The 61,418-nt window shown below is 30.2% G+C and overlaps 3 protein-coding genes and 1 pseudogene across 4 annotated transcripts; 2 read left to right on the forward strand and 2 right to left on the reverse strand.

Annotated features, from left to right (window-relative positions):
• Positions 1-1,790: 1,790 nt before the first annotated feature.
• Positions 1,791-4,450, reverse strand: AFO (Plant-specific transcription factor YABBY family protein). Its single transcript, XM_028051193.2, has 7 exons — positions 4,148-4,450; positions 3,892-4,044; positions 3,598-3,724; positions 2,628-2,676; positions 2,400-2,475; positions 2,142-2,216; positions 1,791-2,025 (listed from the first exon to the last, which is right to left on the reverse strand). Exons 1-7 carry the CDS (start codon positions 4,244-4,246, stop codon positions 1,957-1,959), a joined length of 648 nt encoding a protein of 215 aa, XP_027906994.1. The 5' UTR covers positions 4,247-4,450; the 3' UTR covers positions 1,791-1,956.
• A 17,772-nt stretch (positions 4,451-22,222) lies between these two features.
• Positions 22,223-32,235, reverse strand: GOS12 (golgi snare 12). Of its 2 annotated transcripts, none has more exons than XM_028052737.2 (6): positions 31,924-32,235; positions 30,943-31,139; positions 23,731-23,820; positions 23,572-23,646; positions 22,463-22,592; positions 22,223-22,380 (listed from the first exon to the last, which is right to left on the reverse strand). In XM_028052737.2, exons 1-6 carry the CDS (start codon positions 32,054-32,056, stop codon positions 22,283-22,285), a joined length of 723 nt encoding a protein of 240 aa, XP_027908538.1. In that variant the 5' UTR covers positions 32,057-32,235; the 3' UTR covers positions 22,223-22,282. The 2 variants fall into 2 exon arrangements, with proteins under 2 accessions (XP_027908538.1, XP_027908539.1); XM_028052738.2 differs by having other exon boundaries at positions 23,572-23,643; positions 31,924-32,233.
• Positions 32,236-43,833: 11,598 nt separating this feature from the next.
• On the forward strand, positions 43,834-46,331 carry LOC146883266 (uncharacterized). The gene is made up of 4 exons (XM_085667495.1): positions 43,834-44,757; positions 44,847-45,070; positions 45,144-45,401; positions 45,572-46,331. Exons 1-4 carry the CDS (start codon positions 43,927-43,929, stop codon positions 46,329-46,331), a joined length of 2,073 nt encoding a protein of 690 aa, XP_085523621.1. The 5' UTR covers positions 43,834-43,926.
• A 903-nt stretch (positions 46,332-47,234) lies between these two features.
• LOC146883267 (putative disease resistance protein RGA1) lies at positions 47,235-49,249 on the forward strand (annotated as a pseudogene).
• Positions 49,250-61,418: the final 12,169 nt, after the last annotated feature.

Here is a 61,418-nt window from a genome sequence, read left to right on the forward strand (position 1 = left end):
TTACGGTTTAAATCACATGAATTGAGATACTATGTGGTGAGGAACCGAGAGAACACTTTTACACACAAAAGCACAAATTAATAATAATTAATAATCTATAAAGATGTTATCTTGATGTTAAATTAGATATAATTTTTAACTAAATAGGTTATGATGAAATTATGTAAATATAATTAATTAATGTGTTTGATACTCTTCTTTTTACTGATATATGTATGTTAACCATGTTTTATAAATTTAAGATCTAAATTTTATAATATTCTTTTATTATATAGTGGTAAAATGTGATAAAATCTTACCATTGTATCTCTTGGATAAATCTTAGATCATAAAAAAAGAAGTCAATGTAATCTTTGTAGTTACTCTTTTCTTTTTCAAGAACTTTATGAAAAAAAAAATAAAATAGAAATTTTATAAAATCTTTACAGCAAAAATTATCATAAGATCTTTAAAATAATATGATATAATAAAATACATAAAAAATAAATTAAGACTTTAAGTTATATAAACGTCACTTATGATTTGAATTGTATTAATTAGTATTTTCAAAAAATCTTCAATAGTAATTTCCTAAATGTTTGTTAACATATATACATATATAGTTTGTTTCCAGCTACTTAATAAATTATTATTGACTTATTTGTGAAAGTCTTTCTTTAGACAAACAGAAATTTTGATTAATAATTGACTGCATTAGACAACACCTTCAAGTCACAATTTACATCCTAAGTATTGTAGGTCGTATAATTTATACATATCTCCATTTAATTTTTCTATATATTGGGATTTAATAAATTTTTTATATCAAATTATTTACCCAAATCTTATCTCGTCTTCGTGTTAGTATGAGAGAAATTATTATCTAAGTAGTTTATCGAAAAAATTTAGGTAGAAGTACTATAGATTTAGAGAAGACACCTCTAAATATTGACTATATACAAATTGTACTCATAATATTTCATTTGTCACTAGTTTGATCAGTTTTCATACACAATGAGAAACAAATACAAAATTTCTTCCTAATTTTTTATTTTAAATTTACATATAATTTACTATATTTTGTTTTTTTTTTAATTTTTCTCACCATCCCTTTATTATTCCAAAAGTTCATTCTTTCTTCACATCCTAGATTCTTTCTTTTCACCACGTTAGGAATGTGGGGATAACCCCTCATATAAAACATAAACCCATCAAGGAAGCATTTCAATTTTATTTTTTTTCATTTGTACCAACCATACATACTTACGGCTATCTTACAAGAAAATTTCACATGTCTCATTCCTTCCCTCATATCACCAAGTGACCTAGTATATTTAATTAAAGAATGATTTTGAAATCCAAGATTAACTTTAGTCCAAACGTGTTTCCTCGTGTAAAATTAATTTATACTATAACTAAATCACAATTCCACCTTAATATCATCTAAAAATCGTTTACAAAAACAACTAATTAAAGTAGCAAAGAGAGAAACAATCTCTAATATAAATACCATCTAAAATTAACATCTTAACTATTGTTTTATTCATAGATTCATTTATTAAAAAAGGAGACTACTTAACATTAGCAAAAACAAGTTTGAATAAAATTTAAATGAGAAAAAGTTACATAATTAAGTAGTTTAATTAATACTTCTTAAATTCAAATGAAACAAAGGATATATATGTAAACAATTTTATAACAACCCGCTACTATAGGTAAGAAAATTATTAGATTAAAGAACTCTATTATCAAAAGCAAATTAGAATAATCAGAGAACAAACCATCTTGATTTTGCGAGGAACTAATCTAGCTTCATCAGAATTAATTCCCTTCAACCATTGATTATAACATAAAGTAACAACTTTTTAACACTTAGAAGTACAAACACCAGTGCAAAACATAATATGCATAAGGTAAGTTCTAGTACAGTTACTTAAGTAGAGACATGATAAAGCTGAAACCCTACAATGAAAAACTCTAGAAGGGAGAGACACCTACATTAGCTGGTGCGAAAAACCCATCTTTGATAAGCACATCCTCTGCTTCCTAGACACACACAGAGAAAATTTTCAGATTAGAAACCCTAGAAATAAGAGTCTTTTTCGCACATTGATATGCTGCCAAAGGAAAAAAAGGTAACAGTAGCTAGGGTTTTCGAGTACCTGACGAACATTAGCTTTCTTCACGGGTTGATGATCAGGCATAAGTCCGAAATGAATGTGAGGAAAGTGGGCCCACTGAAAGAAAAATGGACCCCACATGAGAAAGAACAAAACATTTAACCGACAATTCAACAAGTACTAGTTTAGACATCTGGGTTAAACAAGAAGAAAACTCTTTAATTAGTAAAATTTGAAAATAATCTAGAATGGGTATAAAGTCCCTAAGAGAGTAAGGTTTAGAATCTCCTTGGATCTCACATTCTTTGCAGCTGCACTAAAGGCCTCTCTGTGACTTATATCAGGGTTCCCAGCTTTGATGCGTTGGATCTCATCCCTACAAAATTAAATGATCCAAAACTCAATAAAGATCTGCATTTATGATAAACATTTCACATTTCAACATTTGAAACTGAATTAATGTTACAAAGGTAATAGAACATGGTAACTAGAATTAACATAACAGTAGATTAAGGTTACTAAACTTACTTGATGAAGCGGTTGTAAGCAGATGGGACTCTCTGTCTCTTCTCTGGAGCTGGACATGCAACACACACGGACAATGCACAGGCAAACAGACAGGAACATTAAATAACCTTGGCTCACCTTTTTGCCTAATGCACACACTCTCTCTATTCTTTCTCTCCATTCTATCATTACCTCATCATTATCTTTAACAATCACTCTCCCAATTGATTCAGCACTATATTTTCGGGGGAGGATTCTGTCTCACTCAGTGTATGCATGTAAGGAGACATGCATAGACGCAAAGAGAAACAAAATGAGTTAACATGTTTTAGATTTGATTTCTTTTATCTCCTTTAGGAGGAAAAAAAGGGTTTTTTTTTTTCACCATTTGAAATTTCATTCTGGTAATTGAGAAGATCAAAGAACATGGAAATGTGCTGCTTAAATTTGAAAACAAAAGTGAAGATCAATTTTGAGAACAAAAGCTGGATTTCTCATAGGAAAGGGGGAAAGGGGAAAGAAGGCAATGCATGAGATAAATGTGCTAAAGATTGTTCTCTCTTTGCCACTTGCAGCATACCAAGAAACCTTGGACAGTGTTTAGATTGAGAAGTGAGTTTTGATAGGGATAGAACATTTTTTAGGTTTTGCTTTTCTTCCTTTACAGGTTAAGTGATACCACTGTGGGGTTAAAAGGAGTGTGAAATGGACTGAATGGTATCAGAAGAGTTTCTTTTTTTTTTTTCTTTTTTTTTCCTCTCAGCTTTTCTTTTTTTGTATCAGAAGGATCTCTGATCACCGCACCCGAGAAGTAGAAAAAGGAAACTAGGTAAAAAGAAATGAAAAACAGACATGAAAAACAGGCGGAGGTTTAATTTTCAGGTGACCACAAAGAAAGAAAAAGGTGTTGAGAAAAAAAAAAAAAAACATCAGAAAACAATTGTGGCTTTTTCAACACTCATTAGATAACAAAATAGAGAAAAATTCTCACGTCTGTTAGCTGATGGAGGCTTAGGAGTTTCTTCAGGCCCTCCTCGCATGGCGCCGGTGACCAAATCATTAGGGTTTGGAATCTGATTCATCACCATGTTTGTTGAAGGTGCATTCCGAATCTCCTCCTGAAATATCAAACCCAACACTCATATAATTGGATGATTTGCAGCTACCATTTCAATTCTTCTCTACTGTGTATATAACCAGACAAAATAAAAAGAGAAAGAACTTATGAATTGAAAGCCCTAGGTGTGTCTCACTGACACATGCAGACAAATATATGTTTGTTTACCAGAAGATTTTGAGGAGTGAAGAAGGTGTGGCCAAGGTGAAGCTGATTAGCCGAAGGAAGAAGTAGGCCACGCATGTTGACTGAGAGAAGGTTGGTGCAATGACCACATCTCACAGTGACAGTCTTAAACAAACTGGAGCAAGGAACACTGACCTAAATTTTTGAGAAGAAGAAGAAGAGAAAGAAAAGTGTTTGATTGCATTAGAAGAGAGATGATGATGATGAGAAAAGTGAAGAAGAGGGTGATGGATGATACCGCGAGGACAGTGTCACAGAAGTTGCAATGGACATAGCAGAGCTGGTCGGAGGGAGAGAGGTGTTGGTCCGGTGAAAAGGAAGTGGATGAGGAGGACATGTTGTTCCTCTTTTTGTTGATTCCCTTTTCTCTCTTTCTGATGATTTGATTTGATTGATGGGATTGACTGATCAGTCGCGGTTTTGGTGATGGACAGATAAACTTCCTATGGATCTGATCCTCTTGATCCTTCACTTATTATTAAGGACCTGCTAAGCCTTAGGGAGAGAAAACAAAAACCAAAACACAAACCACCAACACCGTCAAGAGATACCACTTAAGTATTAAAGAATCCAAAACCCTTACAAACTCTTCTCCTTCTCTCACCATTTTCATATTCCTTTTTTTTTTTCATGTATAATAACAAGTCAATCTCAAAATAATTTACTGTTCATCTCACCAAGATTTTACAGTTTTCACACAGAAAAGAAAATCCAAACATTTTTGCTGTCATAGTTTTAACTTACAGCACACCTTTACAATTGTTGTAGCCCACCACCATATTATCACCATAAATGTGCATGGTTGTATACTTATATTAATGAAAAGGAGATATACATATAGACTTAGAATAAAAAATTTATACTGTTAAAACAGTTTGTAATCCCTTCACGTGATTTTTAACAATAAATAGGGGTCTCTGATTCCTGTTTAGGAGCATGTGCATTTGAATATTTTTTTTCACCTCTGTGTTTTAGTTTAGAAATACATGTAATGTATGGAAACATAACATAGATGGTGTATGATGAAATAGAAGATTGAGAAAAGTGTATAATAAAAAAGAAATAAATGAACGGTTGGCATTCCCAATGGATGTGTGTGAGAGAAAGAGGTAGCAGAGGCGGCAGAGGTGGGGGAACGGAGAGCGAAAGGGACGTGTGCATGGGAGTGATTAGCTTTGGCTCATTCACCTGTTGTTTTCAAAGTTAAGAACGTTCACAGAGTGTCCTCGGGCTTCTACAATTCCATTTCGTGATCACATTTTATCTCTATCAAATCAAATCAAATCTTTGTTCTTTCTAAACCCTCTCTGCGTTTAAAACGCAGCAAGAAACCCTACCATGGGCCAGTACTGCAATCAAGATGTTATGTTAGAGCCATCTTGTTTTCTAACCCTTTCAGACTTCAACGCTGCTGACCCACCTCACTCTTCTGCCATTAATTTCCCCTTTGCAATCAATTCACTCCTCCACACAGTACTTCTACTACTATCCATTCATCTTTCTTTCCATTTACCACTGTTCATTGTCATTCCTTTCTGTTCTTTTTTAATTAATACGCATGGATCCCATCCCATCCCATCCAATCCAACCATCTTTTCTTATCTATGTAATAACCTAATAACACATATGTCACTTCAAATTTTCATGCTACATTTGTTTAAATTACCAGCATCCTGCTTGAGATGTCTAATTCATTTTTGCATTCATTCTTACCCCCCAAATGTATTACAAAGAAAGAGACAACTCGGACAATTTGAATCCTTTCAACTTTAGTCTTTTATTCGAGGATCATTTTGAATATGTTGCTACCTACCTCTATATCTAGGTTTCATAATATAGTTTGACTATCTTCATATTTATTTATTAAAATAAATGTTAAGAGAAATTTTAATGATTGATATAGAGAGAAATAAGCTCTTAGTATACTAATTTTGAAACTTCTGAAGATGTAAGAGTTCTTTTAAAATTAGAATGAACTAATTCCGTGTAAAAATTTCATGAAATTATAAAATATTAAGAGTAGACGCACGCCAATGCACACAAACGTACCATACTCGTTAAGAGAAAAAACTATTTTCAATTTGATCATTATTGAAATCTAAACTAAATACACAAAATTCTTATAATTATTTTAAAAGAAATTATTGTCTACTTTTTCAAAGTTCTTAAAAGAAATAATATATTTAAACTTACAACTTAAGTTATGCACACACAAAAATGCTGCATAAGATATTTCAACTCGCCAAACAAACCAACTTAGTAGAACAATGTAACAAGACTAATTTACATTCCAATTAACTACATATTTTCAAACTATTGATATGATTTTATACCGTTGTGAAGACAATCCACAAGTATATCACATGAAAGTAACCATTATTAAATAAAGATTCCATTATGGAGCAGCATTTAACGCCAAACTATATAAATCCAAAATTAATATTTCCACACCACGTGACGACAATTTATATTTGTATTTTATTATAAATATGAAGCGGTCTCTCAATTCTTAACACGAGAGAAAAAAAGGATAAACTTTGAGGAGGTGGTCGAATCAAAATAAGATAAGCTTTCGTTTTGACAAGTTACAATAAAAACTTTTATTTGGATGAGATAAATAAGATAAAGTGTATCTTTAAAGTGATGCTTTTGGTTTTGAAGTCTTGGATTGGAACACTATCTTCTTATCTCTTTTGTTTTCCAAAAATGTAAAAGGATGACAAAACAATAATGCACTTAGATTAAAAAATTCTAGAATATTCGCATGAGAATGATGCACTTGGTTACCATATCTACCCAATAGTTCATGGGATGGCATCCCGTGACCATGTCTTCACCATTCAAATGCAATCTTAAAGTACAGGTTGATTAATTTGCGGATCATTTGCTTCACATAGCATCCAAGGTACAACAACATTGGTGTGTATTTTCTTATATTTGTTTTTTAACAACATTGTCTGTGTTAAATGTTTCTTTGTCTTACAGTAACATACCAGAGAACCCCACCAACTCTTCTTAATTATAGGTTGATTTTTCCTTTTTTTGTTTTATTTTTTATGATAACGTTTTTACCTATAATGTGAGTTTTTTAAAGAATATCTAATAATGTACTTTATTTAATGAGTCATGATAAATTTAAGAATCTAATGTACAATTTTAAAATTTTAATTTTGATTAGTAGACAATGTAACAAATTGAATATATAGTTGTACGATTCTTGTATCACTTATTTTAGTATTTTAGGGTTTTGCTTATAAAAGGAGATTAACAACAATTTGAAGTAGAGTAACTAAATTTTTTCCATGAAATTAATATACACTATGTGTATTTTGAATAATATTGAACATATACATACACATTCATGATGAGCTGTGAAGTAATGTAGTATTTATGGCATTGACTGCAGTGGCATGACTCGCCATATTTCTTGAGATTCAAAATAAGGTAAAAGCGTTGAAACATTGTAGCCAATTAAACTATATTTGGGCTGTAACATATCATTAAATGCTACAAAACAATATTTATGTACACTGAATGGAGATATAAATTTTTACACTATTCATTTTTATAGATTTTATAAAATTGACATATATTTTTCTATTTTCTTATGTTCATATCATAAACATAATATCAACTACTGAAATCACTTTTTTAAGAAGAATAACTATGAAAATGAGGAGAAAAATCAAATAAGATAAATCATCTGTTGAGCTTATTTAATTCTGCCTGAGCTAACACATGTTTTCTAAATTAAAAGTATCTATTTCTTCAATTTAGGTTCATAGTTAGTGAAAGAAAAATTATGATTTAATTTATAAAACAATTAGCTTTTATATATGAAACATGTTAACTTCTAGGATGATAGAGTTTGCACCATAATGAATCTTCAAGACTAATCAAACAAAGCATATTATATCTCTAGAAAAATTAGTTACGTTAATTAACATAATTTCTGAAAGTTATTGTTTGATTTTGAAAAAATATGTAATAACATCAGAATAAAACAAAGGGATATTCTAACTTTCACACCGGAATTTCATGCCAAAGTCTTACATTTGATAAACTTACCTTATGTATTAGTGAGGAAAAAAAGAGAGAGAAAATCCTGAAAATTGTAATTTGTAATAGAAACAAAAGGAGGAGAAGTCCTATTCCCTATTTCCGCTAACATGACACAAACATTATACAAGGTCTAATGATCTAAACATACAATAACATCTCCACCATAATTCCCATAATTCCCATAATTCATAAACGACATTAAGATTACTTTATATGAGAGTGTTGCAGAAAGATTAATTAGAAAAATATAACAAAAATTTATTAAAAAAATATAACATCAATAATATTTGTGCTAAGTTCACACAAGGACTTTACCGATCTCTATTCCAATCTATTTGTGCTAAGTTCACACAAGGACTTTACCGATCTCTATTCCCATCTATTTGTGCTAAGTTCACACAAGGACTTTACCGATCTCTATTCCAATCTATTCCAAACTTAAAGACAATAAATTTATAATATGTTTAACTTTCTACTTATGTGAAATTTAAATTCATATTTAAATACCAACAAATTACGGAATAACTTCTAAAAAAACTTACAAAATGCATTGTATATCATTCTCAAAAACAAAAACTTATACACAAGCATTTATAATTTTTTAATTAGTCTAGTAATTCAAGTTTTGTCACTTTTTAACAAACAAATAAGAAGTTCAGTTTGGTAAAAAAGCAGATAGTAGATAGTAGGAGAGATGTGAAACCCAAGCCTAGTCAACTTACCTCTCAGTCCCTAAAATCGATGGAATCGAACAAAAAGCATAGTGATCGTTCTGAGTTTACCGATTACCGCACCCAAAGAAAAAAATAAAAAAATTAATACCTATCTTTGTCTTTTGCTACATCTTTTAACTCCACCAATTAATCAACAAATCCCATTTTCTTTGCCTAAGAAAAATTCTTTCACACTAATAAATTTAAGTTTATGAAAATCATTAGTTATGTTTTTACACACAAATCCGGGGAATACATCGCTGATTTGACTCCTCAGACATCACTTTCTCATACACACATACATGTAAATACTTGTCAGTGATAGCAGAACGCAGAGATCTTTAAATTTCGTTGGTTTTCCTTTGTCCTTTGCAAGAGGGTTCATTCATATCTATCTATATATCTACACATCTACACATATACTTATAAATTCTTTTTTCTTTCTTTTAGGTTACTGAATTGTATTTGGTTAGATCTCTGCTAATATTGTAGCATCTACAGAGAGAGTTTTGTTACCTTTTAGAGATGCTTGCGAAGTAACCCTAACTTTGCTTAAAAAGATGGCTGTCACCTCCAGCGATGCTTAGAAATTGTAGAAAGCTATTACTTTGCATGCCACTTGTCCAATGGGGTTTATTCTTGCTTCTGCATACCCAAATTTGTTCATCACTGTCTCTAACGGGTAGTGCACATGAATTAGCTATAGCATGTTGAGTTGAAAAAAGAGATGAGTGGGGTCATACCAGTAGGGTTGGTTTTATAGATTCAGCGTCACTAGTGCTGGGGCATGATTCATGAACAAAATCCTATAAAGTATCATCACAGAACGAACTATTACATCAACCAAAAGAGAAAGAATAGTAATGATGATTCTGAGTGAAACGAAATCATAATTTTAAACAAAAGAAAAACAAAATGTCATAAGTAGTTTATCTGAATTTCTCTTTCCCAACATATTCACCCTTGTTTTAACCATAAAAAGTCACAGACCTATGAATGTGATGACATATGTTTCTTTTATATGTCAAATTGTATATCAGTTCAGCAGAATTTTTGTTTTAAATACTTCAGTGGGTCTATTTTGGATCTTGGAATATGGTGTTGCATAGATAGATAGATGAAAAATAATTTGTATAGCTTTGTTTAAAATTGATCGTCACCAATAGATGATTTTGTTCCATCTAATTAAGCTAAATATTTGTGTAGAAATTGTCCACTTTAAGTTTACAAGGACACTAAGTCGTACGTTAGACACTGATAGATGCTAAGGTTGTATACCATGAAAGACAAAGTCTCTTAAAATAAATATTTGAAAAAAAAATATTCCTTCCCAATGTAAGGTTTCAATCAAGTATTTTTCTAACGATTTTTCTTTATTTATTCTTGTGTTACATGACAGATCTATTATATTCAAATATGAATACATTTATTCTAGATATATGACTGAAAAAAAAATCTACAATAAATTGTAGAGAAAAAGTACTATAAATTTTAAAGAATACATACAATGATGATAAAAAGGATATAAAATATTTAAACTTCTACCTATGACAGGTACAAATCTCTATTATTATTATTTTAAAACTGTGTAAGATGTTTCATTATCTTATTATAAAATATTAGAATTAGAAAATAGAGGAGAAAAGTAGGAGAAGTTTATTATATTTTTTTCACTTTTATTTTGACATTTATTTAAAAAATACTATATATGGAAAATATTATAAGGAAAAAACAAAAAACATATCTAATACATGAAAGAAAAATTAAACTCTAAATTTTATTTCTCCCTCCGGCAATAAATGATGCAGTCGGTTAGAAGTGACTTATAAAAAGTTAATATTTTATGACAATTTGTTTTAAGTATTTGACCCTGCTCAGTGCCTTCATGGGTGTTGGTCTCATGCAAGAGAAAATGGCTAAAAATATTATTAAGACACATGAGAGAACAAATATATACACTTCATACCTATTTACAATTACATCATAATTCAAATGTGTACGAAATTGTGCATATGTGTATCTATATAAATATACAGAAAACATATGTTAAAATTTATTTTTTCAATAAGTTGGTGTAGTGAGGGGCTGAATGTATAATCCTATTAGAAATTAGGATTAGAGCTATGATATGTTAACAAAGTATTTTTAACAAAGTTTTGACAAACTTTCTTATTTAGGTAAAAAAGTATTATTTTATTTTTTATTTTAATTAAAATTAAAATATTAATCAACTTTAATTCTACTTTTATAAACTTTGTTAATTTGTCAAAATTTTGTTTGTAAGAAGATAATTTTTTTAGAAGTAAACATTGAGTATTCATGCATTAGATCTTAATAATTACTGGTGAAAATTAGCTATACATATCATTTTGCATTAACTTCAATGGAAGATAGAAAATGGTAAAATTATTAGATTTTGGACTGATAGGTGGTTGGGACATGAGTTACTATGCGAAACTTATTCAAGTTATACGCTAATTCAATAAATAAACAAGCTACACTTGGAGAGATGGACAATTGGTAAAATAACACTTGGGAGTGGAATCTGGAGTGGAGGAGATAGTAGTTTGAGTGGGAGGTAAACCAGCTAACCATCTTGAAGCAATAATTTTGGAACTAAAACTCTCAAAAGGGAGAATGATGATTGTTGGGTATGGGTAGACGAGGATTCACAAACCTTTACTGTTAGTTCGGCCTATAGAAAATTGTTAGACGTCACTATTTTCGAAGAAACAGTAGAGTTTGATAAATTTTGGAAAGTCAAGGCCCTTCCTTCTGCTCAACATTTTGCCTGGAAAGCTTTTTTGAACAAAGCTGCTACAAAAGTTAATTTGGGTAGAAGGGGAATAAATATAACAGATAGTTTATGCAATATGTGTAGGTTAGTTGATGAATCCAACAATTATTTATTTTTTACTTTTGAAGTGGCCATGGGGTGTGGAACATGTGCAACAAATGGGTGGGTGTTAGCAATGTCAATCATTTCATGCCAAACAACACTTTAATCATTTTTAAATTTTTGGTCTAGATGATAAACAAAATAATGCATGAAAATGTATGTAGATGGCAGTAATTTAGGTTATCTAAAAACAAAGAAATAACATTATTTTTAGTGGTGGAACTGTCGACTTTATAGAAATGTTCACTGTTGCACAATTGAAAACATGGGGATGGATAACTACTAAATTTACAAAAGCACAATTTTCTTACTCTAATTGGTGTCTTAATCCTTTATCATGCCTAAAATCTATAAGGTAGCATGGGATTATCGCGACTGTAGGCATGAAAAGTATTATTAGATTCTTAGGTATAATATATGCATGGTTCTATGTTTCCACTCTACCTATCAATGTCAAAACTTTTGCTCACTACTACTTTTTGGCTATAATTTTGTGTTTCCTTTCGATGTAAAACTGATGGTTGAGTAGTGCGATGAGCATATAAGAAAATACAAATTAAAGACATTGGTAATTGGTTGTGGTGGACATTATCTAAAGAGGAATGTTGATAGACCAATGCATACATAGACACCTGTGAGAACTAAAATGTATTTGCAGACACCCGTTGATAGAACACAATGCAAAGCATAATTAGGCAGACTATTTTGTGGGAGATTGCTGTCAAGACATGCTACATTACATCGGACATATTACAATTAGACTCAACCTTGCTATATATAGTGTTTGTATTTACAATTGGACTGTCTTGATGGATGAATATAAATTAGAATTTTTTGACTTATAAACACACGAATCATTTTGCTATTGTAGGTATACTATATTATGAAAACTTTATATATTTGTATACGGGTTGGAACACCTCTAGTGTTCCAAAATATATACATATATACATATATATATATATATATGTATATATATATATATATATACATATATATATATATATATATATATATATATATATATATGTATATATATATATATATATATATACTTGCTGATAAAAAAAAAACTTCTTTCAATATTTGATTAATGATGCTCACATGTCCTTCATTATTACATCACTAAATTTATATTTTTTTATCTTGAGCTTTAACAAGGAGAAATTATTTTTATTATGTGACATCTCATTTAATAGATGAATTCTAATAAACAAAACATCAAATAATCATAATATAAAGTAGAGCACACGACATAAAGTATAAGATGGTGTGTTATTCCAGTTATCCCAAATTATACTGGAAAATAAATATTAAGGCACAAAACAATGTCAAAAACAAAACTTAAACATGAAACAGTTTGCCAAAAGGATTGTTCAACAGGACAAGAAATTTAAAAATAACCAGTTAATCAACAAATGCTTAAAGAGCAAGATCCAACATGTCTAACTAGACAACAGCATCTCCACCGTCCACACTAGAAATTTTCAGATCTGCTCACACCAAAATTGGTGATAACCAGAAATATTTTTCTAACAATTTTTTTTATTTATTTATTCTTGTGTTATATGAATGATTTATTATATTCAAATATGAATACATGTATTCTAGATATGTGGCTGAAAAAAAATAATCTACAATAAATTGTAGAGAAAAATACTACAAGTTTTAAAGAATACATACAATGATGATAAAAAGGATATAAAATATTTAAACTTTACCTATGACAGGTACAAATCTCTATTATTACTTTAAAAATGTGTAAGATGTTTTATTATCATATTATCAAATATTAGAATTAGAAAATAGAGGAGAAAATCAGGAGAAGTCACTAAACATTTTGTAATTTAAACCACACAAAATTAAACAACTATTAAATAAATTTGGCCTAAATATATAATAAACAATATACATTTTTATAAATGTTGTATAAATATTATGAAAGTCCATGATTATATAACTGTTGTTTTAAACTATTGTGAAGATTTTAAGCAACAGTTTAAAAGTATTGTCGTACTAAAAACCATTGTCTATTTATTACCTATAACTACACTCATCTATACCATACCTACAAAACTGTGGTCTAATCTTTAGATCATGATTCTTATAATTTAGATCACAATTTTATGTCGTTGTCTAAATTGATTTTTTTAGTGAATTTATTATATTTTCTCACTTTTATTTTGACATTTATTTAAAAATACCATATATGAACAATATTATAATGAAAAAACAAAAACATCTAATACATAATACATAAAAGAAAAATTAAACTCTAAATTTTATTTGTCCCTCCCGACAATAAATGATGATGCAGTTTGTTAGAAGTTACTTATAAAAAGTTAATATTTTATGACAATTGTTTTTTTTTTTTAAGTATTTGACCTGCTCACTGCCTTCATGGGTGTTGGTCTGTGTAAGAGAACATGGCTAAAAATATTACATAAGAGAAAAATATATTTTCTTACCTATTTACAGTTACATCTTAATTCAAACACGTGTACGGAATTGTGCATATGTGTATCTATATAAATATATAGAAAACATATTTTAAAATTTATCTTTTTTAATAAGTTGGTGTAACGAGGGGCTGAATGTATAATCCTATTAGAAATTAGGATTAAACATTGAGTATTCATGCATTAGATTCTTAATGATTACTAGTAAAAATGAGCTTTATATCATTTTGCATTAATTTCTTTCAATATTTAATTAATAATGTTCAGATGTACTTAATTATTACATCGCTAAAATTATTATTACTTTTATTCTATCCGGAACTTTAACAAGGAAAAATTATTTTCATTGAATTTTTTTTTATTTCATATTTTTTTATCATAAATTTAAAATTGATTTATGTTTTCTTTTTTTAATATTAATTGATAGTCTCCTAGAATAATTATGAACAGGTATTATGTTCTCAAGAAACAAAAATAGGTTATAAGGATGACAAAAATACATGTATTTATGGGTATTTGTGAATAAAATTTGTGATAGATAATTAGTATCCGTGAATATTTATTATTCATGAATAGCGAATATTTTAATACTCATTTATAAACAGATCGTAAATAGTATTTTAACATCATACTATCTATATTTGTTACCTGCAAAAAATTAAAATTAAAATTTAATTTATATTTTATTAAGTTAAATTTTTTTAAAATTAAAATTTAATTTATATTTTATTTTATATATTTTTGTAATTTTATTTCAAAATTTATAAAACATCTTTTTTCTAAATATTCATGAGTATCCAAGAATACTCGCAAGTATTTTTTAAACAAGTACCCAACATGTAACAAGATGGATAATTGCTAGATTTTTTTGTTGGAGTCAGGTTGCAGTTCTTTAAACCAATGTCATCCCTATGGGTCACCAATAGAGATACTTAAATACCAACTTTTCTCTTAGACATGCACTTCCACCCTACCACATTTTATAATTAGTACCAAGAATAATTCTTTAATAATGTGAAAGATCAAACTAACTTCAATTAAAAACATACACAAATTTTACAACAACATGATCATCCATTATAGTAACACCAGTAGTGAAGTATGATTATAAATATGACTTTGATACCTTGGTTAGACACCAGAGTAACAATATAAAGAATCAAAATTAGAATAAAAGATGGAAAGAAGAAAAAAAGAAAATAATGTAATTTTATTAAAGAAAAGAAAATTATAATATCTTCTCTCTAACTCCAAGTAGAACACTGTCTCTTCGAAATAGGTGATGAATCATTATTTTCTCTTATTCCATTATCTTTTTGTGTCCATCTTGATGTGATTAATGCTTAATTGTTTTTTGGTACTGCATTTTCCTTAATTGGGCTTCATTGGACCATTATTCTGAATTTTTAGTAATTTGATTTTAATTGGTCTAATTTTTGTTTCTAATTATTTAAAAAGCTTAAAATCCTTTAAAGATGCAATACCTTGCATAATTTTGATAGCCTCTCTGGTGCATAGATATCACCATAGTTTATCCCTTCTCCTTTATAACCCTTAGCAACAAGCCTAACTTTAATTTTGACAATGGCTCTAGCATCATCCAGCTTACTTCTAAGCACCCACTTCATTCTAATAACTTGTGCTTAGATTTTGTGAACTAATTTGACACATCATTCCTTTTAAATTGATTTAATTCTCCATGCATTGCCAAATATCTTTCATGAATTTTGGCTCCATTTGAGACACAAAAGCAACATTCATGCAAAATTGACTTAGTTGTCTTCTTTTGGAAACACCTCAAACACTACAAAAAAAAAATGGATTTACCAACGGCCAAAATTTGTCGGTAATGGCCAAAATCCATTAGTAAATCAAAATTATAGAAAGATTAATCAACGTCAAAATCCGTGGTAAATTTTACCGATGAATTAGAAAAATTCGTTGGTAATTGATAAACATTTGTCGATAATTACCAATGGATTAATTTGTCTGTAAATTTTATGATATGGTTCTTCATCTTCCTCCTCTTCTCCTCCCTTTCTCCTTTTTCATCACCGTCGTCACCGTTTCGATCCTTGTCATCACCGCTTTTGTCGCTGCGTCCCTCTTACCTCCATCATCACAACCACCTCTAGTTCCTCCTCTATTAATCGTTGCCAACACTATTGTTGTTATCGGTGTCATTGTTGCTACCATTGTCACCATTGTTGTCGCCACTATTGTCGCGATTTGTTGTCATTGTTGCCTACTACTATTGCCACTCCTTCTTCCTTCTCCTACTCCTCTCCCTCCTTCTTCTCCTTCTTCTCTTCTACTTCTCACCCATCTATATATAATTAAAATTTTGTCAGATTAGGTGGGAAAATTGGCACCCATTTTCCTGACAAATTTACTAACAGAAATATTTATCTGTAATAAAAATTATAATTTACCGATGGAAATAAATTCGAAGATAAATATTTGGGAATTGTTTAGTCTATAGGAAGATTAGTTGTATGATGTGAAATTGTGTCAACATTTGGCTTTTCCATTTGAACTTTGTGGGGCTCTATTATCAAATCAACGCCTATTTCAACCAGTTTTACGCTCTTTCTAGATTCAAGCAGTTTATCTTTATGTTCACAACACTCATAAAAAACAACATGAATTGATTCTTTTATTGTTAGAGTTCTTTTATTATATAATCTACATGTCTTGCTTGTTAAAGAATGTCTGAAGAAGATAATTTCATCAACTTTTAAGTCAAATTTGTCAATGTTAAACTTACCATTATTTAAAACAAAACACTTACACCTAAAAACTCTTAGGTGTGAGATATTTGGTTTTCTTCCTTTGAAAAATTCATATGGTGTTAATTTTAAAAAAGGTATGATTAGAACATTGTTAAGGACATAATAAGTTGTGCTCACTGCATCAGTTTGGATAAACTTTGGTAAAAAGGTTTCATTATCATAGTTTTTGTGAGTTCTTCAAAAGATCTATTTTTTCTTTCTATAACATTCGTTTGCTAATGTGTTCCAAGTGTAGAAAAATTATGTGATATCCCAAATTCTACACAAAAATTTTCAAAATATTCATTTTGAAATGCACCACCATGATCACTTCTCAAGGATTTTATTTTCAATTTTTTTTTTCATTTTGAATAACAATGGCAAATTTTCTAAAGGCTTTAAAAGCATCACTCTTAGATGTAATGAAGAATGTCCATGTAAATCTAGAGAAATTATCTATCAATGCTAAAGTATAATAATTGCCATCAAGACTCCTAATCCCAGATATCAAACAAATTCATATAAATTACTTTTAAAGGTTTACTAGTAGAGATGTGCAATTTTTATTTGAATGATGTTTTCGCTTGTTTGCCTTTTGACCTGCATCACACAACTTATCCTTTTCAAATATAATTTTAGGTAATCCAACCATAAGATTTTTTGAAATCAATTTGTTTAGATGTGACATACGAATGTGTGCAAGTCTTTTGTACCAAAGACATGTCTTCTTCCTTTGAAATCAAACATGCAATAGAATAAAAGTTTTGGATTATTTTTCCAATGAATACTAGAACAAGAAATCAAACAATAATTTACCTCAAAGGTTACCTTAAGATCTTTATCACATGTCCAATTTCTAAACATCAGAAACAAGTTACATAGGATGGTTTACTAGTGTTAAATAAAATTGAATCATCTTTTATTATTTTGAATTGTATACTTTTGTATTCAAAATACTTATTTGTGAGTTCAAGACAACATCAAGATTAGCCCTACCTAATGTAAATTTTGCAAGAGTTTTTATTAGATAGTTAATCTTTTTCGATTTTTCCTTGCAATTTTCATAATTTTTTACTTGAGCAATAGATTCACATTTTCAAGATGAATTTTTATAAATTGATTCCAGACTATACATATGTGCTTTCTAGGCTGTCAAGAAAAATTGATTTGTTATGATAAACAAAACTCAATAAAGGAAATTTAATGATATGTACATGTCAGCAACATTCAATCTCTCTTTTAGTTGTATAAATGTTTTTTCACCCAATCCTTTTTTACTGCGTGAATCTATTTTTATGAACATATTTTGTTCTTCCCATTTTTTATGTGTATCAACTTTTTCACTCGTTCTTTTGGACTGCATTAGTATATTTTTATTTTACAATTCATTCCCTTCTTTCCTGCACTTGCTTGACAACAACGTGACCTCTCTTCTTCTTCTTCTTTTTTCCTTCAAAAATAGTACCCTTTTTGCATTGACAACATACATACTATTTTATCTTGCTCATTAGGTTTTTTACATTATTCGGGCTTAGGGTGTATGTGTGTATAGTTCAAAATGGATAATTCAATTGTGTTGGGATGACTCTTCGGCTCTAGGAAAAAAATACTTTCTCTTTTTCATGTCTCTTATGCTTAATAGAAGAAAAAAAAAACTTAACACAAACCAGTAAAATTTACGTAATAATTAATTCGTAATATAGTTAACAATTAATTCGTTAATAAAACTAATCTATATTATTTTCAAGTTATATTCTTAATATTTTGAATAAAGATACATAGAAAACCAAACTATTCTTTTAATCTCTCCAATTTATAAAAAAAAAAAAAAAAGTATCCTTCAAAAGGTTTTATCTTTAAAATTTAAAATATATTTTATTTCTCAAATTCAAAATAAATTTAATCTCCCAAATTTAAAATATATTTTTTAAAAGTAACTGTAACCTATCTCCCAAAATTGAAATTATTTTTATTTCAAATTTTTATTTAAAATTATTAACTTTATATAGTATGTGTAATTCTTTATATTCAATTATTCTAATTTGTATAGTGATGCAAGAGGAAAATTGTATTTCTATTATTATTTTGCCAATCATCTAATCACTCAACCATCACTGTTTTTTTATATATTTTCAGGCAAACTCACTTAGCAAAGGTGGGTTCACGTAAAAAGGGATTTGAGCTATACTTCTTTTTGCATTAAACAAAATATTTTATGTATAAAAAGTAACTATTTTCATCCTGTGTTTCAATTTGTAAAAAGTTACTATTCAAATTTGTATAATAAAAAGAAAGTAATATAATTATACAGAAATATTAATATATATATATATATATATATAATTACACAAAAACATTTATTTCATATTTATAGTTTAAATAATAAAAAACTATATGATTTACTTAAGTAAAAAGTGATAATAAGGCTTAAATTATTTTTAATATTTATGTTGGAAAGCTTTTGTCCTTTTAATATTATCTCTTACTTTTGCTTTTATTTAAAAAATAAATAAAAATCTTCATTCGTGTCTTTGTCAACTGGTTATATATAGCTAACAATGATAGGAAAAACACATCTAATGTTTCCTAAAAGTATAGGGAATAAAATAAAAAATAATAACATGAGACACCTGCGTTAAACTTTTTATAATTTTTATAGAAACTAAAGGTGCAATATTAAAACTAAAGTAAAATACAATACTTATGGAAAAACGGATAACAAAAATTGATAAAATTATTTTAAAAAGAATAATAACAAGAAAATATTTTCTCCCTCTAAAGTCTGTCTATCATTTATCTTTAAGTTCAATTGTAAATAAAATAATAATCAATTCAATTCCTAAACTTGTATCCATTAGTTCTTGATTTTCTTATACACTAAAATAAGCTCTAGAATTTTTTAAAAAATTATTTAAATTCCTAAAATTAATCCACTTCATTAATAACAATAATAATAATAATAATAAATTTATACACTAAAATAAATCTCAGAAAATTATTTAGGTATTCTTTTATTTTATTTTTAATGACTAATATAATAATAAAGTGAACCTTCTGAAATTAAATTGTTAATTTAGGCTTACAGGGAGGGTTGTTTTAGATTATTTTGCTTACTGTTTTGAAATCGCCGAATAAGAAAAGGAAAAATATATATATATATATATATATATATATATATATATATATATATATATATATATATATATATATATATATATATATATATATATATATATACTAAGACATCTATCGTGGAATACATACACTACACACATAGAGAGACTCTGTCTTTCTTTCTCACTCTCTCACACCTATGTGTGGGTAGAAATCCAATAAAGATGACATTTATGGAGCAATCACTGTTTTGACATTTATGTTCGCCTGGAGCTTTGTACAGCGCTACTGTAAAACAACAACGTACATGCGTAGTTGGTCCTCAGCTACCATTACCATACAAAACTACCTAAGAACCCTACTGCTCTAACCTACAATACTACAACCATAGATTAGAGAGAGAGACGTACCTAATCTCCTTCCTCAAGCTTTTGTGCCTTCCTTGATGCTTAGGCATGTCTTACTCGACATGAAATCAAACCTAGCGTCCTTCACCTCTTTCCTGCTTCAAAATACTGCAGGACCACGTGTCCTGATTCTCCATAAATAGCATCAAGTCAGTTTCTTCATGTGGATTTTAGTTCTATATTTTCCAGAAACACTGCAACTCATCAAAGCTCAGTCACAATGGAACCACTCTTGCTGACTACACATTTCCTATCATCACTTCCAACGTTATCGTCTAATACTTCATATTTATTTACTTCTTCGGTTAATTTTATAAAATGTGATCTTAATCCTATAAAATGATATTGCCGACCGTAACAATACTTTTTTTTCGATATTTAATAGATAGTATTAAGTTATAAATTTGAGTCAATTAATATGCACGTTCAGTGTATCCGTAGGACATTATGTACACCTGTACGTATATGTCATTTCAGGATTTTAAAAATAATATACATTTATGCTATTATGTACTTACTTATTCACCCTCCCCTGCCTCTTTTGTCAAGGATACATATATAATTAGTTGAGTGTTATACACAATAACAGCATGTGTGCAAAACACTTGAAATTAAATATTGAGCCACATAATGACTTCAATGAATGCTTTGAGCAGAGATGTATAATTCAAGGGATACGTCTTCAATCGAACATTAAAGTCCTCATAATCTAGGAGGCTGACATGATAATAGCGTACTGATTAAATAAGTGTTTCAGATTTTTTTAAGGAGACAAGATGAGATAGCACATGCAGGGGGAGATCTAAAAGCTATTAGAAGACAGATTACTTTGTTAAGCTATAGGAATGTTGAAAAAGGACCACAACAGCATCATGACATGAAGGGACCACGCACCAGCAGGGAAAGAAAAATTGCCAGCAAGTGCATGCACGGCAAGCTGGTTTTATGGACAAATAGAGACAAGAAGCAAGTAGTAGTGGTGATTTCACGTGTCCAATCAAATCATGTGCTGTATAAAATCCAAAAGAAAAACGCTTGCTACTACAAATTGTGAAGAAATTTTTTGGAGGGTGCAGTTCCCAGACCCACTCTACAGTTATGTCAACTTTCATTCACTCATTGCTTAAGTCAGCCTTCTTAACTTACTCCAAGCTCACTTGGAGACATGACTTTTTCCCATCACAGATCTGAAGTTAGATTTTTATTTGGCACTCGAACCCCCTTCCTTCCACCTGGCAATTTGGTAAATATAACCCAATGGCCGAGCCCATGCTATTATAAGAGAAACTATTGTTACACAATTGGATATCCTGATATCTCAAACTCAAGAACTATATATATGTAATTACTAACAACTAATTTTGAAATCGACATGAACATCTTAAATCTTCTATATTATATACTTTTAACATGTTATAAATAGGTTATCAAACACGAAAAATGAAGAATGCTTACTTTCCAAAGACAACTAACTTACTGAGTAGGCAACGCTAAGAAAGTATGTTGAATGCTTATTGTTTGTTGTAGAAGGTAAATCAGCCCAACGAAAAGCCGGTTTTCCCAATTCCTAGCTATGAATTTGAGTTTGTTATCGGGAACTAAATTTACTAAATACCATTGGCCACTCAGTCTTTAGCTACTTGGTACCCGCAGGTTTCCTAGAAGAAAAGTATTCAGAAAACTAGAAAATATACATTACATAAGACCAGAAACAATGTGGAATTTACTATTTGATACTGATTTATATAAAAAATCAAATAATTTTTTTAATGTCAGCAACTGACATACAAATATGAGGCTCCTAGACAGTGGGTTGAAAAAAAAAATCCTACACTCCCCTTCCTCTGAAAAAACAGAAGATAAAAAAAAAAAAAAAAAAAGACAGACAAGCAGAAAAATTCAATTGATAGAAGTACCATAATTCATAATGCGTTACAAAATATTTTGGTCACTTTGAAAGCCAATAAATGATGAGAAACAACGTACAAGCAGCAATTACTGCTGACAGAATAAGAGTATCCCTTGAACGCCGCCTTCTTATCGAACCTGCAAAAGCACATACTTGGTCAACATAAAGAGGCCAATCGGAAAATCAATGGAAAACTAGAAGATAAAAACTGCAACATACCAAGAAGGCTTCGAATCATGGGGAACTTGTCACCAAGACCTTTCACTTTTCCTTGAACATCAGTAAACAAGGTTCTCTGAGAACCCAACACAGCTCTTGTTGCTTGAGCTTGACTAATCACATCATCTATCTGAAAAAAAAAAAATATGCAGGGAAAGTGAAATACCACTTCCTTAAAATCCAGATAATAGAGTCACCTTTAAAAGAGCTGAAAAGAAAAGAGTTTCTACAATGTCCCTTATTATGACAATATGTCAGCACTAATCACATCATCTATCTGAAAAAAAAAATGCAGGGAAAGTGAAATAGCACTTCCTTAAAATCCAGATAATAGAGTCACCTTTAAAAGAGCTGAAAAGAAAAGAGTTTCTAAAATGCCCCTTATTATGACAATATGTCAGCACTAAGTGGAGAAATCTCAAAAAGAACACAGCCATTCACATATAAAGCAAATGGGTTTTGAAGATTTTTTCTGTTAAAGAGAAGAAAAATTATTATGAGATATTATATTACTCCTGAAACGGTAGATGCAATACTGCAAATTTTGAGAATTTATAATTATAAGTTGAACAATATGTTTTAAGATTTAACTATATCTAACTAAACATCAATGACACACCATGTAGGAACCAAGGACTGCACAGACGCAATAGGTTGTGCTACAGTTTGGCCAGCCATTATTCATGGAACCTTAAGAATAATTTGTATACCGAGAAGGATATGATTACTTAAAAGGAAAATATTATATTTGAGAACCACTAGGATACTGATTACTGAATATTATATAAATCTCCAGTTAAATTTAAACACTGGTAAGCCTCTGACTTTGGTTTAAACCTTAGATAAGATTTAAAAGACACCATATCATATGCAGCCAAAAAAATTGTACAAAAGAAAGAAGACATCGTATGATAAATCTTAGCTACAGCTGACTGTACGACATTAGTTCAAATTGTGTAAACTCCAGAGCAAGCCTGGATTGTCCCGAATAGTGTAACTTTTCAAGGGATCAATGCATAACTTTCACCAATGGCCAATAAAGAAATATTCACCAAAGTAAAATTTAATCAGAATACAAATTTATTATACTCCATAGAAGAAATACTTACATGAGATATATTTCCATGGATGGCAGCCCTCTCCCGTAGCAACTGCATCCTTGGTGACATACTGCCCGATGTCTGCTGCCAGAAGAAGGTAAATCTAGTACAGCTATTATGAGGAAATATCTGTGTTATTTATTTAATTAAATCATACTCATGATTCACCTTAAAGTCCGTAATATCATCCCTGACAGAACTCAAAAGCTCTGCATGTTCCCTCATTGAGTTTATGTTCCCTTTGATCCGCCTAAATTCCTGAGAATTAATAAATAATAAGGTAAACATCTTTTAAGTCAATTTATTAGGGTAATAGAATTTTGTAATGTATCAATGTCTAATTTTCATTACAGTAACATTCTAATTAATAAAATCATTATAGTTCCTATATAAGCTTTATCAAGTCTTGACGGAAAATTAGTATAACAGTAGGTAGGGAGTTGGCCACGATATATCATGTTAAAGTGACAAGGTAAATAAATCATAGTAATATGGTATGTCAGTATGATGCGTGAGACCTTAATTTCTGTAGAATAGACCTTAATTTCATAGCACAAATATTATGTCCACTTTTTACATCGGTTGATGAAGCTTAAAAAGGCTGAGTAAGGAGTGTCTCCACTGGAACTTTAAGAAACGGACCTAATCATTTTACCCGTCCTATCATGGTAGCCACTACCATGGAATGGACTACAAGCATATATAAAGATCAACCTTTCCATTTCTTACTATTCGAGGAAAAGCTGGTTTGGATACATACAAAAAAAGCCACAGAGATGCAAGAGTGAGAATGATATGGACTACAAGTATATCTAAAGATCAAATTTTCCTTGTCTTACTATTGGAGGATAAGCTGGTTTGGATACATATAAAAAAGGCCACAGGGATGCATTAGTGAAAAGAATAGATCAAACGGTTTTAACCCTGTGAAGTAGAAGAATGGAAGACCAAAGAGCATATTGGAAGAAGTTGTCGAAAGGAAATTCATGGTAAATAACATATTTAGAAGTTTGGTCTTTAACTAAGACGAATGTCATCATGTGATCCGTGTAATGGACCTCATTTGACATAAGGTTTTGTCGTTATTATAGGAGAATATATCTTGTCATTTTATCCCATAAATAGAGAAGATTTGGTATTCTCTGACAACAAACGGGAATAAACAAAAGCATTCTTAATAAAACAAATATAATTTAGATATTCTTCATTATATACAATTAACTTGTTATTTCTATAGTTATAATATTCCCCCTCAAACTAAAGCATATGATCGTATATATCTGGCTTGTAGCAAATATGATCTTCAGTCCTCTTGGAGACTTGGTGATTGTTCATTAGAATTGACCAATCTAGTTGTGATGTCTCCAAAACTCCAGTTTTTTTCTTATGAAATAGCAATCTACCTCAATACATTTGGACCTTTCATGAAAGACATGATTGTAAACAATGTGTAATGCAGCCTGGTTGCATATACAAGGTACATCTGGAAACTTTCTTCAAATTTAAGTTCTTTGAAGAGTTGTTTTAGCCATATGGGCTCACAAGTGACTAAGGTCATTGCCTTGTATTCTTCTTTTGTACTTGACCATGCTACAACATTTTGTTTTACTTTTCTATAATATTAAATTATCTCCAACAACAAATACAGTACCTTGAAATGGAGCGTCTATCACTTGGTGACCCTAACCAATTAGCATCAAAACACCCAACAATTTGAGCATTTTATTTATCTTCCTTAATGAAATCTAACATAACATTAACTAGAGATATAGCCAAATATTAATATATAAGTGAAGTGCAAACCTCACTTTACATGACTAATTTTGCAAAATTGAATTAGACTTAAAGTATACTTTTCAAAATAGCCCCAAAGCTTATTAAAATCTATCTTAACAAAGTTTGTCGGGCCTGTTGAGCCCTTCACTATTAGCCCCCCTCTATTCTCACGCTCAAGATGTCCCATCCTTGACAAAGGTACTCGACACGTGGTGTCGTTGAAATCAAGACTCATGGCAATGTCATAACAAGCATCATTTTATTTATAGAAAGTATGGCTCAAACACACCCTAACCACTGAAGTGTGAATAGGAAAATTGGCAATACTTCATTAGTTACTTAATGTTCTTTCTTTTTCGCAATGGTCATGTATAAAAATATTCATAAATTTATAAATTCATAAGAAACGGTTATGCCCTTTGTTTTCTTCAAATTTAAACAAACCCTAGGCAAAATGCGAGAGAGCAAAGGCAACAGAGGCCGGGAGAAAAAAAGTGTAGAAGTAGAGCAAAGGGCACCAAGGGTAACTATGTGGGCAACGAGGATTCCGAGCATCAACATGAGGATAGAGACCGCGAGGGTGACAATCGTAGGGGATTAAGAGGGCTGCGATCATAGAGGATCACGAAGACAAGATCACAAGGGCAGTGATCGCCAATGATCATGAGGGCAGAAAGTGCCAATGACTATGAAGGCGGCAACCGCCGAAGACTGCAACAGTGGTCATCGTGAAGCTCGTGTCTTAGGTGGGTCTTCTCCTCTGGGCAGAAAAATCAACACAGCACACAATCCTCCGATCCAACAAGCACCCTCACATAATCACTTTCACACGCCCAGCTTTCAATCCAACCTTCACATCAACTTGCTTGATGGTGCAAACTCCCAGGATCATGCGAGTTTACTCACAATTTTAGTAGCAGTGATCCTAGATCCACTAAAAATGGTCATTTGCCATTTTATCCACGTATTGAGTTCAATAGTACAAAGCATAAAGGGGTCTATTGGGAAAAACTAAAGATATAACATAAAAAGGGTATATAAGTAGAGAGATAGCCTTCACCTAACAAGTTGATTTTATAGATCAGTTAGGTCATCCAAGTTCTAGTTATGTAAACCACTTTTTCTTGAAACCTTCAAGAATAAAAATTCATCATCTACTTATGAAATTGTGCAAGCATCATCACAACCTTACAGAACATTTGGTCCTATTACCATCACCCAAAGTGACATTAGGGACCTAGTCCAGAGCTTACACATTCATGTAAGGATGGTTTGTCTTGCTTATTGATGATCAAATGAAATTAACTTGGTTACATTCAATGAGGAAAAAGTAGAGAAAACTTCCAAAAGTGTTTTTAAAGTGGTGAGAACACAATTAAGAAAAACAATTTAGCTTCAGGAATGATAATGGCATAGTGTTTTAATAAATGTCTAAATCATCTTTTCACAAAAAGAGGTATTATTCAACAAAGTTCTTGAACTGATACGCTTGAAAGGAAAATTAAACACTTCTTAGAAGTTCATGCAATACTCTTTCAAAGAATGATTCCTAAATGCCTAATGCAAGAAACAATTTTGACATTAGACCATTTGATTAAATAAATGCCTAATAAGGTTTTAGATTTTCAAACTCCTCGACATACATTTTGTGGGTCTCAATTACGATGAAGGGTAATATATATAGTAGATGTCAAATACAAGAAGAAAATAATAAATAAAAAATACAATTATCGTGATTACACAAGTATATATATCATCAACACAATTACCCTATTTACACTATTTCCAACACCCCCACACCATTTCCATCAAGTTGGAGCATATTATCATATACACCTAACATGTTACACATGTAACTAATTTGGGAACTTATCAGGTGATTTAGTGAAGACATCTACAAGTTGATCAGTAGAAGTAACAAAGTCAGTAACAATGTGTTGGAAATAGGGGATTATTTAGGAGAAAAATATCCTGATATCCCATGATAATCAGAATAAGATATCCTTAGAATCTTCACATTCATTCTAGCATATTTCTTTTCCTTCTTAGAGAATGTAATTGTAATTAGCATGATTGAAATTAATATATTTCTTTATTGCCTTTCATTATTCAAGTCAATGTCTCCCACAAAGATCTTCTCCCCCTTATGAAATGACAATCTATCTCAATTTAGTTGGTCCTCGGAATGCTGGATTTGAGGTAAATGCAAAGCACCCTTATTTGGTCATTATCTATTAACCTCCCTAAACCTTAATTCTCTAACCAATTGTTTGAGCCAAATATATTCACTGGTGGTAGAAGCCATGGCTTGATATTTCACTAACCTAGCTACAAAGTTCAGTTTCTTTCTTTAACAGGAGATCAAACTATTACCATTTTATTCAAGGTAAGATTATTACTAGTTAAAATGCAATGCTCAAAAGCCAATCTCCTGTATGCATTTAAATATCAATAACTCCTGTGTGACCTTTATGTTCTTACGAAAGATAATTTCAGCACAAAAGTTGGCTCCCCATATCTAATCCAATCTGCAATTGAAGAATTAAATTGCTTTAGAAGTTGATACCCTTGAAGGCATATTGATGATTAATACATGGTGCTGGTTTTAACACGAATACATCCACATTTTGATCATATCCATGACCAAGTCTTGAAAGGCCAAGAGGTTCCTTCAATTGAGAACTTAGTTACTCGAGTGTTTTGAGCTCCTCCACCAAAATCTCATAGCATATCAGATGATCCAAATGAGACTTATTTCAGGATATCCATTCATGGAGGATGAGGCAGGAAGAGACCTGGTTGTCCTCAATGCAAATATTGAAAAATAACTGACACACCCAAGAAACTTGTTATTCTCTTTATGGATTCCTTGGAAAATCTGTAAATCCCAACAGAATTAAAATGTAATTCTCCAAATTAACCAATAAAGAGCATAAGCGGCCAACAGTCTCAAGGATCAACATATACTACTGCTCATGACTCAACTTGCATCTACCAATCTGGAAATAATTAAATTCCATTGGCAACTGATTTAGATGTCGCTGACCACATTATTGAAAATAGTTCTTTATTCTCTTTTATTGTTGTACTGAAGTTTCTTCGTTTCATTATTCTTGATTCTAGTTGATGATTCTAAGATTGAAGCCAAGGGATTTGCTACAGATGCTACGTCAGATGTCTCGGCAACCCCCCATCCCAGCTATCCCAAAGGACAGCTTCTTCACAGAATCTCCACAAGAGCTTTCAGAATTCAATATATTTGTTCCAAGTTTGGAGCATTTGACTTATACGCTCTACTAGAGAAAGACTATTGGAATTAGTAATTCAATGCAAAAATAAATTTTCTATAAAATTTTCAGATTCATCTGCATAGCTAGTTTTGTACCTAGAACATACAATACGTGTAACCAGAGTCATCACTAATCCAGTAAACACAATTGCAATCACTTCGAAAGTGTTTATAAATACTAGATCAGCTGAGCAACACAAGCTATTCTTAAAATTCACTCTTAGAAACCCTATATCTTAGATGATCTCTTTAGATATAATTTTGATTTGTTTCCTTATTTAATGTCAACACTTAAAGTATAGATTGCAAGGTAAATAAAAGTAATTGTTCTATCTCACAAGGAAACTTCAAAGAAACTTGTATGAGTGGTTTCACACCAATAAACACCTCTATTGACGCTAATCCAAAGCTTGGAAGAACAAGGAGCTTTGGACACTTCTAAATGCCAAAGATTAGTAGGAAGTGATTACTTGTCACATAAAGATATTCACGACCATTATCACATTACAAAGTTCGAATAGAAACACCAAATTGAGTTTTAATGTCATTATAAAAGGATTGAAATACATAAAATAACTCAAAATGATTTTTCATTAAAACAACTAAGTACATCTAAAATAATCATCAATAAAGGTAAAAAAATATTGAAAACCTAAATTAGACTCAACACGACTAGGTTCCCAAATGTCAAAGTGAACTAAGGCAAAAGGGGACGAAGCACGTTATGAGACACTACGAAGAAAGGAACTACAACTATGTTTCCCTAATTGACATGACTCAAACACCAAACTAGGTAACTTGGACAAGCTGGGAACAAGCTGCTGAAATTTGGCCAGGCTAGAATGACCTAACCGAGTATGAAAGAGAGATGGAGGCTCTATAACTGTGCAACATGGTACCAGAGTCATTAGTTATAGTTTATTCTAACGAAAATTGTTGTTTCTTTGGTCTATTGTTCCACCCGTTTCGGGTGTGGTCGCCAATCGAAACTGAAAACCCAGGCGGCGACAACAGCGGCTCGGTAGCAGTTGTTGTGGCAGGGCAACAAAAAATTTGCCAAAGAACCTGAGGCTCACCATATGAATATAATCAACAACTAGGTATAGGATTAATCTCCCTTATGTAGAAAATATGCATAGGGTACTGTATTTATAATAAATAAAATATGGGCTAAGCCCAAAATACAAATAATGATAGGCAAAGATAATAACAGAGAAATAGGAGATAACAGATAAAAGATAAGATATCTAACAATACTCTATACTGATGTGATTGTTGTCGCAATCTTTATAAGTGCAAAACTTTGAAGTAAAATTTGGAGAAATAACAAAGTGGTGAAGTTTGTGAGGTTCAATTTGTTTCCTTCAAAGTAAAAAAACAAAAATATCGTCGAGTTCTTCTATAATTTGGTGAGTGAAGGTTGTAAGGATGGAATAGGTGAAGGTTGGGGAGGAGAAGGTATTTCAGAAGCAATTGAAACAGATCAATATGCTCTAGATACCATATTGAAGCAAAAACATGAGATAAAAGAACTAGTAGTATATTTATATGTGTAAAATGACTAACCTGATTTAGGTTCTGTTTACAACGACAGATTTATACACAGAAGCACACCCAACAAACTAAAACAGTTATAACTAACTAAGTGATGGCTGTCAACAACTTCAGTACAGCTCATGACACGCCAACAGCAAAAGTAAAAATATAATGAGAAAATAAAACCCTAAATGAACTATACACTCACAAAATGAATGTGTGGCTGCACAAGAAAAGACAAAATACTAGAAGAGTTTGTTTTAGCACCAATCATGAAAAAGATGACAAATAATTGTTTAAGGTGGTTTGGACACATACAAAGAATGACAAGTGAAGGTAGATTGCAAGGAAATTTTAGTCTTGTGAAGAGGACGAGAAGGGAGACCAGAAGGACTGATGGAGGAAATTCTGAAGAGGGATCTCAGGGTAAATAACTTCTTTAACAATTTCAAACCATAAATCCAACTATGTATGACCAAATAACTAATAAGAGAATATACTTCTTTTTCTTTCTAAACCTGAACCAAGCATTGCAAGTAAGATGGAAATTTGAACCAATTCTTAGAATCTACAAGTTTAGCATGTCAATTTCAATGCAATGTCCATCCATCTACCAAATGATACGATCCTATCCTCCATCTATGTAATGCTTGCATGTAGAATGAACTACACATACTTCTGTAACAATTTATAATGGCAGACATTCATTCTTTTTGAACTGATACAAAGTTGAAGCTTTAAACTAGATTATGCAAAATAGAAATGCGTTGTAATCACACCTGGGTAAACTCATGAAGAATGTCTCTGTGCCTAGCCAACTTTTGAGTTACAGAAGTAGCCGGTCCGGCAGATGCAGCACATCTACTCATTGAATCATTAATGTCCAACAGTTTCTCCAGCAAAGACTGGATTTCCATTTCCATGGACTTCCAAGACCTACTGGACCCAAGAGGTGGTGAACCACCATCCACATGACCTAATAACAAGAGGTATATTCTCATAATTTATAAACATAGAGAACATACACTGCCAGACTTCATGAATTCAATTCAATTATAAAGTGCATCAAGACTATTAATCAGGAAACAACAACAATTTCTCCATCATCCCCAATTTTGAAACCCTAGCTTCCTGTCAATCATAAGCACTTTGGGGCAATAAAGACTCCAGCACACAAAGAAAAACAAATACCATAATCAAGGCTTTAAATTGTATTTGTGATTTTAAACAAACACGAAATGCAGCTGCAGAGACCTCCAAAACCGCCATACAGAGACACAAATGCAGCTGACCGTAAGTCGCATCCATGAAATTCATGCTAGAAGTAAATTTTAACACTAGCCATTACACCTGAATATCAACGAGTTAATTATCGGTAAACAACATTTATCATTTGGCTAGCATTTTGCTGTTAAAAAAAAATTGATGATCAAATAACCGTACTTAAATAATAATTAACCAATCTAAGACGTACGAGAACTTCATATGCACGAGAAACATTTCCATTTCAACCGCGCAATACCTACATAAAAAACTAAACAACGAACAGAAACTAACAATTACTTGCAACTACCAAATCAGAAATCAAAAGCATTGACACCAGAACTTCTCGATCCAATTACATCTTGTGTGAGACTATACATCAAGTATATTTACGATAATTCAAATTCAGAAACCGTAGAAACGCGAATGAGAATCTTGAATATGTGTTGATTCAGTTTAAGATATCAATGAATGATAGAAAGGTAAATGGAATGAACCTGTTTGCGTGAAGCGACCGCCTAGTTTGGCATAGGAAGAGAGTTTGACGTCGAGATCGCCCTCGATCTTGCGCGCTTCCTTACGTAGTTCCTCCCAACCCGATTCCTGCAACTCCAGATTCGGATCCCTCATTCGGATCTTTCTCGGGGAGCAGATTTTCGTTATTTCGGTTCAGAGATTCAGTTAATGGAGTTCGCAACCGTGAGAGAAGAAGAACAAAGGGGAGAAGAGAAGAACGAAGAAGAGAGCGGAGTAGGTAGGATCGTCTGCAGGTAGTGCACCGTAGGAACAACTGCAGCCGAGTCTAACATCATTTCTAATTTTGAAGGTATAATTAATTTCATAATTTTATATTTATGTTTTTTTGTGCGGCGTAAGTTTTAGAATCATATTGTTTTTCGATTTATTTGTATTTCCTTCTGTTTAATTTATTTAGTTTTTTCAATTTATTTTATTAAATATTTTTCATGCAAATTAATATATAAACTAAAACCATACAATCAAAATAATAAAAGAATTAAATTCATGAAAATAAAAATAAGAGTAACGAAATCAATCCTGATTGAAAGAAACATAATTAAAAAGTGTGTACTTTAATATATGAACTCAATTTTTTTATATAAACATTTATTTAATTTATGCATCAGTTATGTGCATCATTTAGGTCTATTTAGTTGTTGAAATTTTAAATGTACATTTATTTTATGATATGATAAATTAAATAATTTGGTTTGAGATTTTATCTTATCAAATTCTCTAGCATCTCAAACAAACATAATAGCATAGTATGAGTATGTTGTCTAGCTTTTAAGTTTGATACTTTTAAGGTTTATTGAATTTTATAGTTAAAGAGCATTCTTTTATCTTCTGATCAAGGTCTAAAAGAAGTATAATGATAAACTTTTTCAGAATCATTATTCATTCATTTTGTTACGTTATTTGATATTTGGGGGAATTTTTTCAGATGCATGTTACACATCCATTATTTTTGTTGTTGTTTTCTCATCACTTGGAAGCAACGGAGTGATGTGAATAAAGTATAGACTTTGAGTCCAGCATAACAAGCCTGAATAAAAATATGAAAAGACATGCACTTCCGGATGGATTAATCTAGTATGCATTACTAAACTTGGGAGTGTATATTAGATTACCCGAGTATATATGTAAATTTAGAAATCGAATCGGTCAATTTGGTATCCATTCCGATACGTGAATTTACATACCAAACTGGATAATCCGGTATATACTCCCAAATCCAGGAGTGTATTTCGGATTAACCAATCCAAAAATAGTTTTGTGAAGATGAAATTAGTATAGGTGAGAAAGATGATGGAGATAACAGCTTTTAAGATCAATCGGGACATCATGTAAAAAAGAGGGAAGAAATTTAGGATTTTTAATATATTTTTATTCATGGGTAAAATGGGGATAAAATATTTTATGGGGTGATGGAAGAAAAAAGGGGGTGCAGAAAGAAATGCATTTGGGGAAATATAAAGGTTTTAGTTTTCTGGCACCTCCATGTATTATGAGAAATGTCAAATAGCAGATTTGGTAAGAAGACTTCATATTGAATGATCCAATAAATTTTCAGGTTAAATAATTATAAATTTTCTAAGATAACAATATAGATTAGTTAATCTGGAAACTAAAAGTTTTGATGTTAAATTTCAAATTATATAATTTAAAATTATTTTATGCATTATGTAAACTACGAATATATTTTTAATTATACAATTTATAAATATATTTGAAATTATATAATCTGAATTATTAAACTTACAAAAATAATTCTAAATTATACAATATATATATATATATATATGTTAAGGAAAGTTTGTTCTGCAAAATTTATATGTTCTGAAAAATTGTTTAAAACAAGCAATTCAGAAAATAACTTTTACAAAGAGTAAAGTGTTCTTTTAAAATTTTGGGGTGCAACTAGAAATTATGGATGTGCATAGAGAAAAAACGCAAAGCTTATTAATCAATGTTTTCTAAATCAAATTAGAGTATTCTCTTACCCCTCTCTTTTTGCATAAAAGTTTCTCGAAAACAAACATATTTAAGAGGGAGAAAATTATCTTAATTTAACTTGAGGTAGTTTGAAATTTTGTTGGATTAAGTTATTCAACTAATAATAAAAAATAGTTGTAGTTGAGTTACTTTCACTCGATACAATAATGTACAACAAGATTATATTGAATTTGCTATTAGGAATATTTTTTATGCACTAATAGGGTTTATTTAAATTCTTATATTTTAGTCATTTAATTGAAAGAAAATTGTTTTGGTGGGGAATGATTTTTTACTTGGTTAGTCGGTTGTGAAAATGTAGTTTAGTGTTGAACAACTTTTAATATTATCAAGCGTGATTATTGTAATCCTAATCCAGTTTAGTCAAAGCATGTTCTTTTAATATTGTATTATAAATGAAAAATGAAATGTCTTAAATAGAATTAAATCAAGTTTTGATTTTATGAAAATGAAAAAAAAAATACTCCTTCATACTCACATATATCATTTAAGCAAATTGTAATTCTCTATTTTATTATTAATATTTATTTTAAAACCTTAAATTTATTAATTATGATATCGTTGAGATCTAACAAGCCTAACCCTTTTATAAGACTTTTATTGTATTATTATTAGTTCATCTCATAACAAGGTAGGTTAGAATTATTAGATATATCAAACAAGTTCTCACATCAATGTTTTAATATCAAATTCATTAAAATAATATTCATAGATCAATTAAAGAAGAGAAAAATATATTTAAAATATCCTTCTCGATTTTTAAACAATGTGACAATATTGACTAAGAACAACTATGAAATATAAGTATATATTTTATGTTGTCTAATCCAAAAACTTTTAACAGGAACAATTATATTGGAATCCCAATTTGTCCTCTTAGAATACCTTATTTTAAGGTGGTGACTGCACTTACAAATAAAGGTAAGCGTCCCTAAACACATTCAAGATCTGCCCCTTTTATTCATTAGCAGAAGTCTTTGGTCAATTATTTATATTATCTAAACATAAGTCAGAAAACTTCTCTGGGTATCACTTTTTTAAGGAATTAGATTCTCTTCTGTTCAGTTTTCAACTGCACAAGTCTTCACCCTACAAAATATTATTTTTATGTATTAAATTATGCAATTAAAAAGTAAATTTACAAATTTTAAGCAGTGAGACATGCATGTTTCTTTACACTTTTAATAAGGCAACCCTTACTTTTCTTATTCTATTCAAAAAGAACATTTTTACCACAACTTAAATAAAAGAAATTATGACACTAAAATTGTTTATAAACAAAAGTAAATTATGTTAGAATTAATTGACAAATTAATTTTATATGATTCATTTAAAATATTATAATGGACCCGATTATGATTTAATAAAATTTAAAGACTTATTGGTTATTATTACGGGAGGTGATAATAAAATAAAATAAAAATAAAATAGAATAAAAACCAACTTGATGGATGTTGATTTATAAAAAAAGGGATTGGGGTTCTGTCTCTGGCCATAAATTATCATGAACATGTGAGAAGAGAAAAGAAAGGCAAAGAGGTAGATTGGGAAACGGTGGTTGAAAAGCACACAAAATTACAAATTGAAGAACACATATTCACATTCACAAGATCTATCATGGATCAAGGTTAGTGCTCTATAATGTTTTATTGTGTGAGAATCCTAAATTCTAAAGACCCTTAATTGTGTTACAAATTATTTAATTATAAAAATTATTTTTATTCTTCCTGTTATTGTCCAAACATTATGAAAATATCTCACTAAAAGAAAGCTCTTAAATAATATCAATTTTAGTGATCAAAAGTATGTTTATAGACCAATTTCCTAAGTAGAGACTAATTTTTAAGTAGTCAAAATCTTGATAGCTAATGTTATTGATCAATTTAGAGACAAATTAATAATATAAACTATTTTAGTTATCAATTTAGAGATCAATTATAATTTTTGAAATTATTTTAGTTACTAATCATTTTTAGTTTATAAATTAATATCTAAATTAGTTATCATAGTAATTAATTAATTTGTCACTGAAATTGGTCATCATTCAAAGATTTTCGTATGTAATGAAAAATTCATATTGAACCCTTATTGTGTTAAGTAGGTTGTGAAAAAACTTACTAAAAAAACTACTAGACTCCAAGTTAAGAATTGGCATCACCTTTATATAATTTATATGTTATATTAACTTCTAAAATTCTATTTTTGATATTTTTATTTAGAAATTTTTAAGAATGAAGTACTTAAATTAAATTTAAATCTAAAAAAATTAAAATTATTTAAGTATTTAAAATTTGATTTTATATATTTAAATATTTTATTCAGGTTTAAGAAATAAAGATGTTTTTAAAAAAGATTAACTTTACTTAACTTAAACTTTACTTTGTGTTATAATTCATTTGAACTACTTTTTTTTTATTAAAACTACTTAGCTCACCATCACAAAAGAACACTAGTAATTCTTGCAATCTAAATGCCTTATAAAAGATGGAGATGCAATTTGAAAAAAAAAATTAAATCAAATATATCCATGAAGTAAGATTTTGATGAGAAATTTGAATCTCTAACTCATTCTTAATAGTAAACTCAAGTAACAACTTATATGATACCCTGGATTCTTCGAGTCATAATAAATAGGAGTTATACTACATCATATCCTTCATTGGAGCATTCTTTCACTTATGTCTCAATAAGTTATATGTTAAAGAAAACCATTTGTGTCTAGTAACAATTGAACAAAAAGTTGAGTACAATTAATCATCTATGATATCCTTTTATATCCAAATTGGATGTTAGTTACAGTTCACGATGCTCATGTTTATGTTTTAGTGCCCAATAAGTATTGGTGTCCGATGCTGAGGTTTAAATAGTGGAATTGGCATTAAACATATTTGTTGGATGGTAAAGGCATTTTTTCAAGATAACTTTAATGCACAAATGTATTAAGTAGTGTTTAATTTTTGTTATTTAATCAAATGTAACAATGTTGTACTATTTATTATTTATAATGTTGTACATGTCACCACCATCATAAGTAGGTTGTACTTCTTAAGAAACAACTTATTATTGATGATGGTGGCATGACAAAAGTTAAAGATAATTTCATAACTCAACTTATGACCATATTATCAAGGTTGAGGCAAAAATCTTTGTTGGTACATTCGGTCAACAAAAATTTAGAATGCACAATTTTGTTGTTCCAAATTTCCTTACTAGATTAGAGATCGTTGGAAAACTTTCATGTTCAACATTGGCGTCATACAACTATGGACAAAGTAAGTCATGTTTTTATGTAATTATGTTTAATCTATTTATTTCATTCACTCAAGTACCTAGTACCTAGGCATATTGAGTATGGAGCAAAGGAAAGTTGATGTATATAGATTTGTTGAGTCTTAATCCATTATAAGTTTGGGATCATCAAGGTAGATACTTTAAAATGGTTACGGACATAAATAAATGATTCAAAAATACACATATGAGTTAGTTGTCCATGATTTGTTATTTTTTAATAATCATACTTATATCACTAATTTGTTTATCATATTCTAATGCATATATCTTATAACCAATTAATTGTTCCTATATCCAATGACTACATTATTTTTGTGGTTTTGTTCATTGCCAAAAATGAAAATAAAAACTTATTTATGATTTCTTAATAATTTAAAATTTTATTTATGTTTCTCATTTCGCTAAAAAAAGGTAAATAATTTATTTCTTTCTTAATTAATTTCCTACATATTGATACTTCATATGTTATAATTCATTTAACATGTATTTACTTATAAATGTAACACAAATAAAATTATTAATTCAACATAATAATACTCTTTAATTATTCATCACATTTTAATTTTAGAGAACATAAAATAAAAATTAATTTTAATTTGTTAAAAAAGTATAAATGATATTAAAATGTTATTATATAATGGCTTAGTTAGTAATTTGATCTCTATATTTAGACTTTTGATGTGTTTTGATCTTTATATTTATTTTTGACTCAATTGAGTTTTTATTTTTTAAAAAGTTTCAATGTGACCTTTCATGTTTAATTGACGTTAACATGGTTTGGACGGTCACATGTCAAAATTTATGTCTACCACATGTCAAAATTTTAGTCATCTTCTACCTCGGAACCCTTCTGATTTTGATATGTGACACTTTCAAAGAGAGTTAATGCTAATTTAATGAAATGAGCCACATTGAGTTTTTCTTACAAAAATAAGGACTTCATTGAGTTATTTTTTTTAACAAATAGAGACTCAATTGAGTAAAATTATATATATATATATATATATATATATATATATATATATATATATATATATATATATATATATATAAGAACAAAAATGAATCAAAAACCTAAAAATAAAGATCAAATTACTAATTAAGCCTTATATAATTATAAAAACAAAATATTGGACTCGCTTCTGATTTTGCACTTGGGTATTTACACTTGCCAATCATGCAGTTAAAGGTGAACATGGATTGGATATTTAGATATACAATCCAGATCCAATTTGAATCCAAATATATAGATCAAATTTTGATCCAGGTCCACTTTTTTGTGAAAAAAAATGGATATTTTAAAATTTAGATCCAAATATTAGGAGATATCCAGATCCAAATATTTGGATCAACTAAAAATATAGATCCATTTCTAAATCCATTTTTAATGAAACTTAACTTTTTATAAATTTAATTTTAATTTTAAATTTATATTTTAAAAATAAAATAATTATTTCATCTAATACATAAATATTTTTTAAACAAGTAAAATAATAAAAATATTATAATATTATAAATTTAATAGTATTAAAGCTTAAACATAGTGTATTATTTAAATTCTTAACATTAAAAAATAAAATCATATAAATCAATTAATCATTTGGTAATAAAAATGTTTATAAAGTCATTACATCCTCATACAGTATCAATAACATTAAAAATAACAAATCCAAAACACAGTAGAGTTCATGGCAATTTTAACAGTTTCTTCAAATAGAATGCACCAACACCCATTTGATTACAAAGTTCAAAATCTCTTCAGTAGCTCATTAACTCAAACTCATTAGCAACATCTTCACAACCATCTATATATGAAGCAACTAGAGTTGGCATTGTAAGATCCGCTAAATTTAATTAATTAAATAAATAAATAATTAATAAATGTGGGCAGTGAGAGTCTTTATGACATTTAATTCTGACAAGTATGATGTGGAAAAGTACTAGCTCAAATGGGTAGAGTACTTGATTATGTGAAAGGACTTGGGTTGAAGTCCTATGCATGCCATTTATATGCTATTTAATTTATAATTATTTTAATTATGTAATTGTTTTATATAATATGTTGGTTGTGGTATGTGATATTATATTCTTAAATGAGTAAGAATTATCACAAAACATGAATTGGTTGAATGGTTGTGCATTGATTTGACATTGGCATGGTTATGAGTTTGAACCTTGGTAAATCTAAATTAAATTTCCTTTTTGCTAAAATTAGTTTTGGCATGAAAGTGAAAGGGTAGAGAAAAACAGCCCATAATGACTAATTGAAAGACAATTATCATGAACATTAAGCCATTTTCGTTTTAGCACATTAAACTACCACTAAGGCACCATTAAAACTCAATTTTTGAGTGAGAAGGAAGGTATTTTGTGCTGCCATTGTTGCTTAGTGAAAGGAGTACGAAATTGGAGAGTGTTCTCTGATAATTGAGTGAGAAGGAAAGCTAACGTGGGAAAACAAGGGGCTTCCATTCTGATCAAAGAAGAAACCAAGAACCCCAAGTTTACGCAAAGGAATCCAGGTTATGTGAGCTTTACGCGTTAATTTTATGTTTAAGTCTGATTGGTATGCTAAATATAGTATGATTATGCTTGAATTATTTTATTCCGTTTAAGATAGTGTTTCTAGAAATTTCCAAAAACTATCTGGCCGGCGATGAACTGTCACCAGACGACTCCTTCTTTTTCTAGGCCATTCTGGGTTCCTGTAGAGGAACGTTAAATAGCCTATTTGACCAACATTGACCCGCCCTTGCCCAGAGTTGACTGATTGACCAGTTTTGACTTTTTGACAGTCCATTGAGAAGTTGTCACGTGTTAGAGTAGTCTCTCTCTCTCTCTCTCTCTCTCTCTCTACATTAGGGTTTGGCTGTTGTGAGTGGTTCAGGCGAGATTATGGTGGTTATCGTGGTGGTTGCATAGTTGACACGGAAGGTGTTGCTGGGTTCGCGGCTATTGCAGAGAAGTGGCGTAAGGACCGCGTTCTCAAGCGGGGATGGTGGTTGCGTGAGGGGCTCGCGACTACAGGTCACGGTGGTCCTGCCATTGAAGGATCGAGCGTGGCGACTTCGCGTTCGTGAATGCAGGTGCTACCATGAGCGCGTTTGTGACTTTGAGTTCATGACTTCGCGTTCGAGCATGGTGTTGCCATGAACGCTGCCACGATGGCCAAGGTGCAGACCGTGAGTGGTGGTTCCGGCAGCATGCTGAACGAAGACAAGGGTGGCGCGAAGACGACGCAACGGAGCTTCGCGAGCAGTCTTGGTGCAGTAGTGATGGGTCTTGACGTGTGTTCGAGGATGGTGTAGCCATGGTGATTCCGGCGTGATGCAAAGATTGGGGTTGCGATTTCGACGTCGTGTATGGCGGTTCATGCGAGAAGATGGTGGCTGGTGCGGAGGCGTTGTCGTAGGTTCACGTGCCAGAGATGTTGTGCAAGAAGATGGTGGCTGGTGTGGAGGAGGAAGGTCGATGGAGGTGCGGTGATAGCCGGCGTCAGGGGTGGCGGCTACGGCATGGAGATGGTGGGAGAGAAGGAATATTAAGGTTAGGGTTTCTGATTGTGTGAAGAAGAGAAGGTGATGAGGTTTCAAGTTGTAATTTGTTATTTTAGTGAGTGGAGGATTGATGACTTGACAAATTTTAAATGGTTATTTTAGTGAGTGGAGAATTAATGATGTGGCAATTTTTAAGTGGTTATTTTAGTGAGTGAAGGATTGCCACGTGGCGTAATCTGGTTGAGTGGAGAGTAAGTGGTATGAGGGGTGCTAATTAGTAAAAAGTAGGTGTGCAGAACAGAGTTCAATGACCCAATTGCAAGATGGGTGTAAAATAAAAACTGAAGGTGCATTTAGCCCCTAAAATCTTATTTTCCAGAATTAGGTGGTCCAATTGTAAAAGGGGTGTGTAAAAATGAAAATTGGGGGTGCATTTAGCTCCTAAATTATTCCTCTCCAAAATTCTAATTTTTGGACTTATTTTAAGACTTGAAATATTTCCAATTTACACTCTTAAGGACCTAAATTAAATTTCAGTTGCATTATTAAACTTAAGAATATCCAATAATATATTATGTAACTAAAATCAATTCTTAAGCGCAAAAAGGATATTAAATCCCCAAAATTTAAACACTTATGAGGGCAAAGGTTCGAACTCATCACACCCTCCAAGCGGTCTAGAAGTGGAAAGTGCTTGGCGCCTCGTGAGTAGCACCAGGCGATATTGTTGCAGCAGAATCATGTTTTGCTTGTGTGATTTGCATGGTCTACAAGGCTTCTAGGATATCTTAAAGGCCGACTAGCTGGTGTTCCTTGAGTGGTGGCTCGGAACATTTCCCTTGAGTTGTGGCTCGGGATAGGGGTTAAGCACGTGGTATTCCTTGGGTTGTGGCTCGGAATAGCATCTCTTGAGTTGTGGTTCGGGATGGCGGATGAACACGAGGAACTCTTGAGTTGTGACTCGGGTTGGCGAGTGTTGCTGGTGTGAGCGTGCACGTAGCGGTGTGTACGGATGGGTCCCGTTAGATTGCCCTCCTCAGTAATTAACTGACGAGTTTGGTAGTCTTGGAACGTTACAAATTTAATTTGTATTGGGAACTCCACCTGGCCTTACGATGTGTGATCCGTAGCATGGTTTCTCGCACGTGCTCTATTAGTTGTGGTTGATAGGTGTGGCAGCAAGACATCTTGAGGTACTCACTAGAATATGTAGAACACGATTGACATGGTAGTGGCGATGTGTGTGAAATCAAAGGATGAATTTCCTTTGGTGTGGTTGTGATATATGTATTTTTTGTATATATATGTTTATTCTGTTAGTTCACCCTATCTGCTTGTGTTTGGCGATGATCGTGTACGCGGTACACGGGAGGATCTCGTGAGGCATAGAGACGGAGCGGTGCTAATATTGGGAGAAGATTTTATCAGAGTTTTACTAATTATGTATTTTAAGGATTTTGTAAACATTTGGAGTATTTAAGCATTATTTTTTATAGGTTAAAATACTCCGTTGGTCCTCGTTTTGGTTCAGAAATCTCAAATTGGTCCTCGTATTTTAATTTGTCTCAATTTCGTCCTCGTTTTGGTTATTGAGTATCAAATCAAGGCAATCGTTAACAGTGTTAAATTTTTTTAACGTTAACTTGTTTTCATTTTGTGACGTGGCGTTATGAATTATTTTTCAGATTGGCACAGAATGCGTGGACTGAATTACAAATAACAAACATTGAAAAACCCTAAATGATGTAATTAGGGAATTAGGGATTGGATTGGGAAAATCAGAGGCGTGGATTGCGAACCCCGTGTGCGTGGATTGCGAAAGTGAAGTAGATCGTTGTCGGAGGTGAGAGCGAGTGCAATCGGAGGTCAGAGTGTTCGTTGTGGTCGTGGTTGAGCAGCAGTCTGAAGGAGGTAAGTACGAGTTGTTGTAGTTGAATATGTGTAGGGTTTTTTCGCGTCTTGGGGTTTTGGGTTTCTGTTGCGGTTTTGATGTTTTGTTGTGTGGGTATGAACTTGTATTGCTTTTATACTGTTGTTGGTCCCCCCATTGTCGACATCGAGTTCCTTTTTTATTTGGTGGTCCCCTATTGCAATGTATTTTTTAATCGGTCACCGCATATGCATTGCAGTATGTGTTTTTTAATGTTGTGGTCCCATATTTGAATGCTTGGTTATGTGTTGTCTGTGTTGGCATGATTTGTAATTTTTGAATTGGTTTGGGGCAATGTATACAGGTGTAGAAATAGAATGTCTGTTGACCGTTTTGAAGTGGTGGTCCACCATAGTGGCCACTTTATTAGTAATGGGAAATTGGAATATGATGGGGAAGTAACCACGTGGTTTTGTGATCCTGATACGTGGGGATATTTTGAGGTTATAGCTGGATTAAAAGAGATAGGACACGTATCTTTGAAGGAGTTGTGGTATTGTGTAGGAGGTGGGAGTGTGTTAGAAGATAGATTGGAGCTCCTTTGTGATGATAAAGGGGCCAGACATATGGCAAATTTAGCAAGGTTAAATGGTGTCGTTCATTTGTATGTGGTTCATGAAATGACAGAACCTGAGATAATCAACATGCTAGAGGGTGTTGGTATGGGGGAGGTTGGTCCTTCTGAGGTTAATGATGTACTGGAAAAAGAAGGTGGTCCAGGTGAAGTACTGGAAAAAGAAGGTGGTGAGGGTGAGGAAGGTGTTGCAACTGAAAAGGAAGCTGAAGTTCATGGCAGTTCTGATGCAGTGGCAGGGGTCGAACCTGAAGTTGATGTTGGTAATGATACAGTGGCAGGGGGGGTTACTGAATGTGAGGTTGATGTTGGTACTGATAGAGTGGCAGGGGGGGATAGTGAAGGTCATGGAGTACAACAAAATGTAGGAAAGAGAGTGTATGAAGGTCAGGCCGAATCATTCAATGAGGAAGGTCTTGTTGATGTTACCATTAATCGTGATGGACATAGCGATTCAGATTATGATGATAATGTGGAATGTGATATGGAAAGTATATCCGATGGAGAAGGTTGTTACACAGCCCAAGAGTCAACTGATACAGATCATGATGAAGTAAGGACTGAGGGTGTAGGGTCAGATTTCGAGTGGCATTCAGATGAATTAGTTAGTGGTTCAGACATTGGTGAGGGCAACGATGATGTTGAGGGTTATGGGTCATTTCCTACATTTTCAATGCCAAAAAAGATGGATGAATATAGATGGGAAATAGGAACTTATTTCACAGAGAAACATGAATTCATTGAAGCGATTAGGACTTATGCACTTGCAAATGGGAAAAGTTTAAAATTCTTAAAAAATGACAATCAAAGGGTTGCAGTGAAATGTTTGGGAGCAAATGGAGAATGCAAATGGTATGCTTATTGTGGTTATATGGGTGCAGTCAAGTCATGGCAACTTAGGAAAATAATAGATGAACATACATGTTCTAGAGATTTTAATGTGAAATTAATGAATGCAAAGTGGCTTAGCAAGAAGATGGAAAAGACAGTGAGAGAAAACCCTGATATGAAGGTCATGGACATTCGTGATAAGGTTAGTAGGAAATGGAACGTTGGTATATCTAGAAACATGGCTTTTCGGGCTAGAGCTATTGCAAGAGACCATGTGGATGGTTCTTTTTCAGAACAGTTCAAGAGAATATATGATTACGCACACGAGTTGCTAAGAACAAATCCAGGGTCAACAGTAAAGGTGAATGTTGATAACATAGAAGGTGAAACCATATTTAAAAGATTTTATGCATGCTTGAAGGCACGCAAAGATAGTTTCACATGCTGCAGATCTTTCATTGGGTTGGATGGTTGCTTTCTCAAAGGCAAGTATGGTGGTGAGTTATTAATTGCAATTGGAAGAGATGGGAATGAGCAGATTCTACCTATAGCATATGCTGTTGTAGAAGTGGAAAACAAGGATTCATGGAAGTGGTTCTTGGAGCTGTTGATAAATGATCTTGGTGGTGATTCAGTTTGTGCATCATGCACTTTTATATCAGACCAACAAAAGGTTATTCACTTTGATTATTTCAATTTATTTGTATTTTAACATCAAGCAGTATGCTAATTCTGGAGTATTTTTTTCATATATAAACATAGGGTCTTCTCCCAGCTATGCAAGAACTTCTCCCTGGAGTAGATCAGAGATTTTGTGTTAGGCACCTGTATGCTAACTTTAGAAAGCAATTCCCTGGAAAAAATTTAAAACGTCTGATGTGGAAGGCTGCTTCAGCGACACATCCACAGGCTTGGGAGAGGATAATGAGGGACATCAAAGAGGTCAATGAAGACGCCTTTAAACACTTGATTGGTATTCCTCCGAGGTATGACATACAGAATACTTACAGTATTTCAATTGCATGATTAAAAACTAATTATTTGTTTATGTGATATTAGGTTTTGGTCACGATCTAGATTCACTGTAAGAGCCCAGTGTGACACTTTGGTTAATAACATGTGTGAGGCATTCAATAGTGTGATAGTGAAGACTCGAACAAAGCCAATCATAAGTATGCTGGAGGACATTCGTGTTTATATCATGAAGAGATGGGCCACAAACAGATCTAAGGTGAAATCCTTTAAAGGTGCAGTCTGTCCCAGAATTGTTGACAGGCTTAAGAAGGAATCAAGCTTGACAAGACACTGGATACCAAGGTATGTCATTAATATATATATTTATGTCAGCAACACAATCAGATTGGGTGTTTACATTTCTGTTGTATTACACGCAGATGGTCAGCTGAGAAGTTGTTTGAAGTGAGGCATGCTTCAAATCTATGGGAATAATTTGTGGTGAATATTGACAAGATGGAGTGCTCATGCAGGAAATGGAGCATAAGTGGACTTCCCTGTTGCCACGCACTTTCTGCCATGAAATTTCTGAATCTGCAAGGAGAGGATTTTATAGGCCATTGGTTCAGGAAGTCAACCTATGAGGAGACGTATAATTCAGTAATTTTCCCAATTAATGGGCAAGAGGTGTGGGAGGTTACTGCATATCCTGATGTCCTGCCACCAACCAAACGAATTATGCCTGGAAGACCTAAAAAGAAAAGAAGATTGGAACCTTGGGAGTTGAGAAAGGATGACACCACATTACGAAAAGGAGGAATTCGCAAAAGGTGTGCTGTGTGCAGGGAAATTGGTCACAATAAAACTGCTTGTCCTAAAAAACCTGTGCCACCACCAAGTCAATCAACTGTGTCAGCAACAGCACAACAAACTGGCCCATCACAACAAACTGGCCCATCACAACAACAGCAACCATCATTGCAAACTGGCCCATCACAGCAAACTGGCCCATCACAGCAACCTCACCCAACACAGCAACCTCACCCAACACAGCAATCAGGCACAGGAAGAGCAACAGGCCCAATACAACAATCTGGCCCAGCAGCAGCTCAATCAGCACCATCACAACACACAACTCCAACACCACAATCAGCCCATTCAACACAAACTGGTATTGCAGCCATTCAGTCCCAACCACGCCAAGGTCAATCTCAACGTGCATCAAACAACCAATTTGTCCAACCAATGAGGAACAAACTCCAGGCTAGAAGGGGACGTATTTGGAAGCCCTGATGATTTGTATTAAGCACGTTCGTTGTGCTTTGTAGTTGCTGTGGATACTTTTGTTAATTTAAGACTCTACTTATGTACTCTTTTTGGGTATTTGATAGGAATAGACATTGTCTTTTTGGGTATTTCATAGGAATAGACATTGTCTTTTTCGGGCAGTCCACTGTAATGTATTTTGAAGAACTCATGCTCATGCTTTGGCCGTGATCAACTTTGACAGTGGATATGGATATAAATTACAATTTCTTATAATGTGTGTGATGTCCAGATTTATGTTTTATATCACATTTGGTGTGATTTCCTTGTTAATTAAGTTCAACACAGTATATTCCAATATTTGGATTTCATATATTGTGAATGATTACATCATCAGGTTTAATAAATTCCAAACACAATGCTCAACAGGTTTACATCAACAGGTTTACTTCATTGATTTCGAATTATTACATCAACAGGTTTACTTCATTGTGAAAAGGAAAATGTTTAACACATACAACAAACAAACCATTACAAACAACACTTTGACCCATTTTTCCAAACTCATAATACATTTCTCGATATTCAGTAATTTTCTTTCTCCATCCCTTTCTACCATCTTCGTCACAGTGTCATCACTCTCATCTTCATTCTTCATACTAGGACCACATTTCTGTTCAATTACATTTTCACTGCACCATGAAAAAAAGTTGCAGCCAACAACTTCTTCACTTCCACCCTATCAAACGAAACAAAAAACCCAAATTGCAAAATTAGGTTTTCCAAAACCAAAATAGAAAAACAAAATCCACCAAAAAACACAACTAAATTCATTTCCATATCTCATACCTTGAACTTTGGGCATCCCCAAAATTTTCTCCCCCTGTTCTTAGCAGTTCTAGCAGTTCTCATGATTGCCTTCTCACCGCAATGGCAAAGAGGTGCGAAATCGAACCTCCTCCCCACACCTCCATGAGAAGAAACCGTAGAATTTTTCATTCCCCAAGTGCAGGACGAGCAAGAATGAGAGGGAGACATTACCGGTGCAGGACGAGCAAAACGGAGGAGCAAAACGGAGGAGCAAAACGAACCTTCCACACCCTCTTTCAATTTCAAACACTTACCCTCTCTCCCAATATCACCTTCTTAAAAGAGAAGACAACAATGGTTGTTTACGGTGCCACCCACAACTCATTGACACGTAAGAATGAATATTACAGCCACATCATCACATATAAACGTTGTTTGAACACTGTTAACGATTGCCTTGATTTGATACTCAATAACCAAAACGAGGACGAAATTGAGACAAATTAAAATACGAGGACCAATTTGAGATTTCTGAACCAAAACGAGGACCAACGGAGTATTTTAACCTTTTTTATATATTTTGGAATTTTATGAATTATGAAATTTAAGTTACATTATATCGTAATAAAGTTTTAATTTTCTCACGTTTTTGGGAATCTAAGTTATAATAAATGAAATTTTATTATTTATTTCTTTATTATATTAATTAAATCCATAATATCCGGTCGGGATGTTACAGGAATCAATCCATTTTATTTGTGATTTATCTGAAACATGAACGAATTATTAAAGAAATTTAAATAATTTATTCACATGATAGGTATAATAAGAAATTCAAATTAATAAAATCATGCTTTAATTGTCATTATTACAATTAAAGCTATCAAAACAATTTAGAAAAACATTTGTTCAAAACACCAAATGAAAAATAGTAAACTAGCTTAAAACAACAAAAACTAAAGAAATTACAATGAAAAAATTGGTCTAAAAACAATAAAGTGTATCTAAAAACAGAAAATCAGAGAAGCAATTAGAAAGCCAAAATTTAGTAGTCAACAAAGTAAGTAACATAAGCAGCTAAATGAAAATGAGTAAAAATCAGTGGAATTCATTAAAAATACGAAAGCACAACTAAAAACATTACACACAAAAAAATAGTAATAGCAAAACAAGTAAATCATCAAAGAAAACAAGATGAGAACAACTAAACTAAATAGTAATAGTGAAAACAAGTAAATCAGAATAGGCTATAAACTACATTTGAAAACATTAAACTATGTAATCAACAACAAAACTAAAATAAAAATGATTGTATTCAGATTGGTTGGAAAAAGAACGAGTTGGAATAATAATTAACTCAAAGATTATATAGGAAACAACATAACTAGTCTATCAGATAAAAAGTATGTAAGGAAGTCCATTCATTACGTACTGATTGCAAGAGGCATGGAACATGAAGTTTAACTCAAAGAAATTATATTGTGGTCAACACCGAGGAGAAGTAGTATGAGGATTATGAGCTACGGGAATGGCTGAGGCAGATCAAACATGTCTTCTTTGATGCTGAAAATGTGTTGGATGAATTTGAGTGTGAAACATTGCGAAAACAAGTTGTCCAAGCTCATGGAAACACCACAATCAAGGTAGCACACTTCTTCTCAAGTTCTAATCCACTTGTTTTTCATTATAGGATGGCTCAACAGAGCAAATCAATCAAGAAGAGATTAGACAAGGTTGCAACAGACAGACATAAGTTTAGTCTTGAAAGAATTGATGTTGATAGATGTTTTGTACATAAGAAGGACATGACATACTCCTACGTTATTGATTCAGATGTCATAGGAAGGAATCAAGATAAAGAAAATAGTATACAACTTTTGGTGCAGTAGAATCCGAATAATAATGAGAAAAGGCTTTTTGTCATCCCCATTGTGGGGATTGGAGGCTTGGGAAAGAAGACCACTCTAACAAAGATTGTGTTCAATGATACGAGGATACATGAGTTGTTCCCATTGAAAATGTGGGTTTTTGTTTCTAATGACTTTGAAATTAAGCAAGAGATTATTAAAATCATCAACTCTAATAATGATTATTCTCACCAACAAAATTTAGACAAAGTAGATGTGGAAAAGTAAAACAAATTTTGCAACTACTATATTACAAAAGTGTTCCAGAGAATCGCACACATTTATTAATTTATTACTTAATCAACCATGTTTCTACCACAATTCTTCTCTTATAATCAATCCTCCAAGCCCCAAGCTCATATAAATAAAAATAGGAATAGTTATATATCAAACTCAGATGACACTATTTTGGTTGAACACACAAGCAAGTAGCTTAGCATAAATCCTTCTTTGACAAACAATAGCATTACAATTAAATGCCTCAAAATAAAAATAAAAATAAAAATAAAAATAAAGGAGAGAAGAAAAAAGAAAATAGACCTGGAGCTATCAATGTTGGCATTGGTGTTGGAATCGATCTTAGTTTCTAGAACCCTAAATGCATCCATTAGTGCAATAGTGTCATTTGTTCTCTAAAACAAAATCAAACAAATGAATGAATCAAAAGATGATCACGACACCACAAATAACCCACCGTTCGTTTTGCTCCAGCAAAATCCAACAAAAAAAAACTTAAAACTAGAAGAAATGAACGGGAGGGGGAGGAGAAACGAGAAACATCGTTTGTACCAGTAATTAGACTTACCTTGGATCAATCAACCACAAGAAGAGAAGAGAGAAGAGATTTAGGGTTTAGAGGATTGAAATTTTGGAATAGAGAATTTGGGATGTTTGCGGTTCAGATAAGCTTGTTTGCGGTTCAAATAAGCCTGGATACAAGTGTGATCCAATTTTAAAATTTGGATTTCCCATGTTTTAAAATCTATGTAAATAAAATAAAAATATGATAAGAAAAATATATAAAATATGGATAAAAAATAGAAAACAGAATTTATAAAATGGTTTTTTAGTGGACCGGTTCAGTTCAAAATTGGACTAGATCGGGTAAACCAATTTTTTTACCCACCCTTAATGGAGATGATGACACTATAAGAAAGTAGCGTAGTGAATTTTTTTAAAATGAATTGAGATAATGAAGAACAAATTAGTATATTTTCTATAACATTTAGAACAATCAATCTTAAATTTCGTAAGGAATAATTGAGTTTAAATTTAGTGTTTTAATTGATATTTGTCCAAATGGGATTAATTGAGCTTTCAATAAAATCACTCGTTAAATAAACTTTTTAAGTCATGTTAGACAATAAATGTTAGACGACTTGCATTAAATGCTTCACATTTTGGCTTGAAATGAGCAAGAGACTAAATTAATTCATCGACACTCGTTTAGTTAATTCAAACTTCTATACTTATTTGTTTAATCTAGAGGTAAAATAATAAATTTCACTCGTATACGTTTGAAACAAGTGAAATATAAATAAGAATCTCACTTATATACACTTCAATCAAGTGAAAGACTTAATAAATTATTTTACTCTTTAGAACTTAAATAAGTAATAATCATATTATAAAAAAATTTAACTATCAATAAGTTGAAGATCAATCTATTTTTATATAATTGTTTTACATATATTATTATAACCCCTTTCGTTTACTAACCCTATCTCATTCATATTTTTAATGTCCTAGCCTAATGGCTTTGATCATAAAAATGACAATGATCAATATCTTTCATCCCTAAATATCAACATTATTTAGCATGACTTAAAAAAGTAAATACAATTATGTTTATTATAATTAATATTATAAAATTTTTCACTATTTTGCAATAATTTAGTTAAAAATTATATCTAATATAATTAGTAGGTGCTTCAACATATAAAATTCTTTACTCTTAACCTATAATTAATGAGAGAAAATATGAGAAATGGGACATTAGTTGGTATTAGACATTTATCTCCTAGTCATTATATAATAATAATAGTAATGATAATAAAGGTTAAAGATGATTTTAGTCTGTAAATTATAATATGAAATTGAATTTCATATTTGTCTAAAACTTTGATATAATTTGATCATCAAACTAAGGAATGAGTATAGTATCTCTAAAACAATTGTGTTAAATTTTGTTGATGTACGTATCAAGTGATATTTCGGACTGACGTTTGAGTTGTTTATACCATTTGACACATTCTAATTTTGTTAGTTTAGGATGCGCTTAACATGTAAACAAAATTAACATAGTTGAGTTCATAAAATATCCACAAAATTTGAAGTTTGGAAATTAAAATATTAAAGTTTCATAACGAATTACAATTTTATGTTCAAATTTAGAGACTAAAAATATATTTAACTTTTAATATTAACTTAAATAATAAAAATAAAATAAAATAATAAATATAATAATTGAATTTCAACATCGGCGAGTCTAACGTTTAATAAAAAGACTGATGAGTAAGATCCTAAAGTTTTCACGTATGATCCTCAATTCTTATCTTAATGCTTTTAATTGGATATAAGTTAACTTCACCCAACTAATAGACTCCTGACCTGATTAGGGATGGCAAAAATACCTGTGTCCGCGAATATCCGCATATAAAATTTGCGGCGGATAGTTAGTACCCGCAGGTATTTATTACCCGCGAGTAGCAGGTAGCGGGTATTTTAATACCCGCTTATAAACAAGTCGGGTTCGAGTATCATACTATCCATACCTGTGGGTACCCATTACCCGAAAAAAAAAAATAAAAATAAAATTTACTTTATATTTTATTAAGTTAAATTTAATTAAAATTAAAATTAGCAGTATATTTTATTATGTCAAATTTAATTATAATTATAATTTAATTTAATTTAATTTATATTTTATTTTTATAAATTTATATTAAATAATTTATAAAATATATATTTTTTAAATATTTGAGGGTATCGGGTATCCACGGGTACTCCCGGGTTTTAAAAATATCCACGAATATTTTTTAAGCGAATATCCGACAGGTAAAAAGGCGGGTAGCGCGCGGATTTTTTTTTTGCGGGTCGGGTTGCGAGTAGCACTATCCGTACTCGACCCGACCCGTTGTCATCCCTACTCCTGATTATTATTGAAGATTATTTATTCCAATCTATTCCTCCTACTCTTTTAATAACTTCCTTTTAACTTTAATAGTCATAAATAAAAATTATAAAAGAAGCCGTTTTATAGCAAATGTATTCTAACAACATCTCAATTGTTAGAAAATGACTAAATCAAATAATATTATTAATAATAAAAATATGAAATAATATAATAATAATTATTAGAACAATAATAACACTAATATATATATATATATATATATATATATAAATCAACAAATATTAATCAAATACTCAACCATTATTTATAATAACAATAAGAGATAAAAAAATAAACAAGAAAAGAATAGACAAAGTCGGTTGAGATACGCATAGCGTTATCTTTCAAAAGAAAACGCTCCTATTGTACATGACTAAACAAATCATATGCCTTTTTCTCTTAAGATACAACAACCCGTCAAACAAATTGACCGAGTGCAACGAAGGATTTTCAAATCTTACGAATACTTATGTCTTAAGAGATAATATAAAAAAGAAAAGAAGAACAAAAGAACATTGTTGAGAGAATTCTAGTATTTGTTGTGTCTTTCCCCGTCCACCTAGGTGATATTCACAAGTAGAAGAGGAAAATACAAAAAATAGATTGTGTCGTTAACTATAAATAACATTAATCCATAAAACTAAAAGTTCATAAAAACTTGAGTAACAGTAAGATTTTTATTTTTATTATTTTATTTTAAATTATATTAAAATATAACAATAACAAAAAAAAATTTATAATTAAAAATTTTATTTATTATTTATTATTTTATTTTTATTTTTCATATCATATCCTCATATTTTATTGAATAGATTTTATAATATTCATATCTCAATCTAATAATTACGATTCACTAAGTTGAGATATTCTTAATTTTCTTTTCATTTTTTTTAACAGCAAATTTATTATCATATGGCAAGTTAAATTCAATGGAGAAAATGCATTGTTATTTGTTTCATTGTTAATTTGTATCAACGTCCATATATGAAACTCTTATTATTTATATTTATACTTTTGAAACAAGTTGATACAAAGAAAAATATTATATAATTTTCTATTATATACATCACTTCAATATCAACCTCCACAAAAAAAGCCAATTACATGAGGTTGAGTATTCAGCATTAAGTGTACAACTCCGTACACAAAGTAACCAATATGAACGACATTAACTAAGAACTCAAATATGATGTTTGATTAGTCGTCTTATTACCTTAATCAACGCAATTAATTCATTTTTTTAATAAACTTTCAACAGATTATATTAAAAAACATTTCAAATAAAAAAATCACTGTCTGTTTGTGTTCCAACTTCATGTTATATATAGCCAAATGTTGAATACAAGTTTTGGCATTCAATTTAAAATTTACTATTTTTGTCGTCATGAATAAAAGTAAAACATAACATCCAGCATGTGACATGCCAATTATTGTTAATATTGTAATAATTATTGTTATAATCATAAGATAATCCTGATTATGTTTGTAATAAATGAAAAATATCAAGCTAAATCAGCAAGTTCAATAGAAGAATTATGAGTTAGTTAGGTAGTCCTTGTGAACCCATATTAAGGAAAAAAACTAGTCAACAACCGATCAAAATTGTCAAAGTTGTTAATAAAATAATTTATTTGACCAGTCTTTTAAATTTGCTTTTCTTAACTGATCTCAAAAATATTTTTTTAGACACACACAAAAATGGATTGTTATTTTGTAATTAACATTAATTAATTTAAAATTGTACGGAATTAACTTGATATTTTTAATTAGTTATTGCTTGATATATTATGTAATATTAAATATGTATAACTATATTCAGTTATTACTACATAATGACTCATTTTATTTGTTAAATGTTGATTCTTATCATATATAAAATAACTAATCAAAAATAGTCAAACTTGGTAATAAAAAATTGTTTTACACCAGTGCTTTAAAAATTGATTTTTTTAACATATCTCATATATTTTTTTAAACACACGCACATGGATTGTCATTTCATTAGATATGAAATATTTTATATTTAATATAAATTCATACCTAAATGACAAAAGTCTGAAATTCTAGAAATATTTTGTCAAACGCTAACCACGTTCGTTGAAATTATATACAACAAAGAAACTAGCACAAAAAAAAACATTTATTTTTTATTTATTGTTATGTATTGTGTTTTGGGCACCAGAAGTTTTACACTATATATTAATTAAAAATTCTGTTAATATAAATTTGAATGTTAGTTACTATATAGTTCAATAATGTTAACTTTTTATCCATCTTTCATAAGAGTTTAGGCACTTTTTGTATATAGAAGAAAAACATGGTATTGGCACTCATAATAAAGCAGTTGATCCACAAAAAGCTTCTCATGTAATTGAGTAAACCCTAAACCCTAATTAGAGTTAAAATTTATAATTATGGTACCCAAAAGCTACTTTTATAGATTTCAATTAAAAAAGAAACGCATTTAATTGGCTGAAGATGAAAATTTACAGATAACATTCAATACTTAATCTAGAATCGCAATACTGTTATCCTGCTATAAGAGAAAATTTAATCACAAAAACCTTTAATGGTAAAAATTTGTAACTAAAGTCAAAATAGAAAAAAAAAAATCAAACTTTAAGTCAAAAAACCTAATAAAGATCTCTTTTACAAAACTACGAAACTACTTATAAGTTAGCTCGTGATAAATAAACTAGTTTTCAACTAATAAACTCTTTCAACTGCTAAGTTGACATATTGAATTAAAAGTGTTTAATAAAATTATTGATAAATACAAAATATATAAAAGTATATAATCACATAATTTTATTGTATAAACAAAATGTATGTCTTTGGAAAAAAAAAATACTATCATGCAATTATAATTTTAGATTTTAAAAATAATTTAATTTTTATTAATCTTTTACTCATTTTATAAGAAATTGCATGTATTATTTTATTTTAAAAAATCATTATATTCAAGCCCGTAAATATAATAAGCATTAATTAAATTCATTTTTTTATTTATTTTTCAAAAAGTTAAATTTTAAATTTAAACTAAAAAAATTAAAAATAAACACAATAAATAATAAAATTATACAATAATTAAAATAAATATTTAATATCTTAAATGTTGAAATCACTCTTTAACATCTTATTAAACGCAATCAAGATAATATATAAAAATGTTGAAAAAATTGTATTAAAATATAAAAATAGTAATTGAGAAGAAAATCAATAAACTATAAACAAAAAATCTTTTAAATAAAATACTTTAAAATACCTTATTATTAAATGCTTTTACATTAATCAAACTAATCAAATAAATTAATAACTATGTTATCAATCTTAATATACTCTAAAATTCATTTTTACTTTTCTTTATTCTCCAAGAATAAATCGATCTCATGGAAAATTTCCCGTGCGACCAGAATATTGTGTGTGAATAATTGATTTGTATTCCCATTTCTATATATTTTCTAATTTTTGTAACTAAACCCTAATTGACTTAAGAAATTTAAACGAGGCGTGTCACATTTTTCATAACATCGTAAGCCTCACGATTCTTAGTTATCAACGCACACATAGGACTGATGGCCCCACCCAATGATGCTGTCGGTTTCAGGTACACGGCCGTACCACGGAACCGTACTTCAAATGCACGACAACAACCTTTGTCACTCCATTTCCTCTTAGGTTTGTTTATTGGTTTTGTCAAAAAAAAAAAAATCTTCTTTTTGGTTTTGTTGTTATTTAGTTGAAATTTAAAACCGACCTTGATAAAGTGATAATATGTGACTTTTGGCAGTGGGAAAGGGAAAAGGGAAGTTGCATGAAAGGTGGAGGCAAAGTTTTGTAGGGTAGGTTGGCGTTTGAATTCGCAAGCACTTCATTGGTTGAACATTTCGTTTCCCTCTTTTAATATTTTGGTGTGGATAATGACTCGTGTTATTAATATTATACACCGATATTGAATATGGTAGTGTTTGAAAATGAATGTGATTTGAAGTATTCTTTAGAGAGTTAGTGGAAGACACTTTTATTACTTGTAGGGTGTAGTGGATAGTGACGGGGTAAATAATCTTGCAAAGTTTTTGTATTTTTAATATTATAATTATTGGACTTTGATAAATTTTTTTATATAATAATTCGATATGTTATTTTTAATTGATTTTGAAATATATATAAAAAATTACTTAAAAAATATTACCTCAAATTGTAAAAAAAAAAATTTATAAAATTTAGTTGTTAAAAAATTATCTTTTTTATTATTGTATCAGTTATGTTTCTGAAACACGAGGATCAATTCATCGGGTTTAATTTGATAGAAAGTTTTGAGGTTAAACTCTAGATTTTAAATGTATTTAATTAAATAGTTGAAAGAAAAATAAACATATATGAGTTTAAACGTGGCTCTCTAATTCAACTAAATATATAGTGGAGAATTTGTTAAAGCTTTCCAAATCTTGTGTTCCCCTGTTGACATTAAACCAAATGTTGATAAATTAGTCATTGAGATGAAATGGATCTCTTTTAATGATCTTCAATATGTTTGTAAGTTGGGTTGGTTACTTAAGGAATACCTAATCTGGTATATTAATATCACACTATAAAAATGTTATATTGCATATTCATATGATTATTTAATTTTATTTATTTGTGGTACAATTTATTGTTGGGTATCAGAGTACTAGCACAAGTACTCACAACTAAAATACAAGATGAAAATAAACAAAAAATGAAAATAAACGAATACATAGACAATAGGCAATGAATATAATTTATTCAAAGAAAAACAAATTACATACCACTTTCTCAATCTCCAAGGAGAAAACAAATGGGAAAAAACTAATAAGGAGAACCTTCAAAGAGAAACAAATATTCTCTCTTGTTTTTCTCTCACTCAATAAAGCAAATAGAAAGAAAAGAAAGACTTTGGGATGATTCTTAAAGAAACAATGAACTCCCTTTTATAACATAAAAAGTAAATCTCAAACTAAGTTCCCACCGATGTGGGACTTCTATTCTCACATTTATAATCATTAATGAATTTTAGTTATAATAAATGAAGTAAAGACTCTTGATATTATGTTGACAAATAATAAATTTGGTCTCAATTTAGAGAGAAATAATATTACTCAATTTAAAAGAATTGAGACTCAATTCAATAAAAAGACATATATAAAAACTGAATTGAATACAAGACAAAGATAATTGACATTGTCACTATCATGTCATGTCATGTCACGTGACATTGATAATGTACCATGTGTCATCCACGGAACTTGACACGTCAGCGACAAAAAAGCTTGCAAAAAATATAAACAAAAACTATCAATTAACATGTGGTATGTCTTTAACATCGTTTGTAAGGTACTAACGAAAATTATTTAATTGAGTTAATTTTTCAAAATATTTGACTTGATTGAAACTAAAATAAAAGCATACCTACTTGCAACTTTTCAACCAAAATAAGGATGAGAAGTAATTAAGCATTATTTTAAGCAACTAGCAACTATAGATAAAGTAGGCATATTCAACATCACTTTCAAGAAAGATAACTTTCCATACTTTGATATTAATGCCTCTTTCAAGTTAGGAGGTTCACTGAAACAACACCAATGAGACATGAGTCTAACCAACATAAGAAATTGACACCACTTCCAACCTGAAACCTTATGGGTCGTCTGCCTTATATGTTGTTCAATTTTCATTTCTACCCAATGTGAGACTTAAACTTACACTTGAATCTCAACCATCTCTCTGAATTAAGTGCCTTTCATAATGGTACGCTCCCCCTCAACCATGAGTACTCATCTCAACCCGTTGTTCATCTTAATGGAACACACTTGTCTGAAACTCCTATCAAGAAGACTTTTGATATAAAGACCATATTGTACTTGTATGAGGCGACCATCAAGATTAAATATAGAGAGCCACACTCTTGAATTTGAATGTACCACATTTTTTCCTTTTTGAGTGAAGTTTTAATACTTTCAATTTTTTTATTTCTTTTTTCGAAATTTTCTTGTTGTGTCCAGAGTTTCTTTAATTTGTATATTTTATAGATGTGAAAAAATTGTTTTGATTGTTGATGAAAGAATTTGGGAAGAATGTAATAAGAAAGCTAATAAAAAGAAATTATATTCTTTATTTCAATCATTTAGAAAGAGTAAGCCGAAATCTCAACTATGTAGTGGCGAATCTTGATCAAAAATTTTGAAGAGGCCAAAATAATATACTCAAATTTTATATTTTATAATGTCATTAATATAACAAAAGCATATATAATTTAGTATTGGAATCTCTTAGTATATTTTTTCTTAGAAAAATGATGGTTTTGAAATTGTATTTGATATAGAACTCATTTTAATTTTTTTTAATTTAATCTCTTTCACTGAATATTCCCATATTTGAAAATTTTCTTATAATAAGTTTCAAGGAATTAATATGAAATTTCTCACCTATAATTCCAAAGAATTAGTATGAAATTTCCTCCTATAATTATTTGAATCTTAAGAAAGGTTCTCTAATTCAACACTTGAATTCATTGAATCCTTAGTATTATGCTTAAAAACTTGAAAATAGGTGAAAAAAATAAATTTATATTATTTTCATCTTCACAGTCCTCTTTTCATTTTAAAAAATGAACTTATTGTTTTATTTTTCATCAATATACATTTAAAACAAAATTAAGACTAAAAATTAATTTATCAAAATCTAATCAAGAATTGAAAGACATAATTATTAAAATAATTATGAAAATAAGGCACATTTAAAAATGGTTATGAAAAAATATATAGTACATAACATAACTTTTCTTTCTATATTCATAAAAAATAAATATACAAAAAAAATTATAAGATAAAAAAAAATACTAAATATCAAACTAATATTTTACTATTAAGAGACAAAAGAATTATTTTTTTTTTCTTGAAGAATGAAAGAGAACTTATAAGAAATGAGAGTGGAGAGAATGAATTTATGTCTAACTTTTTATTTCTTTTTAAAAACAAAAAAAATATATATACAAAAGTAGCAAATGAATACAATATATTAAAAACTTAAGACGAGAGAGAAAAAAAAAATCTCAATAATTTATTTTTTATTATATTTAATTTTATATTTTATTATTTATTAACATTAAATATTATATTTTATAAAAATAATAAGAATTAATATAAAATAATTATTTTAAAATTATTTTTAAAACAGTAAAAGTGTTTGGGGGTCATGGTCCCCTTTAAGACACTTATAAGATCCGCGGTTGTAATTACGAAATTTATGATAAAAGACATTTATGTATTATATTCAATTTCTTTAAACATGAATTCCAAATAAAATTAAACAAATTCTTAACATAACTAAATAAAAAATATAAATTCGTTAAAGTTTCTTGAAATTACTTATAATGAAACAAAATTAAATGTGCTGTCAAACAAAAACATGACACTATAAATAAACAATAAAAAACTTATAAAAATTTCTGATAAGTAATCTATTTAAAAAAGAGAATCTATTCATATTTAGTTAATTATTTACTTATTTGAAATATAATTATATTCTGGCCTCCTAATTTTTGTGTGAGTGCGTCCGTTGTTAATAAAGAGAAGGAGATATATCTTAATAATAATAATAAAAGAGTCATTTATTTATTACATATTTTTTTTACCGGTATATGAAAGATTTTCGTTAAAGATAATTAATATACATTAAATTATGTAAAAATAATTAATTGTGATATTAAAAAAATGTGATCTAATAACTATTAATATTGTTTTATTTTATTTAAAATGACAAAAATATTCATAACTATTATACAATTGTATTGAGGAGAATGATAATCAGCGTCCTAAGGACACGGATTAAAAAATAAGTAATACGTATTGAATTTATCATTTTTACATTAAGAATTGAAATAATTAATTATATAAATTAAAATAATATGAATGCATATAATTAATTTTATAAAGACAAAAATATTTTTTAAAATCTGTAAGCAATAAAAATAAATATTTTAGAAACTCAATTAAATCTTGTAGATGTTTAATACTATTTATTTTTTGTTAGTTTTTCTGTTAACTTAAACTTTTTTATGTTTAATTATATTTTATTTTTTAATAATATTAAAATATAGTTATTTTATTGTTTAATTAATTTTTAACTTTTATTAGTAAACATTAAATAAAATATTATAATAATTGTATGATATTTTTGAGTTTTTTTGTCTTTTAAATAAAATAAAAGTGTGATTAGGTAAAGTTCATTTACTATTACAATTAATTATGGACTTTTGTACATTTCAAGACGTATTAATTATCCTTAACCAGTAAAAAGACTCTTATGTTTAATATTTTATTGAATGCTAATAATCAAAGTTTTAAAATGATTAAAAAATAAAGGCACTCATTAAAGATAATTAATATATATTAAATCATACAAAAGTTTATAGTTAATTGTGATATTAAGTAAAATATGACCTAATAATTATTAATGTCATTTTATTTTATTTAAAGAAAAAAAATATCCATAACTATCGTACAATTATGTTTAATATTTTATCTAATGCTCGCCAATCAAATGTAAAAAATAATTAAATAATAAAATAACTATATTTTAATGTTGCTAAAAATTAAAATATAATTAAACATAAAAAAATTAAATTAGCATAAAAACCAACCAAAAATAGTGTTAACCATCTAAAATGTTTAAAAAAGAACAATTAAAGTATTAATTTGAGACTTCATTGAATTTTCTTTCTCTAACTTCTCGATAACATTTTGCAATATTTCTCTTAGTTTAACAAAATCTTTTGTATTAAAGAAACAAACAATATTTCAATATCAGAAATTGATACTTATAAATATATAAAACTAGTAATATGTTAGAGACGTATTTTTTCTTGCTTTTTAGTATAGACCTTAAAAATTTCAAAATATATTATTATCTTTATGAAATCTATTATATACATTTATATTATTTTAACTAATGAAACTAGCATAAACACATACGCTATCACGTCTGTGTGTACATATTTTTTAAATATAAATAATATTATATTAGTAAGTAGATGATAATATTGTCATGTTATTAAGTTAATATATAAAATAAATTTATATTTGTTAAAAAGAATGAAATGAACGTAGAAAAACTGAAAAAATAAATGTTGGTCAATAAAGAAAAGGAGAGGAAATAAACAATGTTACAAACAACGTATAAAAATAATGATTAATTTTTAAA

Source organism: Vigna unguiculata, chromosome 10, assembly GCF_037176805.1.
Source record: "Vigna unguiculata cultivar grain cowpea cultivar isolate G323 ecotype 2 chromosome 10, ASM3717680v1, whole genome shotgun sequence".
Lineage (NCBI taxonomy): Eukaryota > Viridiplantae > Streptophyta > Magnoliopsida > Fabales > Fabaceae > Vigna > Vigna unguiculata.

Bases quoted from the DNA above. Each gene is read 5' to 3' on its own strand.
- GOS12 (XM_028052737.2), bottom strand. From the start codon at position 32,056: ATGAGGGATCCGAATCTGGAGTTGCAGGAATCGGGTTGGGAGGAACTA. The intron at 23,821-30,942 runs GTGTGATTACAA...ATTAATTCTCAG, and splicing joins TTCTTCATGAGTTTACCCAG to GAATTTAGGCGGATCAAAGG. The intron at 22,381-22,462 runs GTATGTTGCAGT...GTGCTTTTGCAG, and splicing joins CATGATTCGAAGCCTTCTTG to GTTCGATAAGAAGGCGGCGT.
- LOC146883266 (XM_085667495.1), top strand. From the start codon at position 43,927: ATGCCAAAAAAGATGGATGAATATAGATGGGAAATAGGAACTTATTTC. The intron at 44,758-44,846 runs GTTATTCACTTT...ATATAAACATAG, and splicing joins TTATATCAGACCAACAAAAG to GGTCTTCTCCCAGCTATGCA. The intron at 45,071-45,143 runs GTATGACATACA...ATGTGATATTAG, and splicing joins TTGATTGGTATTCCTCCGAG to GTTTTGGTCACGATCTAGAT.
- AFO (XM_028051193.2), bottom strand. From the start codon at position 4,246: ATGTCCTCCTCATCCACTTCCTTTTCACCGGACCAACACCTCTCTCCC. The intron at 3,725-3,891 runs GTAAACAAACAT...TTGATATTTCAG, and splicing joins TCACTCCTCAAAATCTTCTG to GAGGAGATTCGGAATGCACC. The intron at 2,026-2,141 runs GTACTCGAAAAC...GTGTGTGTCTAG, and splicing joins AGAAAGCTAATGTTCGTCAG to GAAGCAGAGGATGTGCTTAT.